This window comes from Helianthus annuus, chromosome 8 (genome assembly GCF_002127325.2).
Source record: "Helianthus annuus cultivar XRQ/B chromosome 8, HanXRQr2.0-SUNRISE, whole genome shotgun sequence".
Taxonomy (NCBI): Eukaryota; Viridiplantae; Streptophyta; class Magnoliopsida; order Asterales; family Asteraceae; genus Helianthus; species Helianthus annuus.
The window spans coordinates 11,371,112-11,443,200 of NC_035440.2; the positions used below are offsets into that span (position 1 = coordinate 11,371,112).

General features: G+C 36.9%; 6 protein-coding genes and 1 pseudogene across 7 annotated transcripts; 4 read left to right on the forward strand and 3 right to left on the reverse strand.

Annotated features, from left to right (window-relative positions):
• Positions 1-3,096: 3,096 nt before the first annotated feature.
• Positions 3,097-9,614, reverse strand: LOC110869549 (annotated as a pseudogene).
• A 6,810-nt stretch (positions 9,615-16,424) lies between these two features.
• On the reverse strand, positions 16,425-19,540 carry LOC110872063 (cytochrome P450 CYP72A219-like). The gene is made up of 4 exons (XM_022120826.2): positions 19,261-19,540; positions 18,274-18,491; positions 17,502-17,746; positions 16,425-17,425 (listed from the first exon to the last, which is right to left on the reverse strand). Exons 1-4 carry the CDS (start codon positions 19,532-19,534, stop codon positions 16,615-16,617), a joined length of 1,548 nt encoding a protein of 515 aa, XP_021976518.1. The 5' UTR covers positions 19,535-19,540; the 3' UTR covers positions 16,425-16,614.
• Positions 19,541-27,620: 8,080 nt separating this feature from the next.
• On the forward strand, positions 27,621-28,034 carry LOC110869548. The gene has a single exon (XM_022118792.1). It carries the CDS (start codon positions 27,621-27,623, stop codon positions 28,032-28,034), a length of 414 nt encoding a protein of 137 aa, XP_021974484.1.
• Positions 28,035-34,094: 6,060 nt separating this feature from the next.
• Positions 34,095-36,100, forward strand: LOC110872062. Of its 2 annotated transcripts, XM_022120825.2 has the most exons (3): positions 34,095-34,944; positions 35,031-35,108; positions 35,854-36,100. In XM_022120825.2, exons 1-3 carry the CDS (start codon positions 34,216-34,218, stop codon positions 35,857-35,859), a joined length of 813 nt encoding a protein of 270 aa, XP_021976517.1. In that variant the 5' UTR covers positions 34,095-34,215; the 3' UTR covers positions 35,860-36,100. The 2 variants fall into 2 exon arrangements, with proteins under 2 accessions (XP_021976517.1, XP_021976516.1); XM_022120824.2 differs by lacking the exon at positions 35,854-36,100 and having other exon boundaries at positions 34,096-34,944; positions 35,031-35,306.
• A 5,248-nt stretch (positions 36,101-41,348) lies between these two features.
• On the forward strand, positions 41,349-42,644 carry LOC110872061. Its single transcript, XM_022120823.2, has 3 exons — positions 41,349-42,204; positions 42,286-42,363; positions 42,465-42,644. Exons 1-3 carry the CDS (start codon positions 41,530-41,532, stop codon positions 42,468-42,470), a joined length of 759 nt encoding a protein of 252 aa, XP_021976515.1. The 5' UTR covers positions 41,349-41,529; the 3' UTR covers positions 42,471-42,644.
• Positions 42,645-44,845: 2,201 nt separating this feature from the next.
• Positions 44,846-46,367, forward strand: LOC110869547. The gene is made up of 2 exons (XM_022118791.2): positions 44,846-44,977; positions 45,305-46,367. The coding sequence occupies exon 2, from the start codon at positions 45,510-45,512 to the stop codon at positions 45,948-45,950; it is 441 nt and encodes a 146-aa protein (XP_021974483.2). The 5' UTR covers positions 44,846-44,977; positions 45,305-45,509; the 3' UTR covers positions 45,951-46,367.
• Positions 46,368-64,255: 17,888 nt separating this feature from the next.
• Positions 64,256-65,180, reverse strand: LOC110872060. The gene has a single exon (XM_022120822.2). The coding sequence runs from the start codon at positions 65,148-65,150 to the stop codon at positions 64,392-64,394; it is 759 nt and encodes a 252-aa protein (XP_021976514.1). The 5' UTR covers positions 65,151-65,180; the 3' UTR covers positions 64,256-64,391.
• Between the last annotated feature and the right edge of the window lie 6,909 nt (positions 65,181-72,089).

Sequence of the window (72,089 nt, forward strand, 5' to 3'; positions counted from 1 at the left end):
GTTCTGCCTTCATTCTCTTATACTTCAACACTTCATCCACTTCAACCTTTTTGTATTGTTTCCAGTTGGGAGCAGATTTTGGCATTTGAGGATCTTTATTCTTCTTTTCAATTCTATTAACTTCCTCATTAACAGCCTCAAGGGGCCAGTCTTTGAAATCAGATCTGTAGGCTTCGTAGGGCTTGGCTTCCATAATAGTGTTTAAGAAATCATTTCTTAATGTCTTTTCTAGCTCAGCATTTGGTGACAGATTTGACATATTCTTACTCAGGTCTCTAGCAAAATCTTCCAACTTCTTGACTTCACCAAGCCAATGTTGCATGCGAGCTGATAAATTAATGTCTCCTAGCCCTTTACACTCTTCATTTGCCTTATCTTCTGCTTGCTTGCCCTTTAGCTTCAGATATTCATAAATACTCTTTGGAGTGTCAAATCCCTGAAGAGATGGGAAGGTTCTTTTCGATGGATCATCCTCTGTGTAAAATTGAGTCATTTCATCTTGAACTGCAAGCAGTTCCAGAGGGAAAGTTACTGCCAATGGGTTGATCTTTGTTGATGGAGGTGGGACGAATGGTTTAGGTGAAGTTTGAATGAATGGAGTAGCTGATAACGGAATTGGTGCGGGTATATCTTTTTCTTCCTTCTCTTCTTCATGCACCATGAATTTTCTCTTTCTTGTGTAAATAGATTTTGGAGAAGGGGGAGTTAGGGAAGAAAAATGTGCCATGACTGTAAGGGTTGATTGTGATGGAAATTGAAATTGGGTAGAATCAGTGGATTGACTAACAACTGTTGAAACAACTGGTGTCTCAACCGCTGTTGTCTTAACATATGCTGAAACATTTGTTGCATCAATAATTGTTTCAGTCGAGGTTGGCAGTGGTGATGAGGATTTTGTATTCTGCTTTTTGACAGGTGGTTTTTCTGGTGAGAATTTTGTTTTAGGTGTATCAGAATCTGACTTCTTAGGTTCAGCAGTGGTTATGAGTTTCGCAACAGTGGTTGGTTTTTCAGGTGGTGATTCGTTATCTTTCTGTGATTTTCTACTATTTGAAGTTCCAATGTTGAGCACTTCATCTTCCTCTTTTGTATGCTTCCTCTTCTGTTTTCGTTCAATCTCCTTATCTGTCTATTTGTTAACGGAATCATCAATTCCCTTTTTCTTACCAGTATCAGATTTTCCAGGAGATTTTGCAGAAGTTTGCTTGGCAGGCTTTGGATTTTGTTTTGGCTAATTCCTTGGTGTTGGTTTGCCAAAGTTTTTCATGGAATCCTTTTCCCTCTTTTCAGCATCATCTTCATCGTCTTTTTCAAACACAGGTGTAGGGGTAGTACCAGTTAACTTTGCAATGCATTCTATTATGCCCTTGATGTCAGCCTGTGTGTCTTTGTATCTTGCTTCAACCATAACTCTAATTAGCTTCATGTGGGAATTAAGTTGAATCTCAGCCAGTTCCCTTTGAGCTGCAAGAATGGGTTGTACCGAATTCCAAAGCTCTTGGCATAACTGCTGATGAGAAGGTCGACTTTTGAAAGCATCCACCAACTGCTTCAATTGATCTTTCATATCAGCAACAGTTGTTTCCAAGTTAGATATCCTGTCCGTCAAATCCTTGTATTTTAATCCATCATGGGCAAGTTAATAAAGACCGGGTGGAGTTCATGTTAAGAAAACTACACAATAAGAGGTTCGTGTGATACACATCAAGTGCGGTCAAGACTAGCGTGAAACAAATTCGTGTGAAGCAAGTTCGTGAGGAGCAAGGTTCGTGAATAAAAGGATCCATGTGAAGTGCTGGATACCGAGGAGCTTCAAGAAGATAAAACTACTAGGAATACAATATCTACAACAACTCAAGGATGTCCGTGATTAAGGGGTGAATGAAGAACTAATCACTTCACATCCTAAGTACAAGGGTTTGTTCCATAATTAGTATATAGATAGTTTAAGTTACGATTAGAATAGTTATAGAAGTACAAGGACCGGATGCGAGAAATTGGAAGTTTATAACCTACAAACTAAACAGATCGACGCCTCCTGGAGACACGACCATTCAGAAAGGGTGGCAACATCACAGGAAGGAAAAGACGTGATGTTTCAAGAAGAGACATGTCCATTCATCGCACCTTTTCGTTTCTTATAAATAGGGTTTAGATTTCAATTGTAAATATTCAGAATCACATGTACAAAACATTAGTTTATATTCAAGTTCGATTCATGTTCTAGAGATTAAAGATCAATTGGGGCCAACATTTCTAAATGGCAATCTCACCAAAACAGTTTACACGGAACAACCACATGGCATTATAAACTCACAAGTTCCAATCCATGCATGTTGTCATAAGAAGGCACTCTTTGGCCTCAAACAAGCGCCACATGCATCCTTTCAATGTTTTAGCGGGTTTCTAATTCAACTTGGGTTCCATTGCAGTCGTGCCAGTACCTCGCTTTTTGTATATGTTAATGATTATTATAAGGGATGAAGATGAATCTCTCATTCAACAATTTATTACTCGTATTCATATGAAATATGCCATCAAAGACTTGGGTTTTTTAAACTATGTTTTGGGACTTCAGGTCATTTACACGAGCAACTAACTTTTTTTAGCCAAGCCAAATACGCTTATGATAATCTTTCTCGTGCCAATTTACTTGGCACTTAACCCGTTAGAACGCCTACAACTGAGACCTTCAACTCTAAGGGATCTTCGTTTCATGGCCCAACTTTATATTAGTCCTTAGTTGGAGCTCTTCAATATCTTAAGATCATGAAACCGGATTTGTCATATGCAGTAAATCAGGCGAGTCAACTATTTCAAGCTACACTACATCTCATTATCAATTAGTCAAATATATTCTTCATTATGTTAAAGGCACAATTTCATTTAGTGTTACTTTTGATGAACCCACTACTACTCTTTTAATTGGTTATTCAGATGTGGATTGGGCTAGATGTAGACTCGTGAGTCCACTTATGGACTTTCAATATACTTGGGGAAAACGATAACTATGACCCAATTTTGTAGAATAAGATACATATTTAAGTAATCAAAATCACCAGACAATTACGTAGAATTTTTACTTATACATAAAGGTTATGAAATCTTTTGTAGAATCAAGTGAGCACCAAACTGAGGTGGAAGAGTGAACACCCCTGAACGGGGAGTGTTGGTACGATGGAGAAAGGTCAAAGGAGAAGCGTTGTAGAATCATTGCCATGGTTGTTTTTGCTTCTGTCATCGCAAGATTTTGCCCAATGCAAACACGAGGACCGTTAGAAAACGGGAAGAACGGACTCGACCCTTTTCCCTTCGTTGCATTCCCGATTCCTTGTGCAAATCTTTCAGGTTTAAACTCGTTTACATCGTTACCCCATATTTCACAGTCATGATGAATATACATCATGGCTAATGATAATTCTACCCCTGATGGTATCACCATGTTTCCTAGCTTTGTGGTCTTGTGAGTGGCCCGTGTTATCATGACCACCAGTGGGTATAACCTAAGAACCTCGTTTAGTATCATCGTTAATATTTTGAGGTTTTTTAGACCGTCAAATTCATGATTCGTGCCACCGAAAACCTGAATAATCTCTTCTCGTGCACGGATTTGCCATTCTTGATGCAAACTTAAACAAACCATCGTCCAAACTATCAAATTCGAGGTTGTTTCAGATCCTCCAATGTAGAATAATTTACATTCTTCAATCACATCTTCCATACTCAATCCCACTCCATGCTCTTCAATCTCTTTCTTGTTTGATTCTAGCAAAAGTCCAAGTAAGTCATCAAAGTTACCTTCTCCCGTCTCGATTGCTTTCTTCCTCTTGTTGATTATACCCATCAGTACTAATCGAAGCTCTTTATCATTTTCTTTGAACTTCTTGTTCGCTCGGGTTGGTATAAACCTAAATTTAATATCAAATAAGCATATAATACGATTAAGATTAGTAGATCATTTATTGTTGTTACCTGTTTCCAGGAATAAACAATATATAAAGCATTTGAAATAAAAGATCGATTTGTTCCTTTTGGATTCGAAATATCTTCCACCCTTCTTTGTAAGAGCTACCGAAAGCTGTTCGTGAAATCATATCTCCGCCCAAACTGTAACACCCCAAAAACCCGAATTATTAAATTGCTAGTATGTTACCATGATCGATAGAATGCAATATAATAACTATGTTATTAAACATAGTTAAATAACTAGGTAAAACAAGTAGGGAAGTAATTTGGGTGACAATTGTGATCAAGTAACAAACTTTAAGGGCCAAGATTGTCAAAAAGGAGAACTTGAGTTATTAAAACAAAAACTCCACACACACACACTAGGTGTGTGTGCGTATGAACGATCAGGAGAAAGGGAGAAAGGGGTGCAAGCCCTAATTCATGAAAAATCTTCAAATTGAAGGGGAAATTAAGCTCAAATCCGATGCATGAACTCGTTTTCTTGATGATCTAACCCTAGCAAACATGTGGTAAGTTGTAATTTATGATTTGATGATCTTGCTATGAAGTGGGTTATGATCAATCCATGAATTTGTATGAAATTGATCATGTAGATGTGTTAGAATCACAATATAGACCATGAATTATGCAAGATTCTAAGTAATTTGATGATTTTGGGTGAAAACCACTTGTAGTAGTGAAAATGATGATATGGATAATCATGCATGTTCAATAAGATTGATGTATGATGTTGTATGTAATGAGAAAGTGTTAGTTAATTTGGGTATAGTATGAAAAAATTACATAAATTTAATGGAATTTGATGATCTTGATATGAACTAGTATTATTATGCATAAAATACTTGTACTATGTGCATAGGAAGTAGTATGCACTCCAAGTGTATGATGAAATGCCTAAGTGAAGTTAGGATGTGAGATTTTAGGAAGTGGCTTGACATATATGAATGACGTATGATGATGATGTAACTAGTAGTATAATAACTTAAAGAATGTGCTTTAGATGGAACTAGTACAAGAATTCGGGTTGAATGTATGCGATGGCAAAGATTATGCATTAGAGGCTTTTACATTGTGCTTGAACGAGCGATGCTCGCCATGTGTTTGTATTAATCACTTAATTGCGGTCAAGAAGTGAATGCGTATTAAATGTATAACATATGACTATATTAGAAAAGGATGATGTTATGAATTACATTAAGTTGTCTAACTTAGCAATGTTGTTGCCAAAGTGTAGAATCATGAAAGCATAAGTATGTGTAAATTGATTATGTGTATATTATGTATGCGACTAGGTGATCGTGTAGTTGTATGTGTCATACAACATTATGTATGAAATGAATGTGATGATATTAATATGGTCTACTACATCAACATGAATGCTTGTTCAAAGGTTAGAAGTTACATGCTAGAAGGTTGACTTTCTGAAAGTCAACCAAGGAATTATAGGATGGTTAGGCATTTTGACACAAGCATAAGAATCAGGAGATCATGGAATGTGTGTTAGACCAATTATGTGTTATGTGTGATAATGAATTTGGATTTCGAAGGTACTGAATAATGTGGTTGATAAATCATGTCATATGCATGTTAGTGAAAGTCAATGTTGATAAGAGTTGGTAAATGTGTGTTAATTTGAATAGTCATGAATACTAACATTATTATGGCATGACGACATGTGAATTTGAAACCACACAAGCATGGACCAAGCATGGAAGGATAACGGGTCAAGATGAGGCAAGAAAGTGGTTACGAGCACGGATGCACAAGGTAAGTGACTTCCGACTCACTTCTTAGTATGCATGTAGAATTTTCATGTTCATGATTGTGGGGATTATGTAAGGTTATGTAATGATGAAAGTATTAAGGTAATTTGATGGGTTTAAACGGGTCGAATAATTATGTATAAGTAAGGTAGCGGTAATGAAATTTCGAATAATTATGTATAAGTAAGGTAGCGGTAATGAAATTTCGAATAATTATGTATAAGTAAGGTAGCGGTAATGAAATTTCGAATAATTATGTATAAGTAAGGTAGCGGTAATGAAATTTCGAATAATTATGTATAAGTAAGGTAGCGGTAATGAAATTTTGAATAATTATGTATAAGTAAGGTAGCGGTAATGAAATTTTGAATAATTATGTATAAGTAAGGTAGCGGTAATGAAATTCGTAAAGGTTATGGACCCGGGGCAAGGATTCTTAGTCTAAAATGCAGGGGAAAAAGTCTTACGGACAATTAGAAACAAGTTATGTTGAGATATGCGTGAACGGGTCAAAATTTGGTAAAAGGGAAACAAGCCGAAGGCATAAGAGTCATAAAGTTAGGAAGTCCAATATTAGGTTTTCACTCCATGTGATGGAGAATTAAATTACGGTCGCGTAGGAAAAAGAATCGGGTAAAACGGATCAAAAACGAGTAAGTTATGCGAGTTTTAGTATTTAAAAATGAAGGCTGGACTGGGCGTCACCGTAGCTTACAGTGCCCACCGTAAGCTACAGTGGATGCTGGGCATTTATTTCTGCCGTAAGGCAGTTTATTTCTACCGTAAGCATTTGGGGCCACCGTAAGCTACGGTAGCCACCGTAGCTTACGGTGGAGGTCAGGTGTAAAAGTATTGTTTATGTAATTTCTTCGTTTTTCTTCGAACTCGGACCCCGTGAACCCATTCCAAGCCTCGTTAAGTCTTTATAATGTTCCTTAACCCTACCAAATGGCTTGGTAAGTTACGGATGAGTATGAAACTCATTTTTAAGATCCGAGACATACCCGATAGATATTTTGAAGGCGTTTAAGATGTGCAGATAAGAACGGGGTATGTAAGCGAGTATGCAGGGTAATGAATTAAGTATGTGGTTATGTATATAGGTAGGTGTTTATGTAGGTGTCGGTGTAAGTATGTACGCAAGTAGTTATGTATGAGCGTGAGCATTATGTATTAAAGTATGAAGGTACATACGCGTGTAGGTAGGAACATATATATATATATATATGGGTGCAAGTATGTATGTAAAATTGTATGCCAGTAAGTAAGTGCGTACGCCCGTATGTTTTTATTACGATTAAGTATTGATGCTAATAACAGTGTACCTTGAGAATGAGGAATGATGCAGGTACAATGTTGAAGTTTCACCAGGGAGTGTATACTCAGACGGACATGCCTAAATGCAAAGGAATAACGGAATGGAAAGTAAAAGTGCATGAACCTTGTTACGTTCATAATGTGTACTAACGTTTGAATTTGTATGGTAAGTGTAGGTTGTACGAGTCACGGAGGATCATCGAGGAATGGAGATCGAAGACCGAGTCACAAGTTAGATTGTACGGGAATGTTTGAATAACTAATTTTAGTAAACAATGTTTATGTTTCTATTTCGTAATGAGTTCGAATGATGTATTCAATATAGAAGTGTCACCTTAAGATGAACTTCAAGTAGGTTAAGATGTTAATAATGAAAGAAATTTTATGGTACGTATTTCCGCTGCGTCTTTTCGGTTAAAACGTGTTAGGTCGTTACAAGTTGGTATCAGAGCCCTGGTTTGAGAGAAATCAAGTATAAGGAGGTATATACTTGAACTCAAACCTGTGTGCTCTTGTGACAAGGAACCCGTACAATCCAAGACTCGATCAAGGCCTAAAGTTGACAGCGAATGTAAGTATGTATTAATTTATGTTTTTAAAGGAAACTAATAGTATGTTATGTGAAGGGTAAGCACAAATGCTTGGAAAGGATGATTGTGGATGTGGTCTAGGACCGACACCAAGGCACATGTAAGCACACGGAATGGTAAAACCTATTAGTGAAAGGAAAATTTTAAATGAAAGATAAGAATGGGAAAGTAATGAAGTTTTGAAAAGGTTACACGTACTGAAAACTAATTCTTCGGACATAAGGTGACGGTTACAAAAAGACACGAAACTAGTATGTGGAGTGTGTACCTGGCCAATACACAAGAAACATACGACGTTCGTGAGACCGTGATAGTTGTTACAGGTATGTCCGTTACAATTAGGAAGTAGGTGGACGTGAGGGTGAATGGAAGATGTAAGACTCTCAAGAAATTGAAAGTATTGTATACGAAAGAGAAAGTATGAATGATATGATTGAATCCGCAGAACGGATTCAAAACAAAGAAGTAATGGAAAAATGTGAATGATATGTTCGAATCCGCGAGACGGATTCGAAACATAGAAGGAATGAAGAATGTGAATGATACGTTCGAAACCGCAAGACGGGTTCGAAACATAAAGGAAGGAACGGTATGAATGCTATGTTAGAAACCACGAGACGGGTTCGAAACATAAAGGAAGAATCAATCTCTTTCTTGTTTGATTCTAGCAAAAGTCCAAGTAAGTCATCATAGTTACCTTCTCCCGTCTCGATTGCTTTCTTCCTCTTGTTGATTATACCCATCAGTACTAATCGAAGCTCTTTATCATTTTCTTTGAACTTCTTGTTTGCTCGGGTTGGTATAAACCTAAATTTAATATCAAATTAGAATATAATACGATTAAGATTAGTAGATCATTTATTGTTGTTACCTGCTTCCAGGAATAAACAATATATAAAGCATTTGAAATAAAAGATCGATTTGTTCCTTTTGGATTCGAAATATCTTCCACCCTTCTTTGTAAGAGCTACCGAAAGCTGTTCGTGAAATCATATCTCCGCCCAAACTATCAATATATGGCCATACGTCGATTTCAGTGGAACCGGATCCTGTGGTTAGGAGCTCCCATTTGTGAATCATATCACTACAACTTGAGATGACAGCCGAGAACATGATCTATACACATATGAATCCATGTTTCTTTTTAGATTCAGATCATTAAACTAAATTTAATAACGGAATTGAACAACCGGACCTTGAGACTTTGAAGACTAAAAGCTGGATTGATGATTTTACGATGTTTGGTCCATTTGTCACCTTCTGCGACAAGAAGTCCACGGATGATGCTATCTCGAAACGGCTCAGGATGTGTCTTCTGAAACTCATCTGGTCTTCATAATATCTCCTTTATCAACTCTGGATCCCTGATATACATCGTTGGTTTTGGCCCCATCCATATGAACGATTTTTCACCTGCTCATTTACTACATAGTTTGGCTTTCAAAAAAAATATTCCTTAATCAAATTTAAAGAAGAATTTTTAAACAAAGTGCCCATACAAACTAATTTATATTACATAACCTTGGATATTAGATTTAAAGGGTATGAAAAATGAAAATGATCCGAAATAGTGGAAGAGAGTTATAAGAAAGGTAGTTATATAACCGTCTCATGTAATACATTCAAATCAATAAACAGAACCAAATAAGTTACAACATAGAGAAATAAACAAGAAAATGAAGAATACCATATTTGGAGATGATATGATGATCAAAGGGGAGAGTATATGAAGTGATATCATGTGTGATTGGAATTGGCTTTGATTTACCTTCTTTCACCATTGTTGCAAGCTCTATCATGTCACCCATTAGAAGCTTGTATGGATTACCTTTATACCCTTCATCTCTCAGCCACTTCTCTAGTTTCTTTGGCTTCAACCATACCCAGTTCAGTAATTTCCATCCCCAACTCACCATCACAGCTACAACAATGGCGATTGCAAATTTACCAATTGTTTCCATTATTTTTACTACAGCAAAAGAGAGTGGATGGTTAAGAAGAAATCGTTTACTTTTATAACATCCACATGGCCGCCTCTACCACTAACTACCAAGCATTATATGTCAAAATTTGTTTATTATATATTCATTGATAGTGTGTGTATGATATATAAGGGCATCAGCTCTTTTCATCTCATAATACTAAAAGTTTAACATGGCCTTTATAACATGACGTACTATTACATGGTTTATGTTGTTGATCGTTTACCAACTATCTCGAAGTAAATTTATAAGTTTCTTAAAAAAAAAAAAAAAAAGATAACTCCATATTATTACGTATAATTTATTTTTGAATATGTCATAAAACTTACTTAAATACAATATTACTTGTAAATGATAGATTTTAGTTTATTTTCTTAATCAATCCTTTAAGTTTTCATTTTCAGGAACTGTTCACATTATTTAGAATATTTATCATAAAAAGATATAATATACTAACACGATAAGAAGTTTCAATATTATTCTAATAAGATCCGGTTTCAATACACGATAATTGTAGTGAAACAATTATAAAAGTTAGATATTATTTTGGTGACTTTTTCCTTGCAATTACTTTGGATTAAATTTTTAAAGAGTATCAAATCAAGGAAAACTCTTAATAGATGTGAACTCAAAATAATATGGTCAAAGTCGGTCAGTGAGATGGGGAATAAGCTTTGTCGTTGAGAGGAAAATAATCCGAATCATCAGCTAAGACCCCTAAGTGTCCACTTAGTGCTAAAGGGGGTAGGGGTATAGAGACAGCCAGGATCGAAGTTTGACTAGAAGCAGCCACCTTTGAAAGAGTGTGTAATATCTGTAGGAAATGGGTCACATTTTTATTAATAAAACTAATAAAAAAATGAAGATACTCTCTTTAAACATTTGGGAAATTGTAGCACATGAACCGTGTAAAAATTCAAACGAAAATAAATATGAACTACAACATATTTAATAAAGCAATCGATTCAAACAAATATCTTCAAAAGATAAAGTCTTCAACTTGATCTTTAACCGCGTCTATTTGTATGGTTCGTTGTGTTTTCAGTCCGTTGTGTAGGATTCAACGAGGTCTTGAACCACGTCTTCTTGTACAATAATTTCCTATAAAAGGAACAAACAAATGTTGACGATTATGGCTGAGGCATGTGTTCAACACGCTTCCCTTAAAACAGATTCCGTGCCTCTACTGAAGACGACGTGTCTGTCTCCTAGGGTACAACAGCCGAAGCAGTCCGTGCTGCCGGAAATGGCCACGCGCCTAAGGTTACACCGAATAGAATTATAGTGTTTGAACTTGTGGAAAAATAATGATACGAAGGTGATGGAATCGAGTAGAGAAAACTCATCTCTCTATAATTCACAACATATGGATGTTCAAGTCTTCACCACTTCTTCAAGAATTCTTCATATATATTATCTTTCTCTTGTAGTTTTCTTATCATTCCAATGAGTCACAAAGCCTACCATTTTTTACAAGAGTTGTGGGTAGTGAAGAGTTTCTCTTAATTGGTGATTTTATTAGAGACATAAAACTCTAATAAAAGTTTTACTTCATTAGTGATTTAATTAGAGACATAAAACTCTAATAAAAGCTAATCAAGTGACATAAAACTCTACTCAAGAATTTTACATATGGAGTTTAAATAGTATTTATAATTTCACTCAATTATAAATTAACTAAATATCCATTCACTAATTTTCCCAACAATATCTCACTGATCAAGCGCTCTTACGCCAAAGACGAACATGGCTAAGAGATCTGCCGAGGCTAGGGGAGCGTTCCGCCTTAATGTGAAGCACCCTAAATAGCTTTGGAATTTCTCCATTTGAAAGTCCATTTAAATGAAAAGTAGACGAATTTGAAGGTTCTAAATGATAGTATGATATAGTCAAAACAATGTATTATAGTACAAACTGAATAGATACCTCGAATACAGAATACAGCTAAACGTATAAGCTGATTCTCTATCCTTTTCTTCTTCCATTTAAAATTAAGAATTTATGTTCGTATTTTCTCCTACGGATATATTAGAAATGATACCTTGGGACGGATATAAAGCCAAACAAATAGCTTCTGCTCGAAGAACAAAGGATTGCGTTAGCTGTAAGAGAATCCGACTGCCCAATAGATTTCTTGAGTGTTCGAGTTTATGTAGGAACCGTTCGCGTAATTTAAATAAAATAAAACAAATTTTATTAATCCGATTACAATACAGAAATAAGAAAGCTAAGAATTACTAGTACGAATACAACTGAAATAAACAAAATACAAGAAAGGTGAAGAAGCAGAGTGGCTGAGGCACGTGTTCACACGCTTCCCTTAAAACAAATTTCGAGTCTCCCAGGAGTACTCATTTTGTTTCCCAGGATACAACAGCCGAAGCAGTGGCACTGCCGGAGATGGCACAGGAACCCGACGTCTACCTTGAAGCTGCAAACCAAAGATCAGTAGTCGTAGAGAGAAAGTTGTTTTGCTGTTGTTGTTCGTGGTGTTTTATCTGCAGTGACCAAGAGCTGTATTTATACAGCTCCGGATTCGAAACCGTCAAAAAGGAATTAAATGAGAGGTTAAATTGCATTAAACGTCTTCAATGCAATTTAATACGTCATTTAATTCTCAGTCAAAGACCATTAACTCGTCAGTTTCGAAGTTAAACTCTAACTGCACTTTCATTCAATGCTGAAACCTTCTGCGCGCGCGCGCAAGACACAGTGGTGCGCGCGCGCTGGTCTGCACGCCCATGCGCGATGCGTCTTCTTGGCTCACTGCCATGCGCACGTGCGCCACACTGACTCAGGTCCATGCGCGCCTGCGCGCGTGTGCCACGTCACCTGTGAACCTATACGAGCACGCCACACAATCGCGCCGTATTGGCTCACTCTGGTGCGCCGCGCACGTCACATCAGGCCCCATGCACCATGCGCAACCACGCGCCTTCGTGCCACATGTACTCGCACGCGGACTACCACGTCACGCGCCTGACCCCGCACGCCACTTCACCACTTCGTCCTTGCAGCCTCTGTGATCCACCACGCGCACGCGGTCAAAAATACAAAGGCGGCTCTCAAGCGGCTCGCGGCGATGCGCCATCAAAGCGCCACATCGCCCACGCCACGCGCCCTTCGCGAGGACCTTTAGTGTGTGCTTCCATGAAACAATAAGGATGGAGAGTTCCCACTTACTTAAATACTAATTTAAATTCCATCTCTCATCCGATGTGGGACAAGGTGCTACTTTCCCTTTTGTTTCAGCATTCAATGTTTCAAACACCCAACTTTGAGCATCGATATCTCCTTCATCTTAGCTCCGTTTTGGACGTGGTTTAGTTCGTCGCGAAGCTCTTCCAACATAGAACACAAACCCACAAATAAAAATATAAAACCCGCTCATTTTATTATATTTATTTTTGGTCCAAAAATAGGAACAAATCATTTTCCTATATTTGTGAAAAATGTTATTTTCACCTATTTTTCCAACAGTTTACTTATGGCTTGAAACCGTCAAATAGAAATGAATTTTACCGTTATTTTATTTAGACACTTATATTGAACAAGCAAAAGCCCCGCACGTTGTAATGGTAAGTCAGACACTTATATTTAACTAGTAAAAGACTACGCACGTTGTGGTGGTAACTAAGTCATGGTAGCTCAGTTTTATAATCGAAATATAGATAAAATAACACCCCTAGTAAATAAAAATTTATGTTGTAATTCAAACTAGTAAGTAAAAAAGTTATGTTGTAATTTAAAGTTAGAGTAAATCTGTGATTAATCAATAGAGATTAAATTTTTGTAAGTCCATAGAGGGGAGAGGGAAGAAGACGAAAGGAAAAAAAAGGGTAAATTACACTTTTCGTCATTTATGTTTGTAGCGGGTTGCAATGCATGACCTTTAACTTTAATAATTACAGTCACAGTACTTTATTGAGTAAACTGCCATTTTGATCCTTGTGGTTTGTGCACTTTTGTCATTTTAGTCCAAATCTCAAACTTTTTAAATCTGGGTCCCTGTGGTTTCAATTTTGTTGCCATTTTAGTACAAAAATCAAATCACCTCTTATTTGGCTATTAAAATTGGCTATTTTGTCTTTTACTTCAGGGGCAAAATAGTCCATCTCAATTTATTATAACATAATATTAATCAAATTAATTATATTAATATCACTTTACCCTCTTAAATGGTCAGAAGTTCATCTTCCCCAACTTCTCCCCACACCAAACCCTAATCTCTAATTCATCTTCATCATCTTCTCCCCCTGCAACCATTCATCACCACCTCAACCACCATCAATCTCCACCACCACCACCATCTATCTCCACTTCCATCAAGATGCAATTGTGATGGCCGACGGAACAAAACATAAAGAACCCCCATTCAAAAAAAAATCCCAAAACATTAAGAACACCCTGCATAAAGAACTCCAGTTCCATCTTCTCCCCTCCCAAAACATAAAGACCCCAAAGAACTGCAGTTCCATCTTCTCCCCTCCCAAAACATAAAGACCCCCCTCCCTCTCCCCTCAAAAAATCCCTTTTTGAATACTAATTCATAAACCCCACTTGAAAAGATTTGATTTTTCTTCAACTAATGATGAAAAGAGTGAAACCCTAATGTTAGTTTTCTTATCTACTTTGTAGAGATTAAGGTACAACAAGCAAGAGATGAACCTTATGTGGGAGTTAACATAGGTACAGATATATCAAACTTGCTTCCCCCTGTACAATTAGTTTCATTCCTGCAGCAACAAAAGGTAACCCATATCCGTCTTTATGATGCTGACCCAAATATTCTAAAAGCCCTATCGATCATTTCGGTACCCAATAACCAAATTCTTGGCATTGGGTCATCCAACACCACTACAGCCAACTGGATTAACCAGAATGTGGCAGCTTATTACCGGATACCCTCATCACCGCTGTAGCGGTTGGCGATGAGGTCTTAACAACGATCCCTTCGTTGTCTTCCATGTTAATGCCAGCATATTCCAATCAACTGTAAACATAAAGAACTGCAGTATATTGGAGTGGTGGATGTTTTGGGAGGTGGTCGATCAGATGGTTGCAGGGGAGAAGATGATGGATTAGGGATTAGGGTTTGGGTGTGGGTGTGGGAGAAATGAAGAAGATGATGATGTATCTGGGCAAAGGTTTTAAAGGTTTTATAGGGTAAAGTGATATTTAATATAATTAATTTGATTAATATTATGTTATAATAAATTGAGATGGACTATTTTGCCCCTGAAGTAAAAGACAAAATAGCAAATTTTAATAGCCAAATAAGAGGTGATTTGATTTTTGGACTAAAATGGCAATAAAATTGAAACCACAGGGACCCATATTTAAAAAGTTTGAGATTTGGACTAAAATGGCAAAAGTGCCCAAACCACAGGGACCAAAATGACAGTTTACTCTACTTTATTTGAAAAACATATTGCATGTTTTGTCCTTTGCTCCTAACATGGTTAAAATTTCCAGTTAACTATGACATGTGCATTACACATGAGGGCTATTTGGTCATTTTACATGTTAAAATATATATATTATAATTAATAAAATAGAAATACTTTAAAACAATTAATTAATTATTTAATGTATGTTATAATAATATATACATGTATTATTTGACATAACCTGCACATTTAAATAGACTATCACTCATTTCCTAAAAATATAATAGTAACAATGCTAATAATAAAAATAGCAATAATGACAAATGGTACGTATTAGAAATATTAATAATAACAATAGTAAAGGAAAAAATAATCGTCCCAAGCTTCGCTTGTCATTCCTAACGCTAGTTATCGAATGACGGCCAACGACGAGAATCCGACTTTATCCCGTGCATCCGCTCATTGTTTGAAAAAAAAAGTATATCCGCCCTCTATATCGCCGACTAATCTCGATTTTTACATCACATTTGATTGTTGCCTATTCTTGCTAACTTGTATTTCTTTTGATGTTATTGCAAACTTTGTTTCCTGGTTTGTGGTTGACCAAGAAGGTACAATACTCACATTCCTAAATGGTTATACGTGTAGTTTGTTTGTGACTTTCTTCTAGACTTTATTTTTCCGTCTTATCGTATATACTTTCTTTCAATACAGAGGTGGCGATTTATATATTTTTGGAACTTGAAAGAATTTTATCTATAGTTGACCCGTGCTAAAATAAAGCTCTGTGCTTTGGCATGACTAGAGACCACCAAATGTAAGTATATTTTTGTTACTACGATCATGGCCGGGCCCTAGAAGGTGGGAGGGGAGGACCACCGGCCAGGGCACGTTATTTTTTAAAAAACTCCGATATGTATATGTAAAAGTAAATAAATTAATAAGGTATACTCATACAAATTAAACACAACATAGGCTCACTTACAAAACTATTTTTATGGTTTAGATTACTTATTAGCCCATTGGCATTAGGCTTAGACCTTTAGTGAACCCAATACCCAATTTCGTTACGGACTAAGGACACGTTTTTCGAGCTCGAACAGCGTACATGAATTCTTAGGGCCGTCCCTGACTACGTCAGCCAAAAATTCATATAACATCATACTTGTGAAGGAGAATTGTCATGGGAAGGCTAGTAGAGATCAACGCCATGGAAGAAGACAATCGATTTGACTTTGGCCACGAACACAGGAGAGAAATCAGCAGCAGTAGAGAGATATTTTTTTAACGACGTATGGTTAAGATGCAGCAGAGGGATATTTTCACCACACAAATAATACTTTGATTATGAAGGATCTCAATACAACAGTATACATGGGTGAAAAAGGAAAAAAGAATAAACGTACTATAAAATACATACAATCTAATATTTAATTTGCATATCTCGTATTACACCCCCTCACTAATCCTAGTCACTATTGATAGCAATTGCCACTACTCCTGATTAGTTAACACTACTATTAAACCATAAAAATTACTTAATTAAACCATAAAAATTACAAGAGATTATGTAGATTTTTTACTTGTACATAAATAATAAATATTATGAGATGTTACGGAGAATTAAGGGAGCTCCAAACTGAGGTGGAAGAGTGAATACCCTAAACGGAGAATGTTTGTAAGACGCTGAAAGCTCAAACGAGAAGCGTCGCAAAATCATCGACATGGCTATTTTTGCTTCCGTCATTGCAAAGTTTTGTCCGATGCAAACACGAGGACCACTAGAAAATGGAAAGAACGGGCTCGAACCTTTGTCATTTGTTGCATTCACAATCCCTTCTTCAAATCTTTCAGGTTTAAACTCGTTTACATCATCTCCCCATATTTCGGGGTCATGATGAACATGCATCATGGGTAACACTAACTCCATGCCGGATGGTATCACCATGTTTCCTAGCTTCGTGTCCTTGTGAGTCGCCCGTGTCATCATGGTCACGGGTGGGTATAACCTAAGAACCTCGTTTAGTATCATTGTTAAAATCTTTAGGTTTTTCAAACCGTCGAATTCTAGTTTTGTGTCACCAAAAACTTGAACAATCTCTTCTCGAGCTTGGATTTGCCATTCCTGATGCAAACTTAAACAAACCATCGTCCAAACGATCAAATTCGAGGTGGTTTCGGATCCAGCAACGTAGAATAGTTTACATTCTTCGATCACGTCTTCCATGCTCATTCCCACTCCATGTTCTTCAATCTCCTTCTTGTTAGATTCTAGCAAAATCCCAAGTAAATCATCATGTTTACCTTCTCCCCTCTCGATTGCTTTCTTCCTCTTGTCGATAATTGCCATTAGTACAGATCGAAGCTCGTTCATGTTTTCTATAAACTTTTTGTTCGCTCTAGTCGGTATAAACCTAAATTTCAAAACAAATTTAACATAAAGTCTAATTAAGATAAGTAGATAACTAGTCAATCATTTATTGTTGTTACCTTCTTCCAGGAATATAAAGTATAAAAATCATTTGGAATAAAAGATCGATTTGTTCCTTTTGGATTCGGATTATCTTCTGCCCTTCTTCATAAGAGCTACCAAAAGCTGTTCGTGAAATCACATCTCCAGCCAAGTTATCGATATATGGCCATACGTCGACTTCTGTAGGACCGGATCCCGCGGTTAGAAGCTCCCATTTATGGATCATATCGATGCAGCTTGAGCTAATAGCTGAGAACATGATCTAGTAGATAATTTTTGTCAATGTTTTAGTTGTGGGTCGTTAAACTAAATTGAATAAAATAAAGAGTAAACTGCTAAAATGGCCCTTGAGGTTTGGTCACTTTTGCCACTTTAGTCCAAAACTCAAACATTTTGAATCTGGGTCCCTGTGGTTCAATTTTGTTGCGATTTTCATCTAAAAGCAAAATCTGCTCAGATTTTTCAGTTAACATTCAACTTTTTTGTCTTTTGCCTCTCTTTTAATGAAGGGCAAAATGGTCAGATTTTTTTAATGTGTTACAATAAAACGTTAAAAGACCATTTTGCCCTTCATTAAAAAGAAGAAGAAAAAAAGACAAAAAAAAAACTGGATGTTAACTGAAAAATCTGACCAGATTTTAATTTTGGATGAAAATGGCAATAAATTTGAAATCATAAGGATACAAATTCAAAAGATTTGAGTTTTGGAATAAAGTAGCAAAAATGACCAAACCTCAGGGCCATTTTGATAGTTTACTCTAAAATAAATAAAAGAGTTGAATATTGAACCTTAATATTTTGAAGATTAAAAGTTGGATTGATGATTTTACGATGTTTGGTCCATTTGTGACCCTCGGCAACAGCAAGTCCGCCTATGATGTTATCTCTAAAGGGTTCGGGATGTGGCTTCTGAAAGTCATCTCGTCTTAATAATATTTCTTTTATCAACTCTGGATCCCTTATATACACCATTGGTTTTGGCCCCACCCATATGTATGATTTCTCACCTGCTCAAATGCTTCATAGTTTACTAAACCAATTAAATGGATACAAAAAAGAAAAATGAACGGGTGAATTCTTTGTGCAAGGTTTAAATACAAAGGAAGCTTGACGTACAAAGCGTACAAAAGGCCTTCTGTGCCATAATTACGCATGGAGTAAAATGATTACACAAGATATATAAAACTACGCATGAGGTAAATAAAATTCTAACATATAAAACTAATTACACAATTTATTTTAATAATTACGCATCATATATATAAATACGTACGAAGTTAAATAATTCCTTTGTACATTAAGAGTATAACTAATTACCTAACTCATAAAAATACAAGTACGCAACTTGTATTAATAATTACGCAACGTATATAATTCTTTGTACATTAAGAGTCATTTTTACATTAACTTACTCTTGTGTGTGTAATAAAAAAAATAAAAAATATATATGTAATTCGAATTCCCATTAATTTCGAGTCAAATTAAATTGAAAATCATAAATTTGTATTTGATTCGAAATTCAATTACTAAAATCGAATCAAATCAAATTCGAATTTTAGAAACCGAATTCGAACCATGGAATTTGCATTCAGTTTGAATTAGATTTTGAGTTTTTTGAATCCGATTGGAATATTAAACACCCATAGAGTATATGGTGTATGAAAAATAATTAGAAAATGAATTCAAACAAATTCTCAAAAGTCAAAACACTGAGAAAAGTCAACCATATAGTTACTTAAAAGTGCGTAAGAGAAACAAGAAGATATTGATGAATACCGAATTTGGAGATGATATGATGATCAAAGGGGAGGGCATATGAAGTGATATCATGGGTGACTGGAATTGGCTTTGATTTACCTTCTTTCATTATAGTTGCAAACTCTATAATGTCACCCATTAAAAGCTTGTATGGATTACCTTTATACCCTTCATCTCTCAGCCATTTCTCTAGTTTCTTTGGCTTCAACCATACCCAGTTCAGTAATTTCCACCCCCACCTCACGATCAGAGCTACAACAATGGAGATTACAACTTTACCAATTGTTCCCATTTTCTTGCTACAGAGAAAGAGAAAGGATAATAATGAAGAAATATATAGTTGACCTTTATAACATCCACACTGAATGATCTCAGTGTGGGCCCATGGCCGGTGCTAAAAAATTACAGAAGAATGACATAAATTATTTATATTTAAATGAAAAAACTGCGATCACTTTTACTTTATATTGATTACATTTAAAAGATGGACAAAACTTGTGTTTGTTTACAGTAAAAAACGTACGAATAGCGTGAAAAAGTAAAAAATGAAATGCGATGGTATTTTTCGTAATTGTTTTACACATAGGGTAATTATCAAAATTACTTTACAAATGATCTTGTAGGGTAATTTTGATCATATATGATAATTTTGTAAAATAATCTTGTAGGTATCATAATTATTCTACAAATGATATTGTAGGGTAATTTTGATAATTACCCTACAAGTAACTAATTACGAAAATGTCACCGCGTTTTTTTTTCCATGTCATTCATACGTTTTGTATGATAAGGCTATTTGTACATAAGATTTACTCTTAAAAGATATACATTCTTAAAAGATATGCATAACGTTGTAACAGGAATAAAATAAAAGGATAGTAATATAAAAGAAACTAACTAAATAACTAGAATAAATAAAATAAAATAAAATAAAAGTATAGTACTATTAAAGAAACTAACTTTGAAGGAGTTGGCAAACGCATTTTTATAAATATTGGAGGGCCAAAAGCATTGGTAGGGGTGCAAACGAGCCGAGTCGAGTCCGAGCTCGTTTAACATATGAAAGCTCGAGCTCAAGCTCGGCTTGAATCGAGCTTTATTTTTGAAGCTCGAGCTCAGCTCGAAGGCAATTTTTCAAGCTCGAGCTCGGTTCGGGCTCGACTCCTTTAGTATTTATTAATTAATTTATATTGATTATAATTATTATTATACATATAATTTAGTTATTTTTTTATATTTATATAATTGGTAATTATTATTATATAAATATATGTTTAATATATTAATAAAAAATATATAAACAGAAAGCTCAATTAGGCTCGCGAGCCGGCTCGAGCTCGATAAGGACGCTCGGGCTCGGGCTCGTTTTTTAAACGAGCTTGTTTTTAGGCTCGAGCTCGAGCTCGTTTAAACTCGGCTCGTTCGAGTTTTTTTTCGAGCCGAGTTCGAGTAGCTCGCTCGTTTGCACCCGTAGCATTGGTCTTACAAACACAGGCCTATACCATCCATATAGACTCTCTGATTTATCAATTAACCCTTTGTTTTTTTGAGAATTCGGAGAGTCTATACGGATCGTACAAGTCTATACGAGTTGTATAATGGTACTATACGACCCAGTTTTGTCATTACGTGTCGTTTTATGAAGTATATGCTCTATACATGCCGTATCGGTGACGTTCGGTTATGTGTGGTACCGTATTCTATGATTACATGTCATTTTGTTTTGAATCCACTTGTACCCTTAGCTTGCGTGTTGTGTCTATGCGTGTCGTACCATTACTTGACGTATTTTCTTGTTACATGTCGTATTATAAGTTTACTCTTTCTTTTATTTAAACACTTGAGCCGTCACCTTCTTTACCGGCTACCATATTTTCCCATCGATGTCTTCGTCGGTAGGTCCGCTTACATCCTTGTTAAACCACCGACGTCTCTATTTCGACTTTGAGCCACCACTCTATCATTGCTGCCATCATGGTTCACGGTGGACTCGTCGAAACTCACCACTAAACCCTTGAATCTTCGTGGGAGTTAGGAAACACGGGTGGGAAGCAAGCACGCATCGGTGACGATCGCCGGAGAGTCGTCGGCTCTGGTTTTCTCTATTTCTCTCGTTTCTCTCTATTAGTCTCTCTCTCTGTCTCTCTCTCTCTCTCTCTGTTTGTTTTATTCCGTATAGAGGGCGGTCACACGTGGAGATCAATAAGACACTATCTCCATGACTACCCAAATGTATCAAGCGGAACAAACCACATAGCAAACCACTATTCATTTCGTTTGTGTTATTAATATTAATTAATTAATAATTAATTAATTAATTAATAATAGATAGTAGTAATAGTAATAATAATAATAATAATAATAATAATAATAATAATAATAATAATAATAATATAATAAGGGTAAATTACACTTTTCGTCCTTTATATTTGTAGCGGGCTGCAATGGATAGCCTTTAACTTCAATAATTACAGTCACAATCCTTTATTTGCAACCCGCTACAGACATAAAGGATGAAAAGTGTAATTTACCCTAATAATAATAATAATAATAATAATAATAATAATAATAATAATAATAATAATAATAATAATAATAATAATAATAGATAGTAATGATAAATTTAAAAGATTTAACTCAACTTAAATAGAGCAATTTTAAGAAAAGAAAAATAGATAACTATTTAATAACTTTTTTCCTTCACAATACATTCGACTTTAACTTCATTTTCTTCTTAATAATAACTAGGGCTGTAAACGAACTGATTCGTTAAGAAAATAAATGTGTTCACGAATGATTCATAAACACTTACCGAACGAGATTTTATGTTTATGTTCGTTCATTAAGAAAATGAGCGTGTTCACGAACACAAATAAATTTGGCGAACGCGACGAAGGATAAAGGTGGATGACCCATAGTTGAATCTCTTATTGTGGAATGGAGGTTGATCGTGTTCATCAATGTAAATAATGAGAAATGAAAGGGAAATAGTGCATAAACACGGTAAAATATGGTTTCTTAGTTTAATTGTTAGGGTAATAAAATAAATATAATTTTAAGAATATAAAAAGTATAGATAAAATATGTGAAATTACAAAAATCTTTAATTAAAACTCAAACATATGAACATAAACGAACGCAAATGAACGAATGTTCATGAACACGTTCACGAACACCTTACCGAACGTTCACAAACACAATTGAACGAACGAGGTCTCTGTTCATAATCATCCATTTAACTAATCGAACGAAATTTCTTATTCACGTTTATTCATTTATTAAATGAACGAACATAAATAAACTTTTCACCGAACGGTTCACGAAGTGTTCGCTGAACGTTCGGTTGGCCCAAAATTAATAACCATCAAATAATATAGAGCACAATCCAATATTTATTTGATCACTTTTGTCATTTCATCCTAACTGAATCAAATCAATCGATTAAACCGATTGAAAATTGAATCCCAATTTGCTTCACTTGATGACAATGCTCCACAAATCCAACTCTCCCACTGAAGAGGTATGGTCCCAATTCCCTGCCTACATGGCAGGGACCACACCATCTTTTGAGCATACTTGGCGACCACATCAGCAAAACAATCCAGAAGCTTCTAGAAACTTCTGGAAGATCCGCAGGTGGCACCAAAGATGCTCTACCAGACATAAAGGACAACACGTGTCACCACTCGCAGGACGCCACGTAGACCTGCGACAAACCAGGGGGCAGAACTGACGACATCAGTACAAGGTTTCCAGCATGGGCGAATGTAAGCGCGCCACGTGTACCACTACACCGGCCACAACAGAGCAGACCAAGAGGATATTCCCCTTGGTCGGACAGCTGGCGCGCACCCACAACTGGCACAGCTGCTCCTCCCTCATTTACCCTCCAGCTATAAATAGGACCCTTCATCATTCAGGTTCAGGATCTTTACACTCTATACTCACTCTATAAACACACTGTTTATTCTTCTCAGAACAGTACTTATTCTCACGTCGGAGCCTGGTTAAGAGGGAAATCCCCTTTTTCCCCCTCTTAACGAGACTGACGGTGGTTACTGTTTTGCAGGTTTAGAGCCATTGCCACGAGTAAGGAAAGAGGTTGAACCCATAGACGAAATAACCCCATCGGTTAACCTAGGTGTTAATCGGTGTTTCATCATTGGCGCCATCCGCTTTTTGCAAAACCAATCTCATCTCTTTTCTTTCTTGAAAAACACTCGTCAAAAATGGCCGAACAAAATCCCTCACACCCAGTCGATGGAGAAGTTTCTTCCTTCGAACTCGTTTCGGACACAGCACACGTCTAAAGGGGTCAAAGAAACGAAACCATCCAAGAGGGACAGCTGAACAACGATTTTCCTCCTATCTTTGGAAGTGCATCCAGGGTTGTTAGCCAAACCACAACTGGACCCACTTTCCAAACACCAGCCAGGATCATCACCCAAACCACAAACAGAGCTGCATTCCAAACTCCAACGGGGGTGTTGTACCAAACACCTCCACTAATGCAGACACCAAGCCATGGAGCAGGCCCCTCAGCTCCATCGGAACAAGCACAACTCAATTATTCTGCACTTTTAGGGCTACCCGAAGGAAAAACTCTGGCTTCCTGGTATGCCGAACAGATGGCGTCCATAAACCTCGTTTATACGCAGCCCAGCGCACAGCAAGCTCTGCTCCAAGCACAAGCTAACCAGTCAGCATTTGTAACTCCACAACCAAGGTCTTTGAGTACACATACAACTCAGCAGACTAACGCGTGGAACCTACGTCCGGAGAAAGGACCAGTGCAAAATGTGAGAAGACCAAGCGCGCACGACACGCGCGACACTTACGGCGAAAAAGAAAGCAACTTTGTACAAAACTCCAACTTGCAAAGAAGGTCGATCCAAGCTCGTTTGGGCGCGCGCAATATGAATACAGAATGGGATGAAGAAGAAGAAGACGACCCAACATACAAAGGGGAAACCACAGTGTTTAGCAGACTTCATCCAGAGCACGAAGCATACAAGCCGTCCAAGCGCGCGAGGTATAACCCAAAAGCAGAGCACGATTACACCTTGAGCTATCGTCCTGATGACATGGCTGAAAATTCAAAATTCATCAGAGAAATCGCCTGCGCCGCCATCGACAAAACGAAATTACCACACAACGTGGGTAAATACAACGGGTTAACAGACCCAGATGATCACCTCCAGGTTTTTAATGGCGCAGGAGCAACAGGTGGATGGAACTTACCAACTTGGTGCCACCTGTTCGCTCAAACATTCGTCGGCGCAGCGCGCATATGGTTCGACCGCCTACAAGCAGGTAAAATCAAGTCGTGGATTGATTTCCGAGAGAAGTTCCTAGCACACTTCTCTCAGCAACGAAGACAAGCCAGAGATCCCGGCGATTGTTTAAACATATGGAGAAAAGATCACGAAAGCGTGGAAGACTTCATTACAAGGTATAACAAAGAATGTTTACAAATCGGAGACTTACCCGAAAAGATGATGCGCGCACATTTCATGAGGGTGGTCAAGTGTGACGATTTAGTCAAAAGAATCAAAGGGCGAGACGGAGGACCCAAAGATTGGGAAACCTTCATAGAGGCAGCAAAAACCATTGCGCAGACCGATAGACAGTTGACCGGTGACGATCACCGTCAACGCGCACATAACCACAACGACCGACATAACAGAAGGGGCAGAAGTCAGCCATGGAAGGCTTCCGGCCATAGAGAAAGAAGCCCACCAAGGGAAGACGCGCGCCACACAATCAACCAAATAGCTCACCGAAAGGAAGTAAAACGAGAAAATAGAGAAAAACAGTGGACACCACTGACAAAAACCGCCTCTGAAGTCTTAGCCACCGAAAATCATCAGTTCAAACCACCCCTACAGATGCGCAACAAGAGGGGTCAAGATCCAAATCTTTTCTGTGAATTTCACAAGGATACGGGCCACCTAACTGACGATTGTTTTAGTTTAAAGCAAGAAATCGAAAGGGCCCTGAGAGATGGAAAGCTCACTCACTTGGTAAAAGGCAGAAAGCGCGACTACCGCCAAATTCAAAGAAGAGATGAAGGGCCAGATAACAAAAAACTCAGGAAGTTGGAAACCCACATGGTGCAGGGAGGTCCACGAAGACCAAGGAAAAACTACAACAAGCGCACGCAGGATGATTCATGGCGCGAGAAGCAAGTTATTTTCCCAGTTGTTAGAGGGGGCCCGAGGGAAAAACGACCAATAGTCATTCCAGGTGTGATTGGCCACTACCAGACAGACTACATCTTCATCAACCCGGGGAGCACCGCGGATATCATATACGAACAATGCTTCAACCAATTTGATCAGGAGGACAAGGCGCGCTTGGAACCAGTCGACTACCCACTAACTGGTTTCTGCAACGAAGCTGTCTTTCCCCTGGGGCAGATATCATTCCCGGTGTTACTTTCGGATGGAAGAAATTCAAGAACTGAAGAAGTCACATTCATGGTACTACCAGCACACTCAAGACATGACATCCTCCTAGGAAGAGAATCCCAAGGAGACTTCAGTATGATATGCTCTGCACCACATTCAGCTGTTGGATTTCCCACCGAAACAGGCATTGCGCTGATATACGCGAGCAAAGAAGTCTTAGCAACAGATGAGATCAGGCCCGCAAAAACAAGCAAGCCAGCATCGCGCACAGAAGCAGAAAAATGGGTATTGAACAGCACATACCCAGAACAAACAGTTACCCTAGGACCTGCCATGTCCGATTTAACGCGCGCGGCGCTCAAGAAATTGTTGCACGAAAACATGGACGTGTTCGCCTGGACACCTGCTGACATGGTTGGTGTTCCACGGCATATAGCAGAACATCGTTTAAATGTCTCAGAAGAAGCAAAGCCAGTGGTACACGTCAAGCGCCACTTGGGCGACATAAAGCACGACGCCATGAAAGAACAGGTACTGGAGTTGCTGAATGCGGGAATCATTAGGGAAGTCAGATACCAAACATGGGTAGCAAGCCCAGTGATGGTAAAGAAACCAAATGGCAGCTGGAGAATGTGCGTCGACTACAAAGATCTAAACAAGGCATGTCCGCGCGACTGCTACGCCTTACCAGACATAGACGAAAAAATCGATTCTCTGGCAACATTCAGGTGGAAATGTTTTCTCGACTGCTACAAGGGGTATCACCAGGTTCAAATGGCTGTCCAAGATGAGGATAAAACCGCTTTCCGTACACCGACAGGGCTGTACTGTTACACGAAGATGCCTTTCGGCTTAAAGAATGCAGGCGCGACCTACCAAAGATTGATGAACGAAACATTCAGTGACGCTATCGGCAAGTACATAGAAGTGTACATGGATGATTTGGTGATTATGAGCAAGGAAGAGAGCACGATGCTGGCGAACATCCAAAAAACTTTCAACACGCTGCGCAGCGTGAGTATCAAGCTGAACCCAGCAAAATGCTCATTCGGTATGGAAGAAGGAAAGTTCTTAGGCTTCATTGTCACAAAAGATGGTTTTAAGGTGAATCCATAAAAAGTCCAAGCCATAGAAAGGATGCCTTCACCGTCAAACATCAAAGACATGCAAAAATTAGCAGGACGACTAACCGCGCTCAATCGTTTCCTAGCTAATCATGCTGCAAAGTCCTTTCCGTTCATCAAAACCTTGCGCAATTGTATGAAGAAACGCCAGGTTCAGTGGACTCCGGAAGCAGAGAGTGCGTTCCGCGAGATGAAAGATTGCCTCATCAGACTGCCAACACTAACCGCACCAAACAAGGGAGAACCTTTGGTACTTTACCTATCAGCTTTCGATAGGGCAGTCGGAGCAGTGTTACTTGTCGATCGTCAAGGTGTCCAGACACCAGTCTACTATGTGTCACGAACCTCGACTGAACCAGAAACTCGGTATGCCATAATGGAAAAGCTAGTCCTTGCACTGATTCACGCTTCAAGACGGCTGCGCAGATACTTTGCCAATCACGTCATCCACGTGCTAACAAACTACAACATTGGGAACATCCTTGCAAGGCCAGAAATATCAGGAAGGCTAGCCAAATGGGCGATAGAACTGGGAGGTCACAATGTGGTTTTCAGGCCACGACCATCAATCAAAGGCCAAGTCTTGGCAGATTTTATGACAGAGGTTCCAGACGACAAAGATAGAGAATGTAAAGCAATGGAAAAAGCTGAGAAAAAGCAAACAGAAGAGCCATGGTTGTTATACACCGACGGCGCGTCTAACGAAGACGGAGCAGGCGCAGGACTAAGGCTGGTAAGCCCTGACAAACATGAATTCACGTACGCCATACGCCTGGATTTTAAAAGCACAAACAACGAAGCCTAGTATGAAGCTTTCCTGGCTGGCTTACGGTTGGCGATCAAAATGGGGGTCCGACACATCGAAGCGCATGTGGACTCCATGCTAGTAGCAGGGCAAATCAACGGCCAATACGAAGCCAAGGGAGACGTCATGGCACTCTATCTCAGCCAAGCAAAAACATTGCTACAAACCTTCTATTCCTACAAAGTGCACCACATAAACAGAAGCGAGAACAAGCCAGCGGACGCGCTGAGTAAACTCGCATCAACAAGTTTTCAACACCTAGCAAAGTATGTGCGCATAGAAGTTTTGAGCAACCCATCCGTTCCACTCAGAGAAGTAAGCGTCATCCAAACAGGGACAACTTCTTGGATAACCCCAATAATCATGTACCTTCAGTCTGGGATTCTCCCGGAAAACAAAGCGGAGGCAAGAAAAATCCAATACAAGGCCGAGCACTACCAGATGGCCGACTGAATTTTATACAGGAAGTCATACCTAGGCCCGTTGCTAAGATGCGTAGATGCCGAAGACGCAAACTACTTAATCCGGGTTCACGAAGGAATTTGTGGTATTCATGCCGGGCCTCGAATGGTAGTAGCAAAAGTGATGAACGTCGGGTACTACTGGCCCGGGATGCATTTAGATGCTGTGAAAGAGTTGAGGAAGTGCAGTGGATGACAGAGACATGCGCCCAAGACCATGCGCCCCAAAAATGAACTAGTACCAGTCACAACCGCATGGCCCTTTCAACAATGGGGCATAGACATGGTAGGTCCTTTCCCGGAAGCACCAGGGGCGGTCAAATTCATAATAGTCGCAGTCGACTATTTCACCAAGTGGGTAGAGGCGAAAGCACTTGCATCAACTACATCAACAGTCGTCAAGCGATTCATATGGGAACAAATCATATGCCGTTTTGGCCTACCCCTCAGAATCATCACCGATAACGGGACGAACTTTGCAGCAGACGACCTCGAACGATGGTTCAAAGAATTGCACATCAAACACACCTTCTCTTCGGTTGCGCACCCGCAAGGGAACGGTCAAGTAGAGGCAGTCAACAAAAGCATCGTGGATGGCATAAAGGCAAGGCTAGGCGAGAAACGAAGAGGGTGGGTTGATGAACTACCCAGCATATTGTGGGCCCATAGGACAATGCCAAAGACAAGCAACGGTGAAACACCATTCAGCTTAGTTTATGGGTCTGAAGCAGTCATTCCAGCAGAAATCGGGCTGCCATCTCCAAGAATGCTCTCAATGAATTTAATCAACAATGACGAAGAAAGGAGGATTGTTCTGGACCTCCTAGAAGAATGGAGAGAGATGGCAGCAATCAATGAGGCCAAATACAAAACGAAGCTGGAAAAATATTACAACTCCAGAGTCCGAGTCTGCACTTTCAACCCGGGAGACTACGTCCTAAGAGACAACGAAGCTTCCAACGCAGAAAAGCCCAGAAAACTGGCCCCCAAATGGGAAGGCCCATACGTCATCGATGCAGTACTCGGCAAGGGAGCTTACAAACTGCGCACCATCAATGACAAAGAGGTTCCACGAACCTGGAACGCTCAGCAACTTAGAAAGTGCTACATGTAAAACAACTATGTAATCGCAAGGCCGAATCGCCAGCACATTTACTATAATACAAGAAGTGTTTGGCTACCTTTATTTCATGCAAATTTCTTGTCACAACTGCATTTATTACTTTGGGCGTACACGAAAACATCAATGGCTCGACCATAGGAAACGTTGTAGACCTTCAAGGCTCGTCACAACCAAGTGCACAGCCGGGTCAGAAACACAACCAAAGCCTACAAAACGCCAAAACAAAACTTCGTGCCCACATAAACACGAAAATATCGATGGCAAGGTAATTAAACATTGTAATGCTCCCAAGGCTGAACACAGCTGAGCTCACACAATAACCTGCAACTCGATCACTTCGTAAGTCACAAATCAGCGCGCGCATCAAAACGACAGAATAAAACGTTGTAGTTAACACAAGATCACCTGTCAGCGCCATCATTCATTCGTGACACCTAATCAAAGTAATCACACATGCACATATTATGACGATAACAAAATTCGCATAAACACAAACAAGCGATAAAATATCCATCAAACAAGTACGATCAAGTACATACACCCATAACAGGTAAAACAAAATAAAATTGTCCAAACAAACCATCAACATTACAAGGCCGATCAAGGCCATACGCGGCTCACAGGCCGGACTTCACCAGTCAAGCATGGCTGGTACCAGCACCTCCTGCCGCATCAGGGTCATCTCCAAGGGCTTTTTCAGCAGGGCAACTCCATCTGATTTCCGCGACAACTTCTGCGCAGCCCGAACCACAGCAAAGTCAAGGGTCGAAAACTCCTTGCGCTTGGCAGCATACGTGCCGTCACAATCCTCTTTGTGTAACTCGAAATGGTAATCTTTTTCTTTATTGATAACCGCAACCTTGCCCTCAGCATAACCAAATTTACGGCCACTATTGTAACCCGCTCGACCCAACTCGAACATATACGTAGCAAGTTCAGGCGAGTTCAAAATACGGTCAGCAAGCTGCATAATGCAAGGCAACTAAATAAACGAAACATCACAAAATAAAAGAAGACAAAAGAAAGAGGCAAAACACAAAAGAAATTACCAAGGGTACACCACGAGAAAGCAACCATTTACTATCAGCAGACGCTTCCTCAGCAAGGAGTTCAGTGGCTCGACACTCAGCAGTCTTCTCATCAAGAAGGCGCTGTGCAGCCTCACACTCGGACGCCTTCTGCTGCGCAAGAACCTCTAACTTATCAATCCGATCAATGTATTCTTTCTCTTTCTTCTCAGCCGCAAGGCACGCCTGATGAGCTTCATCAGCAAGTTTCGATTTTTCACCAGACAAACGAACAATTGCATCACGCTGAGACTGTATCTCAGCATTGGTACGCTCACACGCGGCTTCCCAATCCTTTTGTTTCTGAACATTCAATTGTTTTTGCTCCTCAAGTTTCTGTTCCGCATCGGAAACCCTCCACTGCAAGCCCTTCTTCTCTGCATTAAACTTCTCCCTCTCTTCAATAAACAACCGCTTTGCCTCCTCAAACTCGGCAGTCTCCTCTCCCATCAACCGCCATTCACGAAGGATTTCCTGAGAAGTGGCAAAGTAATTAACTCCGGCACGCACATGGTCGTCCAACAAGGCAAATCGGTGTTTCATCACCCACCATTTCTTCTTCAACTCAATCCACTATTTCCAAATGCGCAACTGAATCAAATCAATCGATTAAACCGATTAAAGTTTTGTGTTCCGCTTTCACGGCGAGAGATGGAGAAAGACTTTGAAGATATGGGGGAACGGTGGTTGCGACGTGAAGAGACCCAAGAGTGTTCAGAATCAATTGGATGTAAGTTGTTTAGAACCCTGAAATTGTGCTAAAGTTTGATGTGAATTTAGAATGTTGAATGATAGAATTAATTGGACTAAATTTTTAATCAGAATAAATGTTACAGTTTGTTGATCTGTGGATTGTAATGTGTTATTGCATTTGATTGTTGCCTAATGTCTCCTGTTCTTGATATGTTATCACTGTCTGTGTGTGTAGATATAGCCTGTATATACATTCCATTTATCTTTCAAATTTCAATCCAACCAATGTTAAAAAGAACGGACTTCATGGGATAAATTGCATAGTCTCAACATAACTATTTCTTATTGTTTTTTAACTAATTAACCTTGGCTTCATAATAGAATCCTGTTGCAGTTTATGGGATCAATCTCGGCCAGCTGCCCTGCAAAACATGCATCAATTTCTTACCTATCAACCTTGATCGGGTGTTGATTCTCAAATATTTGGCTCTTGTATATGATCTCTGTGTTATCCTGAAATTTATAATTAATTTAGGATTATTGGATTTTATCACCCCCAACTATCGGCAATTGGCCGCTGTCACCCCAACTATCACTTTGACGTCCGTCACCCTCCAACTTAACACTTAGTGTGTTCTGTCACCACGTCGTTAACTGATCACTAACTTTTAATCCTGTTACTATACTTTTGGGGTGTCATAGGGATCTTAGAGCATTCTCATCCAAACCACCAAAATCTGTGTGGGGGGTTTTTAAAATATAAGAAGTATAAAAAGTGGTTGTGAGTGGAAGAGAGAGAAAATGTTACTGTTCATCTGTATATTTGGGGGGACACTGTTCACCCCCTATACTTTTTTAATATATATTGAAAGTGGTTGTGAGTAGAGGAGAGAGAAAATGTAATATATATTGAAAAGGAGAGAGAAAAAGTATTTGTTTTTAGTAGAAATATATTGATATAGGAGTTGTTTTTTAGTGGAATGTATGTATATTTTTAGTGGATTGGATGTGAATGCTCTTAGAAAGATTTTAGGGATCTTAGGACACCCCAAAAGTATAGTAACAGAATTAAAAGTTAGTGATCAGTTAACGACACGGTGACAGAACACACTAAGTGTTATGTTGGTGGTGGCGGGCGTCAAAGTGATAGTTGGAGGTGGCAGCGGCCAACAGCCAATATTTAAGGATGATAAAAAATAACCCATTAATTTATAAGGTAACAATTATTGTATAAGGTATTTGTTATAACTGGGAGATCGAATACACAATTACATACACAAACACACCGGTTCTTGATACAACTGAGATAGTTAAATAAATTCCACACACTAAAATCCCAATTTATACTAATCGAAACTTGGAAAACAAGTAAACAAATCTTATTCAAATACTAACAACCTAACTTGACCAACAAACAAGCAAAGTAACTTGAATGACAAGTAAATTTAAGCATAAAATTATTTAATGAAACCCTTCAACTTTGTGATCTCCTCCTAACCATCACTTGAGATTGTCCGTACCACGTATTGGTAGTTTTTTTCCGGTTTTATACAAAGAATACCCCTAAAAAATACGAGGATACCCCTAACCAAAAAACCAAACATTTTACAACCCAAAAACTTGTAAAATAATTAAGCCCGAATGATAAAATAAGCCCAAATTTTAACAATAATAGAATTGAAACAAGGCCCTAAATATAATTGATAAAGTCATTTCAAGACCCAAACAATAATATATTAACTATTTGTTTTACTTTATTTATTAACCTGTTTACGAATTCGTTAGTGCTTCATAGTATTTGGTTGGTAGGCCTTTTTAGTTAACTGTAAAATACTGAAACATAAAATTACCCTTATAAATTATTGTGATGTCTCCTTTTCCAGTTGCTTGAAGTACAAGAAATAAAGATATTTTGGTAATCCTTAAATGTTCATAATTCTGTTACAGATAGAAAAAAAAAATCATCTTATTCCTTCCAATAAACCTTCTTTTTCAATCACTAAAACTTTCATAGTTACAAGAAAGGTAATGAGCAACGAGTACATTTTGATTGTTTCACTTAAACAAATAATTGAAAGTGTGTATATTTTGGGTTAAGTAACTTGGAGATCAAGAAATCAAAACGAGCCTTCCATCTTTAATAGAACCGGCACCCCAATCTTCTAATTTCAAACCATCAATAATCCCTTTAAGCGAAGAGCTTCAAACTTAACAATCTTTAGTTGATACTGATACAATTCTATCGTTGTTGTAAAAATGTTTTGGGTTAATTCGGAGGTTTTATCACAGTAGACCTTCAATCGGTGAATTTTCTCTTGAATGATGGCGGGCCGGGTCACCATTGCATCTTGCATTCACAACATGGATGACCTTTTGTCAGTAGATTTACTTGAGTGATCGGACTTTTATTAATCGTTAAAAATGTAAGTATATATTTTTAGTAATACAAAATTTTGAAAAGTATCAATTGAGGCAATATGATCATCATATAATTTATATTATAGCAATTCAAAAAATATATATAGTTTATATTACATATAAGGTTTTTTGGAATGTGTGTTTTAGGGATCAACATATAACTATTACAATTAAGTACTTATATGGAAGACACATTCTTGTACGTTTTGCGGCATGTGTTAGTTCGGTCAGCAATAGAGCATTATGAGGCATTTTTTTTTGTAAAATGGATGTAGTGGAAATGCGAACATTATGTTAAAAAGGGTGTAATAGAATTTAAATGAAAAAAAACTTCAAAAATTGTTCTTGACCAACCAAAAAGAGATGCACGGTGATTGGCCAAAGAATTGGAACTTCGGGGTAGAAAAAAGGATGTCTCTTGCAATTGTTTGGTGAAAAACGCCAAGGGACGAGTGAAGGGGCGTTTGGAGCGTTGTTGGGGCAAAAAACGCCCAAAAATTTTACCACTACGGGTGGATTAACATCTTAGTTGATTTCATAAAAGTCCACTCATTCCTTAAGTTTACCATTATTTTAGTTAGCAACAATTTTAAACTTAAAATTAATCTTTATCAACATGTGTTCTTAAAACATAATTTTCGAAAATTTAATAATAATAAGTAATGCAGATGAACGGTTGAGATCACACAGCGCACATTAGCAGTCATCCCCGCTTCTCGAACGTTAAATCCCCCATCGCCTCTCTCTCCTCACTTTCTCTCTCTAGACTCGTCATATATAATTTCGCGGCGATTTCACATCAAACACAAAACTACACGCAGAGGCTAACAACAATAACCCCCCCGTCGGAAAACTTTTTGAAGGCGACATCGATGGTATTTTCCGGTAAGAAAAGAGGCGGCGAAGAACGAGTCACATCGGAGAACGAAGATATGGAGAGATTAAAGCCATTGCACAATTTCGATTTACCCTACTTAAAGTGGGGGAATCAGAAGCATCTACGCTGCATGAAGATAGATTCACTCGTCGATCGGAATCAATCACCGGAGCGCGGCGGCGGCGGTGGCGGTGGCGGTGACTTTGGCGGTGGCGCTGTGATCGGAACTCGGCGGAGAGATTCGGAGTTTGAAAAACGAAAGCGATTCAGATCGAGTGATGATATTCATAAGGTTTCTTCTTCGTCGGCGAGGATAAACGTCGCCGGAGACGGTGAGATATCGGCGACTAGAGAGAAACTGATGATCGATTTTCATAAACAGGTTGGTGAGATAAAGGACGCTATTCTCCGAGACGGTCTGGTGGATGCAACCGCAACGACGTCGTTCAATTCTCCGGCAGATCGGCCGTGGAATTTGAGGACTAGAAGAGCTCCGACGAACGGCGTTAATGGTAACGGTGAGGTTTTGAAACCTAATTCTTCTCCGGTAACAAACGAATACAAATATCTGTCTAATAACGGTAACGGTGAGAAAAAAGAGAGAGCGAAGTTTTCGGTTTCACTTTCACGGCGTGAATTGGAGGAAGATTTTATGGCGATGGCTGGCCGGAGACTGCCACGTAAGCCGAAGAAACGACCGCGTATTGTTCAAAAGCAATTGGATGTAAGTAAAATTATTAGGTTGTTTAAATTGGATTTGATTATTCAAAGTAATGAATTGCTAATGTGAGTGTTGTGTTGTGTTTGCAGACTCTGTTTCCGGGATTGTGGCTGTCGGAGATAACCGCTGATCTTTACAAAGTTCCCGATGAGGCCGACACCGGAAAGGTAGTAATCTGATTGATTATGATATTGTTTTGCAGAGGTAGCATTAGGGATTTGATGGATAACAACAGCAATAGAGAAGTATGATTGTTGATAACTCTTTGTTTTCTTTGGATTTGATGCTAATTTTGGGTAGTCAAAACATGTTCATATTTGTTATCTTTTTGATTATGAATGGAATAAAAATTAGGTTTTTTTGTATAAGTTCTCTCTTGATCTCCAGTCAATTATGCACTTGATGTTGGGGTTTATATCCTATCAAATTATGTTAGAATTTTACAATTGTAAGTTTGCAACTTGTGGCTACGCCTGGAGAAAAGGGTGGGGTTAGGTCGTTGGTTGGTCGAAGCAGGTTCCGGCTATGACCAATTTGGCTTTTTGGTGCAAACAGGTGGTTAGGGGTTCTGACCGATTTGGATTCGGGTGCAAACTAACTCTTTTAGAAAGGTTTTAACTTTGTTCGGGTCAGGGTGAATTTTAACTAAAATGGGCTTGTCTTGAAATGAGTCGTTCTAGATAAAATTGCCTGTTTTATTTTGTTTTACGACGGCTAATGATAACCGTCTTGCCAATGAGCTGGTGGTGGAGCGGTAAGGGAGAGACCTAGTGTTCTAAGTGATCGAGGTTCAATTCCTGCCCTCCCCGTTAGAATCTGCGGCACCTGATGATGATAGGAGATTAGGCGGAGATCGTTAGTTCGATCTTTGAACTGAATGGGTTTTACCTTACCGCACTTTGATGCTTTCAGGCATAGTGCTCACAGGCTTCGACCCTAGGTGAGGGTTTTCCCCGGTTCGGAGGCAAGTGTACTCGATATGGTGAATTTCGTCAGTAGCCATTTGAAGGATCCGTTAGCGGTAAAAAAAAAGATAAATCTTTCTTTTTTAGAGGTTGTGTGTATTTGTTATGTATTGTGGAATTGGTATTGGGTAGTCTGTTCTGTTCTGCTTCATACTTAAATTGGAGGGAAACATGCGCCTATTGGAACTTGTCAACTTGGTGTAAACCGCCTTGTGGAGAAACGTCTTGGAACATTCTAGCATTTGACTTCTTCATTTTGCACCCTCAAAATAAGTGTACTTTTTTATTGCTTTCTAAACCCCATCTACAACACAAGTTACCTGTTTCCTTTCAAGGAAACTTTATGGGAAAATAAAAAACCATACGTAGTTTTTATTCCTTAACTTTAAGGGCTCCATCTATTTAGACATTCAACCATCTATACGTTTCACATTAGGGATGGGCACAATATTCGTTCAGTACCGGTACCAAAAAACAGGAAAAGTAGGTACCGGTATCAAATATACCGGTTCGGTATTTGTATTTACCGGTGTTTTATCCGTAAATACCGGTACCATACCGGTACCGAAAAACAGGGAAAGTGGGTACCGGTATATGATCTTGTATATGATCGAATTGACCTTTTCGTTAACAGAAAAAAATGCAAGAAGTTAAGACAGTTGACTAAAATGCAACAATGAAACCTTTTTGGACCACAGGCGAAAAATGAGAAACCTTTGAACTAAACTGCCAAAATTACCCAAACCACATGGACTAAAATGACATTTAAATCTAAATTATATTATATGTCCTTTTCCTGGTTGCTTGAAGTAAAAGAAATAAGGGTATGTTTGGTATGGCGTAATGGAATAGATGAGGGAATGGAATGGACGAGGTAATGGAATGGACAAAGGAATGAAATGGATCATTACATTCTGTAGTCTTGTTTGGTTACCATGCAGGAAAGGAATAAATCATTACCTTGTGTTGTTTGGTAGGTAAGAAAAGAGGAATGAATTAAATCGGCGATGGGTGGTGACGGTGATCGGTGGCGACTAGTGGCGGTGGCAGCGATGGGTGGCGGTGGTCGGTGGTAGCGGTGGTAGGTGGCCATGTCGGTGGGTGAGGGATGTTAGCGATGGCGGCGGCGATGGTTAGGGTTGGCGGTGGTCTGCGGTGGCAGGTGGCGGCGATGGTGGTGGCGACGACGGTGGGTGGTGATGGTCAACGGTAGCGGGTGGTGGTCGCGAAGGATGGTGGTGGTGGTCGGCGGAGGGTGGCGGAAGTGGTCGGGGTGGCGGTAGTGGTCGGTGGTTGCGGGTGGCGGCGATGGTGGTGGCAACGACGACGGTGGGTGGTGGTGGTCGACGGTAGCAGGAGGTGGCCGCGGAGGATGGTGGCGGTAGTGGTCGGGGTGGCGGTGGTCGGTGGTGGTGGGTGGCGGCGATGGTGGTCGATGGTGGTGGCGACGGGTAGTGGTGGCGCTAACGACGATGGGTGGTGGTGGTCGACGGTAGTGGGTGGTGGCAGCGGGGGATGGTGGTGGTGGTCGGCGGAGGGTGGCGGTGGTTTGCGATGGCGGGTGGCAGTGGTGGTAGTCGATGGCGGTGGCGGCGGTGGCGGCTGAGGACAGTGGTTGTGGTCGGCGGAGGTTGCTGGCGGTTGGTGACGACGACATGTGGTGGTGGTAGATGGTGGAGGTGATGGGCAGTGTTTGTGACGTAGGCTGAGATAGGGAATGGAATGGAAAAAAAAGGGGGAGTGGATGGAATAAATTTGAGGGAATGGAATGACTTATGTAATGGGTGATTCCATTACGTTGACCAACCAAACACACTTCTTTTCATTCCTTCGCATAGTTCATTCCATTCCACCCCCCATTCATGTGTACCAAACACTACCTAAAGGTATTTTGGTAATCCTTGATGTTCATAATTCTGTTACATATCCAAAGAAACGGAAAACGATGTTAATTTACTAGTTATCAAAAGGTAACATGTTAAAAATTAGTAATTCGTCAGGTAGCGTTGAAAGCAGAATCAGCCAAAGTCGCTAAACACAAGAAAACTTGTTTGTTTAGAGTATTAACACGTGTTTATCTCATTTGTCCTTGACACATTTGGTTCCCTAGCTCCGGAGGAAGTGGAATTCCTAAACAGACTGTAGCGGGTCGTTCATAGTAATTTCTCGACCCCTAAGTCTCATAGTTTTATCTTTAGCAGGATCGGTTTTACTATCCAAAAGGAGGTTGTGCCGCAACTTATTGCCCGTTTACCTGCCACTATATTGTAATTGGTGATTTTGGAGTTTGGTTAAGACATTTCATTTCAAGTACTAAAAATGTTCAAAGATAAATCTTTCATATATCCTAAGACTCGGTTGACAAACACATATCGTCAAAGGGCTGACTTGGTTTCGATTGTTGCTTAACGACCCCTACAACATCATCTTATTCCTTCCCATAAACCCTCTTTTTCAATCACTAAACAAAGGATTGAAAGTGTGTGTACAGTTTATGTAATGCCAAAAAGATTGAGAAAACTCCAACTATAATCTTGACACATGACTCAAAATGTAATTTACTCTTTACCCTTAGTGATATTTGATACAATTTTTTCTACATAGTATTCTACCTATCTAATCTTAAAAAAAAAAAAACCATGACACTTTGTCAATAAATATTCTATGAAAAATAGACGGAGGCTTAATTATGTTACTAAGGGGCTGTTTGTTTACCTCTTAATGAGGCTCTTAATGATTCAGACCTCTTACTGGTTCAGCATTTAATGGTTCAGACTGTTTGTTTCACGAGCAAATGTCTGAATGGTTCAGACATTTGCCTCTGAATGGTTAAGATTTATACAGAGTCTGAATGGTTAAGACCTCTAATCTGAATTGGTCAGACATTTGCCTCTGAACGGTTAGCATTATATAGGCTCTTAATGGTTCAGACCTCTTACTGGTTCAGCACTTAATGGTTCAGACCTCTTACTGGTTCAGCACTTAACCATTCAGATGTTGCCAAACGGCCCCTAACTTTCGAGGCGAAGCATACCACGGGAGTTACTTTAAATAATTAGGTATGTATAGGGCTGTAAACGAACCGAACGAACACGAACAAGGTCATGTTCGTGTTCATTCGTTAAGGAAATTAACATGTTCGCGAACTGTTCACGAACGCATACCGAACATAAGTTTATGTTCGTGTTCGTTCGTTAAGAAAATTTTATTGTTCACGAACAGTTCGTGAACGCTGGTCTCGAACACAAACGAACACAAGCAAGTAAAAACGAACGAAAACGAACATTTAACTTGAAAATAAAAAATAAAAACATTGATATCCTTAAACATTATATAAGTAGTTAAACACAACCATCAAATGATAAATCAAAACACAAGAAGTCGACTACACTACCAAACAATGAATCAAGTTTAACTAATTTAGACATAATTATCCCAAAAAATGGTTTAGAATGTCCAAATTTTAGCTAACTTAGAAAAAATAGGGTTTCAAGTTTTCAATAGATAAAATGTTTATTATTTATTATTTTTTTAATATAATCAAACGAATATGAACGAACGTAACCGAACGTACACGAACGCAGTCGCACGAATAAGGCCCGTGTTCGTGTTCGTTCGCTAAGTTAACCGAACGAATTTTTTTGTTCGTGTTTGTTCGTTAAACTAATCGAACGAACATAAACGAACTTCCCGCCGAACGGTTCACGAACTGTTCACTGAACGTTCGGTTCGTTTACAGCCCTAGGTATGTAGATATTTTTGATGATACAAAATGTAAGAAAAGTTATGAATAGAGGCGATATAAGTAAATGTCCGTTTGAAATTTATGAACTTTATGATTTAATATAAAGAAAGACGTGCAAATGAAGACGTCGCTTGTGGTATGCGCATATAATGTATATATGTGTGGGTGTTCGGGGGGCAAAAGTGAAAGTGCACTAATTTTAACGTTATTTTACTAATTTCGTGAAAATAATGTTAAAAGAGGGGGATGGTTAATCGTGCATCATGTGGTGGTGTTGATAGCCGAAGGACAAGAGAGTACATGCACTAATTGGCCTTTGTCTTAATTACCGAGTGTTATGTGCCTTATGTCCAAGGCTTGATGCAAAGCTACCATCGAGCCGGGGGTCTCACTGGAAGCAGCCTCTCTATTCCTACAGGGTAGAGGTAAGGCTGTCTATATCTTACCCTCCTCAGACCCTACCTTAGCTTTGCTATTGATGGGATTTACTGAGTATGATGATGATGATGAAAGACGTGCAAATGACCATCTAATTTAATCTCAATTGGTGGTTTTAAAAACAATGTGAGATTATATTATAGAGTGTGTGGGTATAGTGGGCATCAATATGTAAGGCTGACCAATAGGCTTAGTATGCCCGACAAAGATTTAGGGCCCCAAAGTTTTAACTTTTTTTCCTATATGTTACATGTATTTCACCCAAATAAACAAACAAATAAATAGAGTTGTAGAGACATAGGTAGTGTTCATTTTACGGCTTGGAATTGAACTTTGATGGAATTGGAATTGAACAATATAAGAAAGAGAATCTAAATTTCAGTTCCATCCAAATTAAATTTCAATTCTATGAAATAAACGCATCTAAATTCCAAATTAAATTTCAGTTCATATACAAATTTCAATTTCAATTTCAATTCCAATTTTATTACATTCCGTAAAACGAACACTACCATAGTGTAACCCTTGTGACCTTAATAAACCAACAGTAGGCTTAGGGCCTCTAAAAAATATTAAAATGGGACTTTGATTTTGTAGTGCGCTTAAATGTTGGACCGACTTAGAGCATTCACATCCAATCCATCAAATTATACATACATTCCACTAAAAAACAACTCCTATATCAATATATTTCCACTAAAAACAAATATCTTTTCTCTCTCCTATCAATTAAATAATATTATCATTACATTTTTCTCTCTCCTTCACTCACAATCACTTTCAATATATATTAAAAAAATTATAGTGGTTGAACAGTGTCCCCTCAAATATACAGATGAACAGTAACATTTTCTCTCTCTTCCACTCACAACCACTTTTTATACCCTTTATAATATAAAAATTCCCCCTCACATACTTTGATGGATAGAATGTGAATGCTCTTATAAACGTTAGTTGCTTTCATAAAATTATTTCATGTGTCAAGTTTACCATTGTTTTAGTTAACATCAATTTTAAATTAGAAACTAATAAACACTTGATCATCAAAAATTATCATGAAAAGATGTATTTGTTTGAAGGGAAGTAGAGAAGTAACATAGATGTAGATGAATGGTTGAGATCACACGTTCTTCTTTGAAATCCGGTCATCTCATCCATCCATCTCCAAGTGCACAAAACTCACACTAACGCGCATTAGCATTCTTTCCTACTTTTTTAGACTAATTTTTTCGCTTAAATACTTACACCTTCCAACGATTGAATCTTGAATCTTCACATAACAGATAATTCCTCTTAACCACTTCGTTAAATCCCCATCCCCTCTTTCTCTCTCTAGACTCCTCATACATAATATATTAACCTTTCGCGGCGATTTCACGTCAAACACAAAACGCAGAGGCAAACAACGGAGCGAAAGAGCGGCGATTTAAAGAGGTTTGGATGGTGTTTTCCGGTAAGAAAAGAGAAACAACGGAGGAAGATATGGAGAGATTGAAGCCACTGCACAATTTCGATTCACCCTACTTAAAGTGGGGGAACCAGAAGCTTCTACGCTGCATGAAGGTAGTCGATCGGAGTCATTCCACGGAGAGCGGCGGCGGCGGCTCTATGATCGGAACACGGCCGAGAGATTCGGATTTTGAAAAACGAAAGCGATTCAGATCGAGTGGTGATATTAATAAGGTTTCTTCGTCGTCGGCGAGGATAAACGTCGCCGGAGACGGTGAGATATCGGCGACTAGAGAGAAACTGATGATCGATTTTCATAAACAGGTTGGCGAGATAAAGGACGCTATTCTCCGAGACGGTCTGGTGGATGCAACCGCAACGACTTCGTTCAATTCTCCGGCAGATAGGCCGTGGAATTTGAGGACTAGAAGAGCTCCGACGAACGGCGTTAACGGTAACGGTGAGGTTTTGAAACCTAATTCTTCTCCGGTAACAAACGAATACAAATATCCGTCTAATAACGGTAACGGTGAGAAAAAAGAGAGAGCGAAGTTTTCGGTTTCACTTTCACGGCGTGAATTGGAGGAAGATTTTATGGCAATGGCTGGCCGGAGACTGCCACGTAAGCCGAAGAAACGACCGCGTTTTGTTCAAAAGCAATTGGATGTAAGTAAAATTAATAAGTTGTTTAAATTTGATTTGATTATTTAAAGTAATAAATTGCTAATGTGAGTGTTGTGCTTGTAGACTCTGTTTCCGGGATTGTGGTTATCGGAGATAACCGCTGATCTTTACAAAGTTCCCGATGAGGCCGAAACCGGGAAGGTAGTAATCTGATGATGACTGTTGTTGTTTTGCTGGTTGTTTAATTGATTATAGTTGATTTCAGTTACTGATTATTATATTGTTTTGTGGAATTTTTGCAGAAGTAGTATTAGGGATTTGATGGATAACAACAATGGATAAGTATGATGATTCTTGATTTCTTTGGTGTATGGCTGGAATTGATGCTAATTTTGGGTAGTCAAAACATGTTCATATTTGTAGTTTTTGATTGTGAATGCAATAAATCTTAAGGTTTCTAATCTTTATAACTTTTCTCTTAATTTCCGGTCAGTTATGCATTTGTTGTTGGGGTTGATCTCCTATAAGATTCTGTCAGGACTAAAAACAAAGGCCTAATGATACCTAGGGATGGCAATCAAACCCGAACCCGCTGGGTAAACCCGAAACCCGACACATTTGGGACGGGTTTGGGGTCGGTTAATCGGGTTTGGGACGGGTTTGGGAATAGTTTTAATTTTTTTCGCGGGTTTGGGATGGGTTTGGGATTTAGTGATATACCTGTTTACCCGACCCAATTACCCGATAAAGTGTACCTGTTTACCGGATTGTATACCCGATATAATTTCTTTTATATTATTAAATATGTATATATATGATACTTCCATTTTTTTACACATATAGGTATTCTATTCCCTATACATTGTAGTTATTTGATATATATTTTTATAATGACAATACAAAACGTAACCGGTTAGTAATTACCCGATAAATACCCAATGGGTTTTGAGATGAGTGTACCCAACGAGTAATCTTATTAAATTAACGGGTTTACCCGAAACCCGCGGGTATACCCGATACCCAATGGGTATTTACCCGCTAGAAACCCGACGGGTTTTGGGACGGATTTGGGACAAGCTTATCTAACCGGGTTTGGGTTTGGGATTACCTAAACCCGTCCCAAACCCGACCCATTGCCATCCCTGATGATACCAGCTTATTCTTTTCTAAAGTGCTCATTGTAAGTTTGTATTTGTGGCTAAGCCTGGAATAACGGGCTGTTTAGGTCCGGGTAATGCTCAAAACGGTTCTGACCAATTTGGATTCTGGTGCAGACAGACTGGTTGGGTTAGCAGTCAAAACGATTCTAACCAATTTGGATTATGGTGCAAAGGGGCGGGTTGGGGCTCAATTCGGATTCAGGTGCAAACTTGTTGTAACCAAAACAGGCTTGTCAGGCGTTCTAGAAAAGAAGTACCTGCTGTGTTTGGTTCTAAGTTTGTATGTATTGATAGTGGAACAACTGGTATTGGGTGTGGTTTGCACTTGATTCATTCTCAAATTAGAGGGAAACATGAGGATAAGATCTTTTACCCCGGAACTTGGTTTACAATGTAAGGTTGGTTGCCTTGTGGAAAAAGTCTTATATTCTAGCATTTGACAGATCATTTGTTTTAGTTTGAAATGGAAGAGTTTCATTTATTAATGCTTTCTAAACCCCATCCTCAAGTTACTTGGTTTCTTCTAAAGAAACTTTAACCCCATCCTCAAGTTACTTGGTTTCTTTTAAAGAAACTTTATGGAAAAGTGGAAAACAACTCCTAGTTTTTATACCTTTTTCTAAGGAATAGTTTTGTGCTTGATCTCGTATCGAAATCTTAGATGACTAAAGACAATGCCATATTATTCTCACAATAAGTTTGTAACCTATGGCTAAGCACGCTAAAACGGCGGTTTAGGTTCAGGTCAAAACGTTTTTTGATCAAATTGGGTTCGCATCAAAATGGATTGTTCTAAGTATCAATTTCGTCTCAGATTAAAAAACGATTAGCTTGAAATACATGTCGTCTGTAAGACTTGAACCCAAGACCTTCCCCTCTCAAACCCAAGTGTTTAAAAGATTTGTTTTTGCCAATGGACCACCACCCCATTCATTCCTTTTCTTGTTTTTATATATGTATAATTTTTTTAAAACTATAATTTAATTATCAAATCCTTTCAAACACAAAGGTAAGACCCTCTCCATATTTTTATACCTAAAAAAATCTAAAAAACACACATTTTTTTAAATATTTTTTTTATATAAAAATCGCTAGTTTTCGTTTATAAAAAATTGGCTACTAAAAGTAGCGATTTTTATATAAAAAATATTAAAAAAAATTTTGTGTTTTTTAGATTTTTTTAGGTTTTTTGTGGGGTATGAGAACCTGTAATGGTGCTTTTTTTTTAATTTTTTGTAACTTTGAGAACCTATTATTGGAAAACTCATGGGAATCAGGTGCTCAGGGGCGCAGCTATTAAGGGGCCGGGGGGCACCCGACCCTCCGAACTTTTCGCTCAGTAGTATTATGTATGTACGTTTCGTATAGAAATTTAAAGGTATTTTCGTTTTCTACCCCCGAACATTATATAGCCCAAATAATTTGATAACCCAATTCCCTAATTAAACATATACAATTATACAAACCTAGCCCAACTGTTATACAAACCCAGCCCATCTATTATTATAAAAAAAAGACCCAAAAGGCTGTGCTGTTGGATACGAACAGAAGGAAAAGAAGGGGCGGGAACAGTCGACCACGACACCACTTCAGTCTGAAATCGCCGCCTTCGACAGAGCTTCAATCTTCGACTTCTTAAATCTTCATAACATAAGGTATGTGTTTTTAATCTTTAGGTTTAATGGGTGTTTGAGTTGACTTATTTTGGAGCAACTTATAACTTATTGACTTATAAAAGTTAATAAGTTGTTTTTATAGTGTTTGGTTTAACTTATTTAACTTGTTTTTGAGTAGGAATCCCAAACACCCCCTTAGGGTTGCAATATATGTGATTTTGGTTGACATTTGGGGTGAATTAGGGCCGAATTTTTGCCCTAAACTTGTTAAATCTTTCTGTTAACTTGAAATTTGGGGTGATTTGTTAATTTGTTATTAGATTATGCTATAGGGAAAAATAAAACTATAACTTCTTTTTTCAAAAGAAGGAATGAAGAACAAGGAAGGGGAATTGATGATGAAAACCATGAGATTAAACGTCAAAAACCTTCAACTAACGAACCGGTTAATGAACCGATTAATGAAGCCGATCAAAACATTCAACAAGAGCATGATATTCCTCAAAATAAGATTAACATCAATGAAGTGGATGTTAATAGTCTAGAAAGAGATCCCGCGAAGCGACTCGGAATGTGGAAATATCCGGTTAATATAAGGGAGCAAGTAAGACTGGCTTATATATCATTAGGAGTGTATCAAATAAAGCTTGAAGAGTATAAGCCTAGAGGTCCAAAGAACAATCGTCGAAGATTTAAGTATGCTTGGTTTGATATGTTCCCTGACTGGTTAGAGTATTCTCCAACGAAACACAAGGCTTATTGTTTCCTTTGTTATTTATATAATGATAAACCGAATGAGAGCCACGGTCATGGTGCGTTTACTAGTGAAGGATTTGACAATTGGAAAAAAGTTAATGATGGGGATAAGTGTCCATTGTTGAAGCACAGTAAATCTTCAAATCATAAAAACGCTTTTCTATTCTACAAGAACTTGTTGAATCAAAAAGCACACCTTGAAAATTTCTTAATTGAAGAATCTAAAAATCTTAAAGGAAGACGGTCAGAACTATAATTCTTTATCCAGGTGAACCGGGTACCCACCTTCATCTCCTTTTTTAATGTATTGGTGTCTTTGTTCCATTGTTTGTTAAACAATGTTTACTTTTTAATGTTTGAGAACGTTTTTTATTTGATATTAATGTTTGACCCGACCTGAATCGAATCATCGACGTCCGACCCGAACATATCACCTCGAAACAAAGCGATTGAAAAATTTTTTAGGTCCGGTGACTTCCGACCCACCGTTGGAAATTTTCAAGCTTCGCCACTGCAGGTGCTTACCACTGCGCCAGTCCTTGTAGGCTGTATTTGGTATTTGGGTTAACTGATAATGTGGTAAAAAAGAGCTGCTGATTTCCTATGATTTTTGTGACACTGATCATCTATCTGTTTGTTCATACTCTATTTGCATGGTCTGGATGGTGCATAACTTCATGTGCAGAATGGAATATGTGTTTACAATTATATGTGCATGCTGACGGGAAATGGGCCCACCTACACTATGGAGTTTCTCTCCAAATTTGATCACATGTTTGTTTATGATGTTGTTATATTACCCGAGCCCGATGGATATACCCGAAACCTGAAGCATTTTGGAAGGGTATACCCAGGGCCGGCCCGTAACGCTTATCAACCTAGGCTAAGGCCTAGGGCCACCCAAAAACAAAGGCCTCCAGTTTTATTTCTTTACATATATTAGACTTGTTTTTTTTTTTTTTTTTTTTGCCATTTAAACAACGTTTCTAGGCCTAATATTTAGAATTTTACACTAGGAGTCCGCACTGTCCACGCACGCAACACATCAACCCTAGTTGGTGTCTTTTGAGTAAGCAATGTGAAATTGATTGCGGATTGAGCGAAATTAGGGCTGATATTAGGAAAAATCATCGCTCTGGTTATTCGATATCTCAAATCACAATCTCAATTCATTTATACCAATAATAAGGCCCTGACTTTGTAGTTCGCTTAGGGCCTCTAGAAACGTTAGAACGGCTGGGTATACCCAATACCTGGGCCGGGGTATGAGTATTGAAAAGAATATTTCGCGGATATGGAACGGGTATGGGATTTGATGATACCCGATCTGATTACTTGAAACTAAATATCTTCTTACCTGAAAACTTTTAAGTTTTATATTTATTTTCGTTTAACTTTTCAGTTATTTAATGCTGAACAATCTGATTTTTGGGCTACGTACAAGGATTGGGCTCTGTTTTCACTTCAGCACTTTGTGGTTTTGGAACATGTTGACCCACACTACAAGTTGTTAACTCTGTTTTTAACGAAATCTAATCAAACAAATGACAATAAATAAAGAATACATAGACATATATTTTTATAAAAAAACATATGTTAATTAATTAAGAATTTTTTTCAGTAATCGATAACATTAGTGAACACTGGTGATAAAAATAATAAAATAAAAAGAAAGAAAAATAAAGTAAAGAAAACAACAGATTATTTCCTTTATAAATAAATCATAGATAACATCATTTAGGCAAAATGGTCATTTACTATAACGTTAACTGAAAAATTAATACCAATTAGTATAAAGGACAGAGCAAAATTTAGTAGTCTTTGAACTTTTTAAAGACAAATGACAAAAAGTGTAATTTTATGTGTAAATAAAGAACAATTTATGTAATTTATTCTAAAAAAATAACAAAAGCACAATTAATTGAAAAACAACCAAATTATACATATTATTTGAAACTTGTCATGAACAGTTTCAATATTTTAGATTATTTGTTTTAATTTTATAATAATATTTTATCCTATCTCATAACTTGATTTTTATATATATTATTTGAAAGTTGCCATAGTAATTCAATATTTTGAGTATATGTTTAAATTTTTACAATAGTATTTTATTCATCATATAATTTGCTTTCTAATAACTTATGTACATCAACTTTTTTAAAAATCTACCTTCTTAACTATGACTGTTGTTTTAACATTGCGATATAAATTTTATTAAAAACAGATACTTTGCCATTGTCGTACCAAACCGAACCAAGGCCGACCGAACAACATTTGTATCGGTACCGATATTTATTGTTATTGTTTTTGCTTTCTATAATATGACACGGTAGCTATCGTATCGTACCAAACAACATTGGTAATGATACATGTTTTTAAATTTATGGGTTTTTATTCTAATATTTTTTTATTATACAACTCTAGCAGCGACGATAAATGAATATCATCGTTACCGATACCATGTCAATCTGAATTAATCGATATTTTACAAAAATATCGGTGTTGGTAGCGATGATCGTTCTTTTTTTCATTTTCGGTCGATATAAATACATGTTGATTTCTATACCGAGTGAATTATCGTACCAGTACTGAAGCGAACCGAAACCGATACCCATTAAATGCTTGCAATAACGTACTGCCGCAAAGCGCGGAGAAATAACCTAGTAATTACTAAAATTATGTGAGTTTTGAGGATGAAAACTTTTTCCACCCTCAACATTCAGCACTTATGGTCAATGTCAACATAAAATGATGAGAAAAATGCCCGGATAGTCTTTGTGGTTTTGTATTTTTTCACCTATAGTCCCCAAGTTTCTAAAATTACCTGAATAGTCCCCAACTTTTCATTTTTTGTTCCCGGATAGTCCCTGGGTCTAATTTCAGTTTGTTTTCTCTGTTAAGTGGGTGTGAAATTACCAATTTGCCCTTACTAATAAAATATTGATAAAAATAATATTAATAATCTAATAATAAGGTACCCACTTTTACCCACCTCACTCCATCCATCTTCTCTCTTTCTTGTTTATGTCTACGTCTTCACCCACATTCTGACCAAAAACAAAGCACCACCACCACACCTAAATCTCAACCAACTGCCACCACTCTCAAATCTCTACTACCGCCACCACCTCACCCCGTAACCAGGCCGCCGCCACCACCGCACCCTGTCATAACCGGCAGACCACCAATTCAAGACAAACCCACCCTGTCACTAATCCCTTCTTCAAACAATACTCAAACACCACACATCTGAGAATAATCCTTTTCTCCATACTCAACGAGATCAACAACGAATTCTTGGCAACAACAGACGTCTCAAACCCCATCTTGTTAACAAGATAATCCATAACCGTATCAATCTTCTCTTCCGACTTCATCATACACCACGGATCCGTCCTAAACGCCATCAAGATCTCATCTTTCGACCAACCCCACTTCTCATACGTCCCCATCTTCTTATCCCAACATAAAACTCGTCTTGGTCGGATCAAACCCCATCCCCACAACTTCATCCACAACACTCTTAAACTGTTCCGTACCCACCAAAACAACATCGCGTAACAGTTTCATATTCGGTATCATATTCGCTTGAAAATCCCAATCCAAAACCCAAGCACACCTCTTGATTGCAATCAAAGTCCTATCATCTGACTGAAGCAACTCTCTTAACAAACTCATGGAAGGTTCTAAATGATTCTTTAAGCTTCTACCTAAAGATTTCGGTCTGGTGGTTAATATTTTCACAAGATCAGAACTTGTTAGGCCTAAAGAAGTTAAAAAATGAAACTTGGGTAAAAGGTTTTTCTCAGGGTGACAAGATAAGGCTAAAGGGAACTTACTGATTACGGGGTGAGGTGGTAGCGGCGGTCTGATTACGGGGTGAGGTGGTGTCGGTAGTAGGGATTTGAGGGTGGTGGCGGTTGAGATTTAGGTGTGGTGGTGGTGCTTTGGTTTTGGTCTGAATGTGGGTGAAGATGCAGACATAAACAACAAAGAGAGAAGATGGATAGAGTGAGGTGGGTAAAAGTGGATCCCTTATTATTAGATTATTAATATTATTTTTATCAATATTTTATTAGTAAGGGCAAATTGGTAATTTCACACCCACTTAACAGAGAAAACAACCTGAAGTTAGACCCAGGGACTATCCGGGAACAAAAAAAAGTTGGGAATATTTCAGGTAATTTTAGAAACTTGGGGACTATAGGTGAAAAAAGGCAAAACCACAGGAACTATCCGGACATTTTTCTCTAAAATGATTATATATGCAAATATGACAAACGTTATAATTAATAATACAACTGTTCATTCCACAATTTAACAAACGTCATGCATGACAAATTGCGTAAGATTCTAGTATTGTGAAGTAAGCAACTTGGACTCGATATAAACTTAGAGGCATATATCGAACCCGAAACCTACCCAAGCCCGGTACACTGGGTATGGTTTTTCAGGCCAAGACCCGGACCCGAACCCGGCCAGGGTATTGCCAATACCCGGGTATATACCCGAACCCAAGTATTCAAAAAACCCAATTATGTGCACCTCCTGACATAAGTAGTGTTTTCCTTGATGGGCTGTCAAATAACAAAAATAAGAAGTTGGTCCGCAATACAATGGGTTTGGAATATTGGGCTGCCAAACAGAAAAAAATGAGACTCCACACATTGATTATCAGTTCGAGTTTTGAAACTCTCGGTTTGATTTCTTTTTTTTTTTAATCAAACAAGGATTCAAATCGGACCGAATTCAAAATGGTCGAACTCGGAACAGAAACTGAACTAATTTGGTCAGGTTTTATTTTCAAACCGGAAAAAGAACGGTTTTTAACAAGATTATATCATCTACGGGAACGAAAATGTTTCACTTGTCAGAGGACTTAAAACTTAGGGACCCAATAAAAAGCCCAAATTGATTAAAGATGTAACATTGTAAGTTGTAATGGATTAATTAATGTTTAATGGGTTATACAAGTAGGAAAATCATTAGTCCAATATATATGAATCTGTTTTCCTCATTTAACACGGATATAATTTCTTAAAGTCGAAAACTAAATGAGGAGAATGTAGATTGGTTTTGTTTTAAACGGTTTCAATTCAATTTGACTTAAGACTTTGCCATTAACATTGGCCATATTCCGATGTGATGTCCAAAACTATATAAGAAGGTTGCTCACTTTGATCCAAATTACAATAATAAACAGAAAAGAAAGCACTAAATTACAATATTTGTTTGATGAAGGGTTCAAATCCTCCATGGTGCAAGTATAAGGTAGTGTTCGTTTCATAGAATGAAATGAAATCTATAGATGGAATTGGAATTTTGATTTCATTCGATATGTTGTTCATTTCAACAAATGGAGGAACTAGAATCTTAAATCCATTCTTGATTGTATTCAGTTAGCAAAGGAATTGGAATTGGAAATGAATTCATTCAGATTCCTTTAACCAAAGGAATTCAAAATCCTTCCAAATTTTGAAGGAATTCAAGTAAAGTCACTAGAATCTTTGACCGGCCACCGATGTCGAAAACTTCTCAACCCGAACTGGTTCGTCACCGACCCACAACGCCTCGCCCTGACCCAACCCACCTCTGACCTGATTAGCCCGCGCTGGTTAGCAACGTCTCTACGCGACCTGACCAAGGTCAACCCGACACGTCTCGAACTGACCTGGAACATTGTCGAACTGACCAGGCCCGTTAGCGACCCGAAACGTTTCAACTCGGCCCAAAACATCTCCAAATGACCCAGCCCATTAATGACCTAAAATGTCTCAACCTGGCACACCCCGTTAACAAGCTGAAACATCTTGAACCGGCCTATTTACGGAATCGTAATGTTTGAACTGACCCGACCCGATAGTGACCCGAAACTTCTCGACTTGACCCGGCCCAAAACATCTCAGCTCGACCCATTCCAACACACACTCGAAACGTCTTGCCCCGACCATTCCCGACGCCGACTTAAAAGGTAGATTCCAATTCATTTGCCGACCAAACACATCAAGAATGGAATATAGATTCCAATTCCTCCAAATTTCAATTCCTATTAGAATGTTTAAATTCCGAATCCAATTTGTATGCAAATTCCAATTTCGATTCCATCACATTCTATGAAACGAACACTACCTAAAAGTATTCAGGAGTAGGATAGTTTGTCGTTCAAAAACTAATTACAAAACTTAATTACACCTAGGGAAGGTATCTAATTATAAGCCACTCTCAAGGGTTTATGCGAGACAACTCGTTCCACTATTTTCCCTGTTAATTTTCGCAACTATGTCTGATTCAAACATACAACTTCGAGAATTAATATCTCATTTATCTTAGCTCAGGTTTGGTTCATTACGAAGTTCTCATACATGTAGAACACAAATGATATGCTTAAATTTATACATAATTATCCGATCAATTTCCGTACATTTTTTTGAGTTCGTATGTTATTTTCCCATATTTTCAATACCGATTTGATATGTGAATTTCTAGGATGTGGTGAACTGGTGTGTAGGGAAATCTGAAGAAAAAAAAACAAATAACCTTCTGCTGGAGACCCCTTGCGGACCGCAAGAGGTGGGATCATACGGTCCGTAAGGATGAGAGGCGGCTAAAAATTAAAAAATGACACGGGACCCCTTGCGGACCATAAGGGGTAACGAGGGCATTAAACTTTTTGATTTTGGACTCAAGTGGATAAAACCACTAAAACAGTGTGACTCAAAAAGTAATTTACTCTATAATCAAACCTTAGGGATGATTTTGGCAGTTTACTCAAATAATTGAGTAAAATGTACAAATTGTCCCTGACTTAATGCTTAATTTAAACGATGTTATGATTTTGAATAGGAATGACAAAAAAACGCAAACCTCAAGGACTAGAATGCAAAAAAAAGTAATTTCGGTTGGAAAAAGCAAATGTTACCAAACCTGATAGACGATTTTTAGCATTTTACTCTGATTATTATTTTACATATATGATGATACTTCAAAGAAATTAAAACATAAGATCCTGAACCTACAATGTTAACTGAACCATCTTAATTCATAATTCTTGACGTGTTCATATAAGGCCTTTGGATATACTTTAACCTAACTTAACTCCACCTAAGTGACACATCAACTTTTTTTCCTCATTTCACTTTGTCTCACTCTAAGGAAATGGTTTAACATGTTAACACATAACTCATTTAAGGCCTTTGGGTATACTTTAATCTAACTTAACTCCACCTAAGTGACACATCAACTTTTTTTCCTCATTTCACTTTGTCTCACTCTAAGGAATTAATGCACTTTAACATTGAGTTTTTGTATATAAAAAAATAATAATTAATTCAATCTCTTAACATTGGGTTAACATGTTAACACATAACTCATTTAATGCACTTTAACACAAGGAGGGAGTGGTTTGCAATATTAGTTAACATGCCATGTCATTGTTAACACTCTAGATGTTAGAGTACACCCCATGGCCTAATGCACTTTAACATTGGGTTTTTTGTATAAAAAAGAAAATAATAATTAATTCAATCTCTTAACGTTGGGTTAACATGTTAACACATAACTCATTTAATGCACTTTAACACAAGGAGGGAGTGGTTTACAATGTTAGTTAACATGTCATGTCAGTTAACACTCTAGATATTAGAGTACACCTCATGGCCTAATAGTTAGGATCGAAATATTTTAAACATTAAATTCTAATGATTAAAGGTGTTAATATTCAAACTAATTCAATTACACAAAAGGACAACTTCATGTTTAACAACTACTCATAGTGAGTTTCTTTTCATAAATTATAAAGGAATAACGACCACATATTAATAATTTAACTAATAGTTATTTAATTTGATTTATCTTAATTTATATTATCTTAATTAAATAGCGACATAAATAAAAATAAAAATTTTAACAAAACCACAAGATTTGATGTGGATTAGAAAGTGACCATTACTTTAATTAAATTTATTGCGTAAACCACTATTGACCATCTAAAATCTATTACATTTTTTCTTTTGAAAAATATGACTCAATGAGATGCTCTAAATCATGTGCTTGCCTAGTGACCTGCGAAAGGATGCTAAAAAGTGTCAACACAAGGTTGGTGAGTTCACAAATTTCAATAGTAATAAATGTTTGCCATAAAATATAACGTTTAATTATATCATTAGGTAGCTTGCCTGTTTACAAGTTACTAAACGTTTTAAGCTAAAGCGGACTAATATGTGTTTGATGTCTTCCACCACGTCTATCATAAACGATGGTGTAAATGTTAGGTCAATATTACACTCGTGTGACTCCTAGTCGTGCTAGCTCCCTTAGCCCGAGTGGGGTTTGTCAAAGCTAGTAGTACTACTCAGATTACCTCGCTAATTTCCTATATTAACGATTCAATGTGTAAAGACTTTCATGATATGAGTTGCGTTTAGTACACAAGTGATATAAAAGAACTACATTATCTAAAAGTTGCGTTCATGTTTTCACCCAGGTTATCTTGTGTAAAAGAGACAGTAAAACTCACCTTAGGGTGCGTGTTTTCCAACAAATGCAAATAAGCATAAGTGACCCGCTAACAGTTACCTATTACACGATGTCTATAAGCGCATGGTCGTGTAGGTTCAAAAGACCCATGTATCCAAACACTCTTAGTGTTTAAGTTTGAAAGCATATACTAAGTTTGACTCGATTGACCAAGTTCGACCAAGTCGATCCGACGACACGTTGGTAACCCATTAAGCGTATTATAGTTTATTTGTGATCACATAGTCATATTAAGTCAACAAAACTCATCACATTTCAAGTATGACTAATATCTAAACTGTATTACCAATAAAGTTCTCTTTTTTCGTAAGTCATGTATAGAACCCTAATTCCTAAGAATTTTACACATCGACACTTCTAAACATGATAATATAGCCTATTTAACACATCTAGAATGTTACACATCATCATTTATGTCAATTTCACCAATCCTACATGTCTAGAATAACAAAGTTTCCACTTTTGGAAATCTATGGCCTAACATGCAAGTTTACCACTTTTCACACACCAAAACATGTTTATACAATTCATGTAACACATTAGTATCATCCTACATGTTCATGCAAGTCTAGAACTCAACTTACAACATGCAAATTCAATAAAGTTTCCCTCTTTGGAAACCCTACGTGATCATGCATCATTCACGTAATTTAATCACACTAACTTGTTTCATACCTCCTATCTAGCACATATAAACTAAGATTAATCACCCATTGTGTCTAACATGTGATCCTATAACTATCAGTATCATAAAAAGTTTCCATTAATAGTAAGTTGTGAAAACTATGATCGATTACCAAATTTATTGTTTTTAACATGCTAACATTCTTAGATTAACAAATTATCATCATTACAATCATTACAAACCAACATACTTGCCTAGAATTCACTATACCAAAATCATCATCAACAAAGTTTCTATTAATAGCAACCCTCATATCTCACTAGATTTCAATGACTCAAATCATCAAAACATGTTAGAATCTCCTAACTTGAACATATCCGTCAACAAAACTCATCAAACACATCAAGATCACAATCTAAAATCATTTAAGATCAAAAAGTTTCCTTTAATGGCAAGTCAAGAACAAGAAATCAAACTAGGGTTTCTATTATCAAAACTGCATCAATATAACATGCAAACACAAGATTAATCAAAGACACTAGTTTTGATTCACAAAGATTACATTTGGATAAACTATGGTTTCATCAAGAACATGTAAAAAGATGAAATCAAGGATTAAAACTAACTAGTTTGCGTTAGGAATGCCTTGGATTGATCAAGAACACAAGCAATTGCAAGATCAAAGCCAAGAATCAAGAAGTTTGGTGGTGATGATGAAGAGTCGTGAGTTCACAAGGAGGGAGAGGGAGGTCGTGGGTTTTCATATGCGACGTGGGGAGGGTTATGGGTTGGGTTGGGTTATGTTATTATTTTTTTTTAAACTATAAGGGGTGTCCATGGAATTTTCAAAATGGCTTTAGCAATACCATAGGACCTTTTTCTAATAAAAACACTATTTTAACTAAAATTCCCCAAAGTTTTGTTTTTTTTTTTTTCTAAAAATCCCCATAATATAACAAAACTCGAAACCAAATAACTACGCGTAAAAGCACATGATTTCATGAAAGTTCAAATAAGGCACGTAACTACCAATGAACACATAAATTCATAATATTTATGTTTATTTTATTTTCCTAGAATTATAATTTCACTTAATCACCAATGTATAGGGTCAGACTCGTGTGATTCGGTAGTTATTCGAATTACCATTACGTGATTGTTCGTGTAATGATTGACACACTTAATTAACCCTAATCAAGTGTAATACATAAGTGAGTGTTCAAGACAATGTTTGAGATAACTAAGCTGAGTTAACAATGTTAACCTGAAATTGTGGGGTGTTCCAACTTTTATGGTATTACATCAAGTGAGTCGTCTCCCCATTTCATCCTCCAGCACCTTGTTTTCTTCTTTCCCCCTCTATAGACCATTATGAATTGATCGACGCCTAGAATCTGTTCTTTAAATTGCTCGATTTTTCATAATAATCATCTTTTTAAATCGCCCAATTTTTCATTAGAATCATCTTTTTAAATCGCTCAATTTTTCATTAGAATTAGTTCTTTAAATCGGTGGGCTCAGGGTCCTTAATTGCCATTTCTTCTTCTTAGGTTAGTGTTTCTTCTAAATAACAATCGCGTATTCTGTTCAATCATCGGTACAATAGCTTTGGATTTAGGGTATAAGCAATCAGTTGAATAACAATTACGTATCCTGATTGATGTATATGTTTAGGTTTGTGAAAAGTAGAACAAATTTGTAGCATTTTGAGTACATAAATGGAAGTTAGAGTGGAATTTTTATATTAGGGTTGTTGTTCATTGTTCATATATGTGAGATAAATTTAATTATGACATAATGGTCATTTAAGCTTATGAATTGTAATGTGAGGCTGGGAATTTGGATTAATCTCTATGTTTTATAAGTAAAATTGGTTGACATGAATAAGGAAAGAGATATGTCTAGACTTAGGGAAAGACATTGACAATTTTGATTATAATTTAGATATTTTGGGATTTTATTAATCTTTGTAGTTGATTCATTTTTAATATAGATCGATGGTATACTAAAGCAGTGGACTACGACTGGTTGCTCTGATGGATTGTGGTCAAAAATTAAGTCCCAAGTTTGAATTTCCACCTATGTCCCATAAGAAAATTTAGATGGTTGAAATGGTAATCTTGAATAGATGTCTAGAATAATTATGGAACTCTAAAGTTGGTGTACATGTTTGATCGTAGGGATTTGATTCTTATATATTTGATTTTCATATAGAGTTAGTGATGGAATCATGAAGAAATATACAAATTTTTATGACACAAATGATGGGAACTATGGTTGGTTACTTGGATTTGGACATTGATTAAATTATTCTTTTGTTTGGTTGTCAATTTGGTTTTCTTTTGAGTTTAGTATGCTATTTTTTAGTATTTGCTTAGGGTTTTGTTTTTCAGGTTATATAATGCAAGTATATGACAGGAAGGCTGAGCATTAAACTGGTCCCATATTTGTTAAATCGTGTTGCACAAAACAGGTATGTTGATGTTTATAAAAATGGTGAACTTTATGCTAGAATATAGATGTTAAAATGGCTTCTTATAGTTTCTTTTTCTTTGTTAGTTCAGGTATGTGTGTAAACTGGTCCGGTTAAGCCTTTTTGACCATTCCCCATTTGAACTTGTGAGATCGGAATTTCTGTAACGTTCCGTACTTTTGTACTTTCCAATTTTAGAAACTTGTAATTTGTACATTTGTAATCCAAGACTTCGATCATAATGGGAATTCATGTTTTATATACACATGTTACATTCATACTTAATTGTTATTCAATCAATCAACAAATACGCATTTATACACAAAACTAAGACTTGAAATACTATTAAAACATCAACCAAGCATGCATCATACTTATACCATACTCATATACACCTTTGATACCTAAAAACAAGTTAAAATACAAGTTTATAGCATAAAATAACCTAAAAAACAAGTGTAGTGGTCAAAAGCGATAAAAACAAAAATTTGGAAAAATCAGCCAGTAGCGCAACGCGACGGGAGAATTTTGGATGGTCGCGTGGCGTGACCAGTATCATTCCGCAGCTGGTTATTTCCAACCTACGGGTTGGTCCGAATGTCCACCTCTTTTCTCCTCCGATCACCTCCTAACCCATTTAACACTAACCCTAATCAACCCCATTATAAATAGAAGCCTCCATACACTCCTAAACACTTTCCAAACACTTTAAACATTTCCAAAGCATCAAATTATCTCAAATTCTTCAATTTCTTGGCAGATTACAGTTGTGTTCAAATCAGTGAGTTTAAACACATTTCTTCTATCTTTCTCGTGCTTTTCTTGCTTCAAACCTCTTAGACAACATCAAGGATTGTTACCCAATGTTCACAATGGTGTAACAAGGTGGTGCAACTCCATATTTGATGTCCAAAGTGGGATATAGTTTCTGTTTCTTTAAAATTTTTACAACATGTTTGTTTCATCTTGTGGAAATCTTGTACTATCCTTACCCCCAACTAACTCATGTTGGGGGGCTTGTGTTATGGTTGATTTCCAGAAGATAGAGGTTCATAACCTCAAATAGTCCTTTTAGTCCTCTCTTTCCAATTTTGTTTTGTTTTATCTGAGTTAAGTAATATTACACTTGAAATAAGCTTGGCAGGCAACATAAGAAGTTGAAAGGCTCAGTAAACTAAAAGTGAGTCAAATGAAGAACTGGTTATGAAAAGGAGATCCGAGTTGGAAGCCATATGTTTAAAGACCCATATCGACCACGATCCAAGCACAACTATTAACAAAGGTTGGATTTGAGAGTGTGTGTTTTTCATGATAAAATAGTTGAACAAATTAGAAATTCAATCGAACAGTAATAAACAAACACATCAATTTAACACATTTGGATTTGGGAATGATTGCAAAATGATTTCATATTGAATTCAATTGATGTAATACAATCACAAGGTACAAAAACGTACTCCCCCTCACCCGGTACACTCTCTCTCACTTAGTTCATATGCATAAATTGGCTACTATTACGGTGAATACAAAGAACCATATATAGGAAGAAAGAACTGTTGGTGATGTCACCTATGAAAGCGACATCTAACAATTCATTAAATGATGTAATTGGCAGCAGTTGATAAAACTGCTTGATAGTTACACTATTACATTAAATAACTGCTTTATACTAAAGATATTGAGAACTGTTGGATTTCACAGAACTACTAGTTGAGAACCAGCACTTCTGGAAATCTAGAACTTTTGGTCTTTAATTTGTTGACTTAATCTTCTAGTCTTCAGTCTTGACTTTGGTTGACTTGACCGTTGACTTGTTGACTAGCGCTTTGACAATCTAGCACTTTGTTCTTCTGATCTTTATTCTTCAAGGCAATAGTTGTTTGGGCAGTTGTTTTGGGAATTCTTCAAGGGGGGAAACTTCTGGTCTTGTGATTGTATCTTAACTTATTTCATCAGACAGGAAAGATGATTCTCTTGGGTTTTGACTTTCACCATCAGCAGATCTTACATAACCCAACAAAAAATTCTAATGCAATGATAAATTGTAGTAAGTGGACATTAAGTATTCAAAGCTAAAAGACTAAATAAATTGGTTATTCAAAACTAATCATCTAAGTAATTGGGCAAAAAGTGTTCCGTATCAACCTTCCTGACCCGTGAAATATTATCAGTATTGAGTCGTAACCCAACCTTCCCATTTTGTCACATTTTATTTGTAGGTCTGGTGGACTCTAGTGAACTTTTGGTGAACATTGAAGCACAAATTAGTAAAGCAAAAACCAGATCATTGAGTGGAAAAGGAAATCAGAGATATGATAGAAAGATGGCTAGCTTACTCGATGTGACTCAACCGAACACTCTTTATGTAACAAACAATCGGCTTCACCGATATATGAATGTAATGACTGCTTCATCATGGTGGATACTATTGCTAGTTTATTGTATATTGTATCTCTTTTTGTGGGATAATAATAAGATACATATGCTACTTCCCAATTATTGAAAGTTATAAAAATGAATTAAACTTTAGATCCAATCTTGTTATGAATACTTCAATAATTAGCTTCAAATAAATACAAGGGAAAAATAGAAAAAGAACCGAAATCAAATTATTAAAACAAAAATGTATTCAACTTATTTTGAATATTAGAAAAAAGACAAAAAGAAAATAAATAAGGAAAAAATGTTCAATATTTTAAAGTAGGAAAGGGCAAGAGGCATTCAATAATGAATAGATCCAATGAGGTTATGGTTGAAACTTAGAAAAATGTACGTACCCTAATTGCTTTTTAATAAGAGTTGGTGTTAGATTTTGAATTTGATATAGATTGAAAGCCACATAGCTTAAGCATGCAACATTTCAAATTTAGATTAGACCTTGACTAATACAAACTAGATAAATTATACTATTTGTGTAATTTATTTATGGGTGTTACTTTCTACACCCCCTAATTACTTTTTACACCCTTCTTTCTCACATACTTATAGATGGGGCTCGCGTGAGACTGACAGTTTTCTTCTCACAAGGAGGGTATAATCAGGAGGGGGGTGTGTGTTTAGAATAAGCCTTTATTTACTTTTTCTCATAACTTGAGTCATTTGAATCAACCCAAATATGACCCTAATTCCTTGCATGCACTCATAATTTTTTTAATAAATTCCTTTTTTGTAAATCGGAATAATGTGAATTATAAACATATAAATGTATGATTTATCAATCAAGTCTATGGTTATATAACATTATTCAAAGGTTTTATAATAGAAAAAAAAAGCAAGGGTAAAAAAGAAAAGAGATGAAGAAGAGAAAGCATTAAACAAGGGTGCTTTGTTTTTATGTTCCCCAACCTTTAGACATGCTCATGCACATTTAATCATTTTTGTACTAGGCTTACAAATCTATTCCCACCACTTTTAACCACACACACAAAACAACACTATTAATGTAATTCCAAAGGTATTTTATTTCGAAAAATCGTAACAATTATAAATCCGTAAAAATATTCTAATGATTTTAACGGCTACGGAGTTGTATATTTTCTGAAATTATTTGTGCTTATATACAATAAAAGATTTGTGATCTAAATTTACATTAACTAGCAATAAGACCCGCGTGCGTTGCGGCGCGGGTACATCGCAAACATCGAATAAATTAGTTCAAACGTTATGTGATGCGTTAACCATGTGAAAGCACGCGTTTCGACATATCTGATTGAACTCAATATAATCTGTATAAGCATTGCGATTAGATCAAAACATAAAGTAAATCGAATTTATACCGTACAATAATAACGTATTATATGTGACTCGAATCATACATAGAAGATGTAACGTGTATAACGGAAAAGCTGACACATATAATCAAAAGAGATTAATTAGATCTTTTGAAAAAAGGGAAAAAGGAAACCACAATTTGACTCCACTCGGTTCGAAACAAATTAACAAAACATTCATAAAATTAACCACGAAAACATATTATATTTGACCTTGCTCGTTTCCCCAAAAAGTTTACATGAAAACATACACCAACTCGAATTTATACCAAAACGCATATAAAATATGCACGTAAAAATGTTTTTTCTTAAACGAAAACGTATTATATACGACCTGACTCGTTTCCAGAAAAAGTTTACGTCAAAACGTAGAGCAAATCGAATTTATACCGACATGTATATAAAAATATGCACGTAAAAACAATATTTTTTCTTAGACTAAATTTCATAAATCAACCTTTATGTTATACATAAACTGCACTTTATATCTTTCACTATGAAATCGGCAAAAACCCAACCTTTATGTTCATGTTTTGTTGCATGTGAGGCCTTTTTAGTCATTTTACTTCTTTTAAAATTGGTTTTTACTTAGAATTAGCGGTAAACTTCAAATAAAGTATTAGTAAAAAAACTAATAGGTTAAATACGTTCGTAAAATCGTGCCAAGTAGCACTAATGTCATGCCAACGTCAGCGACCACCAACATCAGAAAAGCTCGAAAAAATAAAATAAAATAGTAAAAAATAACACTGAACGAAAAACCGACGTAAAATTGTTGAACCACGCACGTCCGTTGTGGCGTGTTAATGCGAAGAAATTAGATATAAATGTAAAACGTAGAAGATAATAACTAAGTCGATCTAGGACCCGCACGTTGCGACTAACTTGTCAAACGAAGAAAAATACTGTCAACGGGAAAAAACAAACGGAAAACGTTAAACCCCACACGCACGTTACGACGTGTTGACTCGCAAAATTTAGAACGAAGCGTAAAACGAAAAACTTGCGAGAGATGAAAAGTATGAGGAACCAAATTGAAAAAAAAAAGTATTGGGGTTAAAACGCAAAAGATGAAAAAATTTGGATAAAAAGTTAAAAAGTCATTGGGTTAAAATTCAAAGAATAAAACCTTTAGGTTAAAAGTGCAAATTGCCTTATTTATAACTAAGTCGATCTAGGACCCATACGTTGCGACTAACTTGTCAAACGGAGAAAAATAATGTCAAACGGGAAAAAACAAAAGAAAAACGTTAAACCCCACACGCACGTTACGACGTGTTGACTCGCAAAATTTAGAACGAAGCGTAAAACGAAAAACTTGCGAGAGATGAAAAGTATGAGGAACCAAATTGAAAAAAAAAACGTTAAACCCCACACGCATGTTACGACGTGTTGACTCGTAAAATTTAGAACGAAGCGTAAAACGAAAAACTTGCCAGAGATGAAAAGTATGAGGAACCAAATTGAAAAAAAAGTATTGGGGTTAAAACGCAAAAGACGAAAAAAATTGGATAAAAAGGTAAAAAGTCATTGGGTTAAAATTCAAAGAATAAAACCTTTAGGTTAAAAGTGCAAATTGCTTTATTTTTTTGAAAACCACCCTAAGCCATGAGTACAACCTCATTATGCATAAAATTGTTGCAAATTTATAGTGTGGAAATTAGGTATAGGTAAGTAAATAAGAAAACCCAACATATTCGTGATGAATATTCTGGTATAGATTAGCATTTAAAAATTAAATGGGCTTGAGATGGGTATGATATTAGGTGGTACTCGTCGAGTAGCCAAACCCAAATATCCGTATCAAAACCACATATATTAATATATATAATATTATTAAAAAAGTATAACATATAGTATGTTGAAATTATTAGAACTTTGTAATATTAAAATTATTGAATGAATTGTTAGAAGTACAACTTAAAATATATATATTTTAAGTAGATTTTTAAGGTGAGTTTATTATTGAATTTCATATCCCAAAAAGGGTGCTTTTTAACTCCTTAAAACCATATAGAATTTCATATCCCCAAAAGGGTGCTTTTTAACTCCTTAAAACCATGAACAAGTGGTTTTTTACATTGGTAGAGCATTCACAACATAGATTATGTGGCATAAGTTTGGATTCTAATTCTTATAAAAAAATACGCAAATCAAACGGACAAAGGTTTGTGGAGTTGTTTGCTATAAGAATGATGTGAGATTATGGTTAGCAAAAACCATTTCGTCCCGAACTTTCCTATACCCGAATAAAAATTTCATAGCTCTAAAAAGTTGTGATATTGACCATCTAAGTAGTCAAAGACTTAATTCCAAAACACTTGAAACCTACTTAAAACTATTTATATTTACTGATGATATTTTATATATGTCATGTAGCCATGCTATAATATAACTAATTAATTATTATCTTGTCAATTGACAATTATTACTAAGCTTTTGGTTAGGTACGACTACAATAATTCTTCATTCTTTACAAATAGCGGTTTAGTTATATTAATTATTAATATTATGTTAGGTTTAATTAATACTATTTATTATTATTATTATTATTATTATTATTATTATTATTATTATTATTATTATTATTTTACCCAAATTATATAAAAAAACAGTTTCAATATTATTAGTTTCAATTTTGCTACAAGTATTAGATGAATTATTAGGGTGTTGATGCTCATGTTCGACTGGTTTTGATTATAAAATTAAAAAAAAAAACCCCAAACCACTAACCGTCGATATGGGCAACAACATACTAAACTGGATGGATGAGTTGGGTGGGTCAGCCGGACCGGTTCACTTTTGCGGTTCTACGTTTTGAACCATTTTTAGAGCATTAGTTTCTATCACAATGATTAAATTGATAAATATGCTTCATGATTATAAAACATATACATAACTACAATTTTTAAAACAAAGATATATACATGTACAATAAAAAAGTAAACGGCGAGTTCAGTTTACACGACAAATTCCAAACCCGACAAAGCCATAAAGTCGGAAAATATGAATACCAAACCACAAACCTAATCAAGTGGATCTCCCACCGGACGATCACTCTGGCTTGCAAGGTTTGTTCGGTTTCATCGATTAATAAACACCATAACAACAACAAAAAAAAACAAAATATTTCATATAAATTTGGTTTTATGCTCAAATCAAAACCAATCTATTTTATTCTTTCAAATTTTCAATATAACCTACTATATTTAACTAATTAAAACATATGTACAACAACTATAACAAGAAAATTACATCAAACAAGAGATAAAATAAAATACAAATCCCTCTTTAAGATTTAGTCTTCTTTTTAACTTTCCCATTACAAAAAAAACCAAACCCAAAAAAATTTATAGTCCCTTTTGAAATATTATAAGCAGGTGGAATGTTCAAAACCGGAATAATCCTTATCCCCCCTTTGCAACTCTTATTCGAATTCTGATAACTATAATACACAGGTGCAGGAGGAGCTTGATTCAAACTCGAACATCTTCTTAACAACCTCGGATCATCCTTTGTCTTCCCCACCACCTTTTGACCCGAGTTTCGCTTTGGGTTCAAAGCCGACCCAGTCGAATGGCTTCGGGCTAGACTTTTGACAGATAACGATCTAAGTAAGCCTTTTGGACCTTTCCCATTATCACAATTATAACTGGCGCTTCTCCGGAATTGCCAGAATGATCTTAGTAACGATTTCTCGTGTTCTTGATCTTGATCTTGATCTTGATCTTGGATTAACTCCTTGAGTTGTTTTTTCTGGGTGTCGGAATTCGGGTTGTTTGATCTTGTTTTGGTATCTGGGATTTGAAGAAATTGTGGTTTTTTGATCTGGGTTGGTAGGAGTTTGCCATTGGAGAATAGTTCATCTGCTGGAGTGAGATTTGAGGTGGTCCGGAAGTCAAAATCAAACGTTGGTGATAACAAGAGCTGGTCGGATCGGGTCGGGTCGAGTGAGTCTGAATAGATTGAATCTGGGTCTTTGAGATCATGTGAGAATGAGATTCTGGGGCTTGAAGAGACTTCAGAAGTGGCATACACATCTACAGCCATGAGGGAAGGTTTTGAATGTAAAATTTTGGTGAGAAGAGAGAATGCATAATTTATAGGCATAATAATTATAATTATAATTATAATAATAATAATAATTATAATAATAATAATAATAAAAAAAATAATATGGTAATTTGATTTGTAGTCAATAGTGAGAGACTGGAACGAAACACTTTAATATTTGGAAAAGATTCTTTGTCGCATGTAGAATGTTTTATAAAATCTAGATATATTTTGGGGGTTATTGTGTTTTGAAAATACTTGGAAGGGGTACATTTTATTATTATTCTAACAATAACAATGACGTTTAAGTGTTAATGACTTAATGTTCTTATTGCATTTTAATCATTTGAACAGATTCATATAAATTATATATTTGTCTTGCTTCTATGAACATATGAAAAGGAAACTCTCAAAATATATATGCATCGGAGTTATATATAATAGGTACATATGCCAAGTGTCTCTATCGTATCGTGTTAGCGGATTGGATGATTTTTTGGTTGACAGGTTTAGAGATTTAATAGATGAAGCTAAACACGACTAGTATATTTATTTGTGTTGAATATGTTAACTGTAACCCGAATACACTTGAAAATTGTGTTATGTTTTGGATCAACTTGTTTAATATTCATTTGCGAATATTATTGATGACTTGGTAACACATGATTCTAGCTCAAATGGACATTTCTAGTTTGTGACTATTGAGGCATTCAGCTACGGGTTTACGTGTTTAGATGGTTAGCACTTCCCCAAATAACTACTATCACACGAAAGCTCATCTCAAACTTTTCTCAACAACTGATTTAAAGTAAAAAAAATCAAGTATAACTCTTATCAATTTTATTTGTGTTTAAAAGTTTATCATCAACTTCAACATTCAAAATATCATTAATTAGTTTGTCAATATTATATTATTTTTTAAAATTTTGATAACTTTTTATTAATACTTGATAAGTTATATCAAAACAGAAGGTAGACGGGCAACAAGCTGCGTCGCCACCCCTTTCTGAATTGCAAACCCTAATCTTCCAAAGACAAAACCCCGTCTCCCTAAGGCTGAGCAATTGTTGTGAATGACCCATTGGACCCTGGTTAAGAATTGGAGTCAATGATCATTTATATATTTATATGTTCGATTTTGATATGTTTATATATCGGTTTTTGGTATTCGAGTCAAGAATCGTTTAATACCATTTGTTTAACAATTACACAGACCAAATGAGTTTTGAATGGAGTCATGGTATGTCATATATTGTGTGAATATGGGTTGATTAGGAGCCGAAGCTGAGCTATAATTAACTTTTTTGATTTTATAAATGAACGATTTTGGTCACAAACACTATAGTTTTTTAAGTTGTAGGGGAATGCGGTTGGATTAACCACTAAACACATTACTTTGACTCAAATAAAAAGGTCAAAAACGTGTTAATTAATAAACAAGAAGTAGGAGACACATGGTGTATTAGTTATAAAAATTCAAACAACTTTTTTTTTTGACCACTAATGTACTTACAAAGGTTGAGTTTTAAACTTTTAATAGTAGTTTGGTTCGATTATTAATACAAACATAACCATAACGTTTTATTACAAAAAGCCATCAGGGTATCTTATGAACCTCTATCATAGTTTGGTACTTTGGTTATTCGATTTTCTACTCACACAATTTTATAGATATTCCATTAATATATGGTGGTTAAAGGTTATTAAATGAATAAGATAGAATTATGAGTTTTAGAAATATGAGTTTTAAAAAATTTAAAAAAATTCATGTCAAAACAAATTATACTATCTCAAACTAAAATATTAGTGATGACTAATCCAGATCCAAAAACTTTATAGGTTACAACATTTGCCTTCTTTGTAATATTTTTTATTTGTAGGTCCCATCTAATTTAACTTTTAATATATATGGATAACCACTATTACCTTGATTTAAGACGTAAAATAAAAATATTAATACGTTAAATAAAAAAATACAAATAAATATACCTACTCTTAGGTTTGTCAAAAACAAACAGAGGTGATATTGATAGGGGAATGGGGCCACCGAAAGGCTAATATGAACTCAAGTAATTTACATGGTTATGTTTAAAAGCTTTTGCTTTATTGAAAGTGAAAAATATTGAATAACTGATAAATCACATTTAGATAAATGAGACTCTTATTTTACACACATACATAATACATATATGAAAATATTTATGAAAACGTGTTACATGATACTTCGTTTTTGCATCAACATAAATAACAATTTTATATTAATTAAGTCACACTCATTTTTTTTTATCAACCATTATTTTTCAAATAAAGGCGGCAAGCATTGTCGATATTATTTTTCAAATAAAGGCGGCAAGCATTGTCAATCGGTCTCAAAGAAAAGCGCCGTACATTTAGTTAGTTTTGCTGGTTTTATTTGATTTATAGGACAATCGTTGAGTTGTCAATGAGTTTGTATGTTTGAAAAGACCATTCATGGTGAAAAAATACGAACCTAAATTTAAAATTTTCTTTCATTTAACTTGAAATAAACCGTAAATTATGGGTCGAAACGGTATTTTTTTAACTCGAGTATATGTTTCTTTGTTTAATATGTCTTTTCATAAAGGTACATATATTTGTGCGTGAATATATATACAGACATCAGACATGTGTCTGTTTATGTATTCGTATGAAAGGTTTAGTAGGAACTCAAATAAAGGCAACACTATTTGAAAGTACTAATTTAAAGCACACATGCTATTTTTAAATAAAATTCATAGTAGGAACTCAATAAAGGCAATACTAACTGAAAGTACGAATTTAAAGCACACAAGTTATCTTTGAATAAAATTCATAATTGCATACTTTATAGCATTCGGTGCTAAAAGAACTTAACACAAACGGAAAATATTATGAATTGATTAATTTTACGGTCTGTTTGGTATGGAGTAATAGAATTGATGAAGTAATGAAATGGACGAGGTAATAGAATGGACAGTGGCGAAGCTTGAAAAAAAAGTTCGGGGAGTCGGAAAGTAACAGGCCTAAATTTTTTTTTTTCTATCGCGTAGTTTCGAGGTGTATGTTCGGGTCGGACGTCGGTGATTCGATTCAGGTCGGGTCGGGTCGTGTCAAACATTAATATCAAATAAAAAACGTCATTAATATCAAATAAAAAACGTTCTCAAACATTAAAAAAGAAGTTATCATTTTATTCTTCTGGTCGATGTCCCAAAGTAAACGAATTTAGGTTTTTTTTGGATAGGGTGGGATTTTAAGTTGGGCTATATAATGATTTGATTTGGGTTATATAATATACATTCTAGTATTCTATCAAACATAATGATTTAAGCTATAATATTTGGACTAATTAAATATTTTATATAGGCTATATAAATAAAAAAAATTAAAACCGGTAGGTCGAAAACGTATATACCTAATTTTTTTTATAAAACCGGGGGGTCGAAAACTTATATACCTACAAAATCCTATACGAAACGTACATATATAATACTACTGACCGAAAAGTTCGGGGGGGCGGGCGCCCCTCCCCGCCCCTTAAATCCTTCGCCAATGGGAATGGATGAGGGAATGCAATGAATCATTACCATTCCATGTCTTGTTTGGTTACCATTTGAATGAAATAAATTATTATTGTGTATTGTTCGGTAGGCAAGAAAAACGGAGTAATAAAATTAGCGGTGAGTGGTGGTGGTGGTCGGTGGTAGTGATTGTGGGTGGTTATAGGTGGCGGTGGTGAGTGTCGGCGGCGGCGATGGGTGGTGGTGGTGGCGGCGAGTGGCGGTGCGGTGGTGACGACGAGTGGTGGTGGCGACAAGGTGGCCGTTGGTGGTGGCGGTGATGGTGGCGTCGACAATGGTGGTGGGCGGTGGCGGCGAGTGGCGTTGGTGGTTTGTCGCAGCTGTGGGTGAAAACGGTGACGAGTGGGTGGCGGCGACGGCGGTGGCTATCGGGGTGAGGTGGTGGCGGGTGGCGGCGATGGCGTCGATGGTGGGTGGTTGTAAGACCCAACTAAATACTACTTAACTTAAATCAAAATTTATATGTGTTTATATAAAGTACGACTACATTAAAACATAAGTCTTAAAGAAACCAAACATTAGTCGACCACCAACTAATTCAAACATTCATAAGTTGTTTAACAAATTGTTTACATTCCAAAAACATTGTCCATTAAATTCAGATATCGCGGAAGCTTCTAAAGTGTGTTCGGTTCTTGAAAATTTGCTTGGCCGCCATCCGTAAGATCCACTTCGTCACCTGGGGTCATAACCACTAAGAACATTAGTTTTGACCTTAATATAGTACATAAAAACAAGTTCCGACATCAAAATGTGAAAAAAAATAAAATTCAAGGTTTTCTGGGCTCTATCGTAACTTACGGTATAAGTTACGGTAGACTCTGAGAAATTCTGGTCTGCCATAAGACAGTAGTGAACCACCGTAACGTTTTGTTGTCAACCGTAAATTACGGTGGAGACCATAATTTACGGTGGACTCTGTAACTTTGCCATTTGACTATTTTGCTGATTTCACCATAATCCACATGTCGTTTTAGGTGATTCTTTTTCTGTATATTTGTAAATTCATTACGGACATATCCCTTATGACTATCATACCAAAATTTGACTCACCGATCATTACGGCTAAAAGCCTCTATACTATCATTCGACCCATTCTAACTCTATCTATTTTACTATATTTCACTAGTAAGCCTATGGCGCCTTATACCCATCATCCGGGGCTTAGCATCACTTGCGCTTCATTACCAATTTCATGGTTTAACGCTCTTGTGATTGATATCGCCATTGCTAACTAATTCGAACACAAAATCTACAATTTACATCATTGTTTGACCCGTTGGCTCATCTTGTGGAAAACCTCCAATGTGATGACTACCAAGTGGTCCTTTATCCATTCTAACTCTATTAATTCCAATAACGATTATGATTACTAAAATCAACACAACTTCGCATAATTTGACAATACTTCGTTTAATGTAACGGATCAAGTTACATACCTTTAGTGCACGCCCTTCAAACGCAAATCGCCACCGGCTTGTCCACTCGACGTTCTGGTATCTTTTCCTATAGAGTTCAATCACGATTTGTTTAGAACTCCATTTCAATCATATATCGCTTAATTTGCCAAATCATCACAATCATGCGTTAAAACTTTAAATTTCAATTTCGAGCCTTCTTTGAGGCATTCTTACAAACACTTAACGGGCAGTATTTTTATATCATTCATATTCAAGTTCATAGCTTGCTATTTAGCTACAATTAACAACAATTAAGCTTTCACATAACATCAAACATCATTATTTCATAAATCACTTTCTATGATCCTTATTACACTAGAATAATCATTCTAAACCCTAGTGTTTACTAGTTTCCCACAAAACCCATGAATCACCTTCATTGTGTTCATGAGATTTTCAAGAATTAGCCCTGATTTCACATGTTATTGTCTAGGTTTTACTCCTAGACACTATATCATCCCTAATCAATCCAGATAGCAAACATGCAACATCAAATTTCGAATTTCCCAAACTCATGAGAATTTCAAACAGAGAATTAACATCAAATTTACATACCTTACAACCCACTTGCAATGGGGATTAATAATCTATGCTCGATTTTCGATTTTAACTTGATTTGAACCTTCAATTTTGTGAATTATGTGATGAACTAGGGCTTGGTGAGGAGTTCTGGTCGCCCCCCTGCGTCCCATGTACGACCAGACACACTTCTAGTGTGTTTGGTCCTTATTATTTTTTTTTCAATTTAAGTTTCAGGTTTTACAACATAAGCCCCTCCACTTTTGTTTATCTTAAAGTTTGGTTGTTTTTAACCCTATTATAAGTTACTTCTAGACTTATAGCTAACTAGGTTAAAATTCCTAGTTAGTAAATTCTTGTTTATTTATACTTTATAATTCTAATATAAAGTTTTATATTTTCGGGATGTTACAAGTCCACCCCCCTTAAAAAGGGTTTCGTCCCCCGAAACCGAATTACGTACCAAATAAAGTAGGGTAGAGCAGTTGCATCTCCTCTTCAGATTCCCATGTGGTATCTGCACCCTTTCTGTGTTCCCATTTAACCTTTACTTGATTGATCTCTTTATTCCTTAAGGTTTTTACCTTACGATCCAAAATCACAATGGGTTTCACCACATAGTTTAGTCCGTCATCCACCTCGATGTCGTCGTAGTGGACATAAGTTGTCTCATCCGCTAGACATTTCCGAAGATGTGACACATGAAATGTGCTATGAATTCCGCTTAGTTCCTCCGGTAGTTCAAGGCGGTAAGCTACCTTTCCTACCCGTTCTACAATTGCAAACGGCCCAATAAATCTCGGGCTCAATTTTCCTCTCTTTCTAAATCGGATAACCCCTTTCCATGGGGATACTTTGAGCATGACTTTGTCACCTACTTGGAACTCGATCGGTCTCCTCCTTTTGTCAGCATACGACTTTTATCTATCTTGAGCCGCTTTCAAGTGTGCCTGAACCACATCAATCTTTTCATTAGTGGCTCGTACTATATCTTGGTGGGCGAGTTCACAGGGGCCCACTTCACCCCAACATACCGGGGTTCAGCATTTCCTACCATAGAGCATTTCGTACGGTGCCATCCCAATACTGGCATGGTAGCTGTTATTATACGAGAACTCGACCAATGGTAGGTAGACATCCCAACTGCCTCCAAAATCGATTATGCATGCCCGTAGCATGTCTTCCAACGTTTGTATTGTCCTTTCACTCTGTCCATCCGTCTGGGGATGGTACGCAATGCTGATGAACAATTTGGTCTCCATTTGCTCTTGGAAATATCGCCAGAAATTTGAAGTGAAACGGGTATCCCTATCAGACACGATCGATACCGGTACTCCATGGCGTGCTATTATCTCATTAGTGTAAACTTCTGACAT

What these genes read in the sequence shown, in the direction of transcription:
- LOC110872063 (XM_022120826.2), bottom strand. Translation starts at nt 19,534, where the DNA reads ATGGGAACAATTGGTAAAGTTGTAATCTCCATTGTTGTAGCTCTGATC. An exon ending in TCATATCATCTCCAAATTCG is followed by an intron (nt 18,492 to 19,260) that starts GTATTCATCAAT and finishes GCATTTGAGCAG; the next exon opens with GTGAGAAATCATACATATGG. An exon ending in TTAATCTTCAAAATATTAAG is followed by an intron (nt 17,747 to 18,273) that starts GTTCAATATTCA and finishes ATTATCTACTAG; the next exon opens with ATCATGTTCTCAGCTATTAG.
- LOC110869548 (XM_022118792.1), top strand. Translation starts at nt 27,621, where the DNA reads ATGGGGGTCCGACACATCGAAGCGCATGTGGACTCCATGCTAGTAGCA.
- LOC110872062 (XM_022120824.2), top strand. Translation starts at nt 34,216, where the DNA reads ATGGTATTTTCCGGTAAGAAAAGAGGCGGCGAAGAACGAGTCACATCG. An exon ending in TTGTTCAAAAGCAATTGGAT is followed by an intron (nt 34,945 to 35,030) that starts GTAAGTAAAATT and finishes TTGTGTTTGCAG; the next exon opens with ACTCTGTTTCCGGGATTGTG.
- LOC110872061 (XM_022120823.2), top strand. Translation starts at nt 41,530, where the DNA reads ATGGTGTTTTCCGGTAAGAAAAGAGAAACAACGGAGGAAGATATGGAG. An exon ending in TTGTTCAAAAGCAATTGGAT is followed by an intron (nt 42,205 to 42,285) that starts GTAAGTAAAATT and finishes TTGTGCTTGTAG; the next exon opens with ACTCTGTTTCCGGGATTGTG.
- LOC110869547 (XM_022118791.2), top strand. Translation starts at nt 45,510, where the DNA reads ATGTGGAAATATCCGGTTAATATAAGGGAGCAAGTAAGACTGGCTTAT.
- LOC110872060 (XM_022120822.2), bottom strand. Translation starts at nt 65,150, where the DNA reads ATGGCTGTAGATGTGTATGCCACTTCTGAAGTCTCTTCAAGCCCCAGA.